At 39.4% G+C, this 72,089-nt stretch overlaps 1 protein-coding gene across 1 annotated transcript; it reads right to left on the reverse strand.

The window, feature by feature from the left end:
* Positions 1–20,110: 20,110 nt before the first annotated feature.
* UBE2D1 (ubiquitin conjugating enzyme E2 D1) lies at positions 20,111–51,647 on the reverse strand (the record flags this gene model as incomplete). Its single annotated transcript, XM_079715641.1, has 7 exons — positions 20,111–20,156; positions 20,898–20,991; positions 23,838–23,943; positions 25,004–25,081; positions 27,393–27,424; positions 27,518–27,581; positions 51,624–51,647. The coding sequence occupies 7 exons, from the start codon at positions 51,645–51,647 to the stop codon at positions 20,111–20,113; spliced, it is 444 nt and encodes a 147-aa protein (XP_079571767.1).
* Positions 51,648–72,089: the final 20,442 nt, after the last annotated feature.

The raw sequence follows: 72,089 nt of genomic DNA on the forward strand, positions 1-72,089 counted from the left end.
TGCTTAATTTGTGGGGAGGAGACTTTGGCTAGTTAGTTGTCCGGAGACTAGAGTTCTAGCCTCAGCGTCTTGATCCGGGAATGTCGCATCCCCTCTCTAGGATTTAATTCCCCCACTGCAGCTGAGGACGCTGGACTACGTCAGCGTTTTCCCAACCAAAGCCCTTGAGAACGTGTGACAAGTATGCCTTGAGATTTTTTCTTTTTTTTATAAATTTATTTATTTTATTTACTTACTTTTGGCTGTGTTGGGTCTTCGTTGCTGCATGTGGGCTTTCTCGTTGCGGTGCGCATGCTTCTCATTGCGGTGCCTTCTCTTGTTGTGAAGCACAGGCCCTAGAGCACGTGGGCTTCAGTAGTTGTGGCACGCGGGCTCAGTGCTTGTGGTTCATGGCCTCTGGAGAGCAGGCTCAGTAGTTGTGACGCACGGGCTTAGTTGCTCCGCGGCATGTGGGATCTTCCCGGACCAGGGCTCGAACCTGTGTCCCCTGAATTGGCAGGCGGATTCTTAACCACTGTGCCACCAGGGAAGTCCTGCTTTGAGATATTGATAGATGTGCTGTACAACCATTTTCCATGTGGACAATGGCATGAAGAAGATTGGGAAGACCTAAACTAAAGCTACGGAAGGGTCCTTCTAGCTCTCACGTTCCATTTATTTCAAAGATAGCCACCTCCTGAAACAGCCTTTCCTCTGTTGGATAGCTTTGTTAGAAAATTCTTACCAGTGTAATATTGAGCTGAGAGTCTGTAGCTTTGAAACATTGGTCCTTTGGTGCCATAAAAGATTAAGCCCACTTCTTCTTTTAAGTGGTAAGCACTTAAAAGGAAGTGGTCTTCCTTTTCACAGATTCTCCAGATTGAAAGGGACCTTCCAGGTCATCTGTTCAAACCTCTCACCCTGTCATGGAAGAAACAGGGCTGGCTTTTATTGTTTGTTTTTTTCTGAGTACATACTATGTACAAGGCCCCAAACAAAAATAGACACAGCATTCTCCCCACCTGCAGTGAAAACTAGTGGCAGAGGCAAAGAAAGGAAGAGTTGCAGTACAGTGTCAAGATAGAGGTAAGGGGCTTCCCTGGTGGCGCAGTGGTTGAGAGTCCGCCCCTGCCGATGCAGGGGACACGGGTTCGTGTCCCGGTCTGGGAAGATCCCACATGCCGCAGAGCCGCTAGGCTTGTGAGCCATGGCCACTGAGCCTGCGCATCCGGAGCCTATGCTCCGCAACGGGAGAGGCCACAACAGTGAGAGGCCCGCGTACCACAAAAAAAAATAGATAGAGGTAAGTATAGGCTAGAATTCCTTATAATTACATTTTAGCTAATTTCTGAAATAATTTTTCTTTATATTTTTCTAGAGTGTTTTTATTCTTTCAGATGTTTGATATAAAGTTAAACTTCTTTTGGATATTTAAAAAGCTTTTTGTTGTTTTAAAGTGTCATTTTCATAAATCTTGCTATAAAGTTCTTATAAATCTGACCTATAACATTTCTGTTTTCATCAGATTCCAATATTCTTTAAAACTCATATACATTGCAGTGATAATTTTATTCCAAACTCAGCATTTACACAGAAAATATAATTCTGCCTACTTACTCACACTGTCTTTGAACAAAAAGGCATATGGCTTCTTGTATATTTACTTTATAAAACTTGAAGACTTTTCCAGGGTTCTATCCCTTTATATTGTTTTCAAATTTCATCTGCTCCCAGTGTTTCAGTCCCAACTGACTTCAACTATCAGTTACATCCTCATGGTTCCCTATTTCATATTGAATCCAGACCTCTCCTTTTACTCTCACATCTATTGGGTTGGCCAACAATTTCGTTCAAGTTTTCCGTAGCCGTAAAATCTTACGGCAAACCCGAACGAACTTTTTGGCCAACCCCAATATATAGCCACTGGCATCTTTACCATCATGTTTCACAGATACCTCAGTTTTCCCTGAACAGAATTCACTATCTCTCCCCTATCTTGAACTCCTTCTCTTGGTAAGAGGCACCAATATCCCGTCGGAATCATGGAAGCCAGTAACTTGATAAACTATTACATAATCTCCCTCATTCACACTCCTCACCCATCAACCAACTAATGATAAGTATTGCTGATTCTATTTCATTAGCCCCTCTAGTAAGTGTTTCCTACTCTTCCATCACATTGCTATAGCTTTTGATCAGGCCAGTAGTGTGTTGGTAAATCAGCTCTCCGAAAAGAGAGCCCTAATTTGTAGTGTTTTCTGAGATCTATGGTGTAAATAAATACTCGCATGGCTGATTTCAAAACACCAACTGAATGTCACTGAACCTGAAGTTGGGAAGAGATATATATAATTGGCTTTTTAAGCCAGTACCAGTCAGCTCCCGTATGCCACTGGTTCACAACGGCTCTGCTATCTTTTCCCAAAATCTTACAGTAGTTTTCCTACTTTCTTTCTTTCTTTTTTTTTTTTTTTTTTTTTGGCTGCGTTGTGCAGCATGTGGGATCTTGGTTCCCGGACCAGGGATTGAACCCATGGCCCCTGCAGTGGAAGCGCGGACTCTTAACCACTGGACTGCCAGGGAAGTCCCCAGTTTGCCTACTTTCAGTCTTACTTCCCTCCAAACCATATTTCACACTGTCACCAGGTCAGTCCTTCTAAAAGGCAAATCCCATTCATTCATTTGTTCATGAAGTATGAATGGAGCAGCAACTCTGTGCCAGGCAGGCATGATCACATTTCTGTACTTGAAACCTTCAATGGCTCATGATTACCCACAGAATCAAGTTTAAATTCTCATATATGGCATACAAGTCCTCCATGAACTGGCCTTTCTCCTCCCTCTAAAGCTTCATTCCTCACTTCACCTTTGCTTGAAATAGTTTATTATTTAAATATCCACTTCTTGTCTGTTAATAAATACACCAAAGCACTTCAATTTGGCTCTGAGTTTACCATTGCATTTTGTGTGATATGCCAAAGTTATGGAAATTACTGGATAAGCATACTTAAAAGTTAGACAGATCTAAGTTCAAATCCCGTGCTTGTTACTACCTGTGTGACCTTGCTAAATGACAATCTCTCTGTCCCAGAGTTTTCCCCTCTGTGAAATGGGAACAGTGATAGTTGATTCTTAGGATTATTATGAAGATTAAATTAGGGAGTGTATAAAAAGTTCTTACTGCAGTCCCTGGCACAGAGTAAAAGCTCAATAAATAATAGCTATCTTTTTTTTTTTTGGCCATGCCATGTGGCGTGTGGGATCTAGTTCCCTGACCAGGGATGGAACCTGTGCCTCCTGCATTGGGCGCACAGAGTCTTAACCACTAGACTGCCAGGGAAGTCCCAACAGTGGTTATCATTATCCTTACATTATTCATAACACTTATTATTAGCCTCTAAATAATTATAGGTGTAGTATGGATTGTATCCAAACAAAAAAGTCATATTTGCATCACAGCCCTGTCTTTTATTTTGTCATTTCCTCTCCTGATTAAATAACATAAGAATTATATACCAGCATTGCTCCTCTCTTCCTATTGAACTTTTAACATTTCTTAATTATTAGTGATGTTTTGAGCATAAACACTATGGTAGGTGATGAAAAATTAAAACAACACACACTTAGGTTGGAATTGTTCTTTAATGTTTTCAGAACATCTTTATATAACTGTATTTGATTATATGATTCACGAATTGAGGAAGTGGACAGAGCAAGTATTATCATGATCATGGTTCCCAATTTACAAATGAGAGAAATTAAGTTCAGAAAGCCCATGTCACAATGTTACAATAGTTAATAAAATGTGGAAATGAACACCTGGTCTTCCAATTTATTGTCTTGCACTTTTCCCATTATATCAGACTATCCCTCAGACTCAGTCAACACATCACATCATTCCAGCCCCAAATATCTTCCTTGGATCTTCTAGACTATGTGAACTCATATTATTTACTTGTGACATATCATATAGCCCTCTGGTTGTTAATCTTTTTTTATGTGTACATATTTTTTTCCTCAATAGATGATAAGCTATACTTGAGGACAAGACTAAGTCTTATGCTTCTCTCTGCCCCCTATAATATTAGCATAGTATATTGAGCATGACAGGTGGATGGAGGGAGGGAGAGAAAGAGAGAGAGGGAGATTTAAAAATGTAAAAAGATTACCTTTGCACAAATTATTTATATACAAATTTGGCACCACAGAAAATAGCAGCTACCTGTTAGAAGTGTCATTTGCCAATAGGAGGGACAGTTATGTGTGTAGATGGGAGCAATGTAAAATTTGGGAAAATATATATGAAAGCAATGATCATGGTTTATTGATATTGCACACTAGTAAAGCTGAAAGTAGCACCAATAGATAGCAGCAGCAGCAGTCAGAGACCACGATAACTCCCTGGTGAATAAGAGTTAGATCCATAGTTATCACTTGAAGAAAAAAATATTCCTAAGAGAAAGCAGTCTTGCTTTTGTAATTATAATGGACAAATAATCCAGCTACAATAGGAACAATCACCTAGTAGGTTTAGCATGAGGAATAGATGTAATTCTGAACTCATAAGTAAAATATATTTCTAGAAATACGGTTATACTGTAAACACCACATCTAAAGACAATGTACTCATCAGCAATTAAATAGCACTGTGATAGGCATTGGAAGTGGTACAAAAAGGATAAGACATCGTTCCTGTTTCAACAAGTTTACACTTTGGGGAAATAAAGTATAAACGCACACAAATTATAAAAGTATAACAATTCTTTGCAGCAATATAAGGAAAAAATTATAATCTGAATATCTCCTAGCTTTCCTGTAAATCAAGATTTTAATAAAGTATGTGAAGAAAACTACATGTATAATTTTTTCCTTCAAACCATTTTCATTCACTTAGGGTCTATTATCACCTCACAGCAGTTTGCTTTTTAAAACAGTACACATGCCGCACAGTGCAGCCAAAACATAAAAAACAAAACAAAAACACAACAAAACAAAAAAAAAAACAACAGTATACAAAAGGATGGAAGGGAGAGAAAAATTCTAAAGAAAGATCTATTGCATATTAATAGTTCCCAGATATCTAAATTGGTTTATGAATTACTTCTCAATTAGAACAAGGTATGTAACCTTAATTATTAAGAGGGTATCAGAGTTATTTTTAGCCATTGCTATAGCAGTATTATGCAAAATAAATATAGGTTTTCTATTTTAAAGCTGATTCTATGAGTCAGCAGGAGGAAGGACAAGTAAAAAGGATAACTATAATTTTATGCAAATTATAAAACCCAAATTCATATTGCTGGATATTTCTGAAAGCCAACTTAAAGAGTGGAAGAAATTCAGAATGATTATATTGAGGGAATAATGCTATTAATAAACAAGATAACCTACATTGTCTGCCCTCACATTGTAAAACACTGGATCAATACAAATGGTAATAATTATAATTTATCACTCAACTACATGGCAAGCATGTTAATATATTTTGCTTCTAATCCTTTCATAAATCCTACAAAGTGGAATTATTTGTATTGTACAGGTATGAAAACTGGTATTCAGAGAGAGAGATATAGGAAGGATTATCTTCCTTGTTGCATCTTGTTAAAAATTTCCACCTATGAATCCACAGTTTGCAGCTTTGAAATTATATTTGACTCTATGTAAGCGTAATATAGGCAATTCAGTCATGAGGTTGCAATAGTTTTTTTGGTTTTGTTTTTGTTTTTCTGGCTGCACTGTTCAGCTTGCAGGATCTTAGTTCCCTGACCAGGGATCGAACCTGTGCAATCCTGCAGCGTAAGCGTGGAGTTCTAACCACTGGACCACCAGGGAATTCCCAGTTTGTTTGTTTTTTTTAATATTCCCTTACATTTTATTGTTTCTTTTCTATCCTTGTAAAGACTCCTTCTTGGGACTTCCCTCATGGTCCAGTGGTTAAGAAAGACTCCACACTACCGATGCAGGGGGCCTGGGTTCGATCCCTGGTCAGGGAACTACATCCCACATCCCTGGTCGGGGAACTACATCCCACATGCCGCAACTTAAGAGTTCAAATGCCACAACTGAAAAATCCCACATGCCGCAATAAAGATCCCACATGCTGCAACAAAGACCCGGCGCAGCCAAATAAATAAATATTTTTTAAAAAACAGTTTAAAAAAAAGACTCTTTCTTGACTTATTTAACTAATTTGTGGGTTTCTAAAAATAACATCTGAAGTTCCTTTAATTCCTCACTCATTCAGTCATTCAGGCTTGAATTTTTTAAAACTATACACACACATATGCATGTGTGTGCATGCATAAAAAGTGTGCAAAATAATACACACAAAATTGGGTTTAATGGTGATTATACCTTAGTATTGCAGGAATGAGTAGATGGTACTCAATTTTTACTTTATATAGACCTGTATTGTTTTACATTTTTTTCCAAAATACAATGGTAATATTTATCATTTTAAATATATATAAAAAAACTCCTCCATTCCTAGTAGAAGCCAGTACTATGCTAGATACTGCAATAAGTTCTAAAAATACAAAGGTGACTAAGGCATGATCCATCTGTTTAAATCTGCTGGGAGAGTAGGGAATGGTTTCATAGAGTAGGTGACATTTGAACTGTTTTTTTCAAGTGAGGAAGGGTGGAGGTGCTTTCCAGAAAAAGGAAACAGTATGTGCAAGTCGCAGATATGCATGAGGGCATGGTGTCCTTAAGACAAAATATGTGTGAAAAGGAGTAGTATGAGACAAGTCTAAAGAGGTTGGGTGGCATTAGGTTGTGAAGGGCTGTGTGTAATATGCTGAGGAGTTTGTTTGCAAAAGATGGACAAATAACTTTTTAGGCAGCTTAAACTCATTTTTAGAAAAACCTCTTTGGTAGGAGCACTGAGAGTGATGGAAGTGAGGAGACTGTAAAGAAGGAGGTAAATTAGGAGGTTATTGCTATGATTCAAGAAAGAGGTTGAGATTCTGAACTAAGATTCTGCCATGGCTCATATGCCAAAGGCATTTCTAAGTACAATCAGCAGGATTTCATTCACAGGTGGAAGCCAAGAATGATTCCGAGGATTCTAGTATGACAAATTATTCCAATTCCAATTCTACACTCTGCTAAATAAATAGCCCCAAATGCATGCTTTTATAACATCATTTTGTTGATTAAAAACTTACACTGGTCTGGAACCTAGAAAAATGGTACAGATGAACTGGTTTGCAGGGCAGAAATAGACACACAGATGTAGAGAACAAACGTATGGACACCAAGGGGGGAAAGTGGCAGGGGGGTGGGGTGGTGGTGTGATGAATTGGGAGATTGGGATTGACATACATACACTAATATGTATAAAATAGATAACTAATAAGAACCTGCTGTATAAAAAAATAAAATAGAATTCAAAAAAAAAACACTGATTTCTTACAAGCCATCAAATCAAGGTTTCACATCTAATTAATCTGCCTTCTCCACCTAATCTTTTCTCTGATTAATTGCACACAGACCAAGGCCATTTTCACTTATTTTTACTTTATTATCTTTGGTTTCTCTTACTTGAATATATGCCTTCCCCACTTAAACATGCCACTTAAAATCCTAAGTATCATCTGAGGCCCAGTTCATTCATTTATTTATTCAATAAATATTTGAGCTCTTGTGCTGTGCTAGGTCCCAGGGAGTCAAAAATGATAAACACTAAGGATCTCATGGTTAGTGATACTGATAATACAGCATGGTAAGGGCACTTATAAAGATACACACTGGGGGTAGAGTGATGTCAGCACTATGGCTGAATAAGTTGACCCTTGCTTGTTCCCTGCCCCCAACAAAAATTTGGCATCTATCCATGGACAGAAGTGCCTTTGTGAGAGCTGTGAGCATCTCTGCCAAGGGATCTGGGAGGAATCTTGCCCACCTGTGCGTTGGGTAATAGACATACAGAACATGGTCCTGGTCCTGGCTGTGGACCCTGCAGTGGTCCATGAACTGGCTCCAGCCCCTCATAGCCACAGCCCAGGAACTCCTGCAAAACACTGTCTTAGACAATCACTTATGGATGAAAGAGCCATTGTGGAAGTCCAGGTTTCCAGCAGCGAACTTCCAGGACAATGTTGAAGAAAAAAAAAAAAAAAACAAGTTTGGACACATCGGAGAAGGTAAAAGAAATAGTTTGACTTTACTGCATCAACCCTCCCCCAAGACAGCACAGCTTCGGGCCAAAAGAGATCCTCTGAGCCTGTGATACCTCTAACAAGGGAAAGTGAGAGTGTGTGAGTGACCACCTGGCCTCCCCAACTGTGGGGAACACAGAAAGGAGCTCATTTCTCTCTCAGCGCATCCATAATACTGAATCATGAACTTCAGGACTGGGGAGTGGGAAGAGGCTGGGATAGAATTCTTGGAGGGCATTAATGGGACACGGCTCACACTATGTTGTGGACTCCATCAAGAAACCATAGCTGCTGGGGACACATCACCCATGGTCCCCCCCAACTGGTCCACGAGCACCCCCAGTTCCTGGCACAACTCGTGCACATGCACATGCCCCCCCACACACACACCCCCCTCCGTGTCCAGCTCCCTGCGTGCATTTCTGACAACACTAGTAATGAAGCTGAGCGGGTCCCTGTGGGGCTCCTGGGCCCTGAGGCCTCTTTTTGTCCCTCATTTCATGTAGGCAAGACTCCAGCCTCCGTGACCTTCCCTGAGTTCCAAAGGGCAGATTTGAACAGTTGCTAATCAAGGAAGGAGCAGCCAAGAGACCACGTGAGGCCAGATTAAAGGGACCAGAGAAGCTCCTCAAGATTAGGAGACCACCTGAGAACCTGCACACCCCCTAATCTTGTCAGCAAACCCACTCTTGGGAAGTACTGTTATAAAACTCTTCATCAAATCCTCCTGGGTTGGGGCACATAGTTTTTCAAGGCAGGAGTCAGCTATGTCCCCCTTTTCCTGGCAAAGTAATAAAGCTACTATTTTCTACTCCTCCAGAGCTCTCTCTCTGCGTTTCTATTCGGCACCGGTGAACAGAGGCTGAGTTTTTGGCAACAATGAAAGCCAGTTTTGGCATATGGCTAGTGAGCACACACAGAAAGCCAGCCAGAATCTGCAGGCCAGAGAAAAACCCCAAACTTGAGCTTTAGCACCACCTTTGGGAAAACAAAAGGGAAGATATCGGCACTGGGAGAGATAGTTAAAGGATTGAAGAGGGCATTTTAGGCACCATGAACAGTTTGACCAAAGTCTGAGATTGAGAAGCACCACTCTATACTGGAAGTGGAAGAAGTTGGGAGCCGATGGGAACTGCAGGAATTTTGGTGGGAGGCAGAGAGTGGAAAATGAATCTGGAGATGCAAGCCATATCTGATCACAAGAGTCTTAAGGACTTAGTACTTTATTCTTCTGGTTGATGATTTAAACCAAGGAAATGAACCTGTGAACCATAGGACACATATATAAATCCAATAAAAATGAGCATCACTGTTTGAAGTAGAAATGTATGATTCACTTCCACTTCATTTTCTTTCCCAGACTCCTCTGCAAAACCACTCTTGAGGCTGTGGGGAAATATTAAACCTCTTTTTTTGGCCATGCCATGCGGGATCTTATTTCCCCCACAGGGATCAAACCCGTGCCCCCTGCGGTGGAAGCGCGGAGTCTTAACCACTGGACCTCAAGGGAAGTTCCTAAACATTCTAAATATATATATATATATATATATATATATATATATATATATATATATAGGGCTTCAAATGCTTGGCTTGCTTATCTATCTATCTATCTATCTATCTATTTATTTATTTATTTATGGCTGTGTTGGGTCTTCATTTCTGTGCGAGGGCTTTCTCTAGTTCTGGCAAGCAGGGGCCACTCTTCATCGTGGTGCGCGGGCCTCTCACTATCGCGGCCTCTCTTTTTGTGGAGCACAGGCTCCAGACGCGCAGGCTCAGTAGTTGTGGCTCACGGGCCTAGTTGCTCGCAGCATGTGGGATCTTCCCAGACCAGGGCTCGAACCCATGTCCCCTGCATTAGCAGGCAGATTCTCAACCACTGCGCCACCAGGGAAGCCCCATTCTAAATATTTTTAAATGATAACCCACAAGATCAAATTTCAGTTAGATGGAATACTTTGACATTTCTGAGGATGATTAATTTGAGGGCAGTCTGAGGGTAGGGAAAAAGATAGGAGGTTGTAGTAGCACTGCATTCAAAGAATGAAGAGGTTAGGGATACCTGTTTCCAGATAGGTGGTCCTACTGAAAATCAGAACTGGATGAAATATATCAAAGATCAACTCTGAGTATTTGCACTCATTCTTCTCCTGGAGTACAGGCTAGAGCTGAGAATTTGGGCTTAGCACAGGCAGCAGACCACTGCTGGGGCAGATAAACTAACAGAGCCTTCTGTGGTTGCACAGTGCTAGAGTGACAAAACTGGAAACTTAAAGGACCTCAACATGCAACTTGTTTTCTCAAGATATGTACCAGAATCTTAAGCTATATTGGTAAAGAAGCTAAAGAACTAAACTTTTGAAAACATGGTATAATTTTCTGCAGTCTTGTAGCATTGTTAAGACAAAGGCCTGCCAGAGGACAGGGTCCCCAAAGAACACAGTAAGACTGAAGTGGAGAACTGACACTAATGATCTACAGTCCCCCTTTTACCTGGGGCACTTGATTTGGATGGGGTGTAAGGTGATTTGGATGGGGTGTAAGGCTGAGAATTCAGGCTTGATCTCTGACAGAGAGTGACTATTCATGACAGAAAAAATAGTAGTACTTGTGGTGGTTGCACAGATCAGAAGTGACAAAATGGTGGATTTGAAAGACTTCAAACATATGGTTATTGCCCCCTCAGGATGTTTGCCAAATTCTGCAGCTCTAAGAAGAAAGAAGCTAAAACTGTGAATCAAAAATACTATTTAAAAGCAGAGTGGAATTTCCTGCAGTCTCTCTGGTCTGAGAAAACAAAGACAATCCTAGAGGGCTGTGCACTATTAACAAGGGTAAACCAGACATAGATTGAATCTGATGAAACTGCAACCAGCCTCAACTAAGCACAGACCCTGATTGCCTTAAGATGATCATCTCTGCACACTATTTGTCTAGCAGAGGAGAGGATAAGCCCTCTCTGGTGGAAGAGAACATCATCTAGAGACTACAGTTTTTTGTTTTTTTTCTTTTTTTTTTTTTGGCTGCATTGGGTCTTCGTTGCTGCGCGCAGGCTTTCTCTAACTGTGGCAAGCGGGAGCTACTCTTTGTGGCGGTGCACGGGCTTCTCATCGCGGTGGCTTCTCTTGTTGCAGAGCACGGGCTCTAGGCACGCAGGCTTCAGTAGTTGCAGCACATGGGCTCAGTAGTTGTGGCACACGGGCTTATTTGCTCCATGGCATGTGGGATCTTCCCGGACCAGGGCTTGAACCCATGTCCCCTGCATTGGCAGGCGGATTCTTAACCACTGAGCCACCAGGGAAGCCCCAAGAGACTCTACAGTTTTTATACACAATCCCAAGAGACTCTACAGTTTTTATACACAATGTCTGGCTTTCAATAAACGTGTAAAAGCACACACACAGGTGATTCAGTTCCTTGAAGTTAACAAAGGCTTTAAAATAACCGTGATGAAGTACTTCAAAAAATAGAAAAAAAAGTAGACAAAATAAACAATTTTGGAACATAATAGAAAACTAAAATGTTAAAAAAAAATCAAATGATAGTTCTAGAACTGAGAAAGACAATCTGAAATGAACTACAGTATCTGAAATTGAGGGGATGGGTTTAAGAGCAGATTGCACATGCAGAAGACAGGATTAGTGAACTGGAAAAAGATGAAAACAAAATTTCCAAACAGAAGCACAGAGGAAAAAAGAAAAAGAAAAACACAGAAAATAGGTTAGGAAACAGGTCTAATACATTTTATACTGGAGTCCTAAAGGGGAAAAATAGAATGGGGCAGAGGCAATATTCGATGAAACAAGGGCTGAGATTTTCCAAAACTCATGAAAATATATCAGCCTACAGATCAAGAAGCTCTGTGAACCTCAAGCAGGATAAAAACAAAGAAAATTATACCTTGTAACATCATAGTAAAAGTATTAAAATTTAAAAATAAAAGTAGAGAAAATAGACACTTTTTAAAGCTGCAACAATAAAAAAACAGGTGATTTCTCAACAGAATTGTGGAATCCAAAGACAATGGAATGATACCTTTAAAGTGCTGAAAGAAAATAAGCTAACTTCTATTCCCAGAGAAAATATCCTATACAGATGATAGCAAAATAAAAACATTTCAAGAAAAAAAAAAGTATTTGTCACCAGAAGACTTGCACTAAAAGAAATACTAAATGAAGTTCTTTAGTCAGAAGGCAAATGATCTCAGATAGAAACATGAAAATTCAAAGAGCAATGAAGACCACTGGAAAAGTACATATGGAGGTCAGTATACTGGCAATAACATACAAAATAAGAATATTAATGTCTTGTGGAATTTAACATACATGTAGAATCAAACTTCATAATGATAATGCAAAAAGTGGGAAAGGAGTAACAAGGCCCAAATAGTTTAAGGTTCTTACATTACTGGGAAAATGGTATAAGTAATAATTTATATTAAACTTAATAAGACAGATGGATCTTTTAATTCAGGGTAATCACACACATAAAAAATAAAAGGATGTGGAACTAACAAGTTATTTTTTAAAATAAATTTATTTATTTATTTTTGGCTGCATTGGATCTTTGTTGCTGTGCACGGGCTTTCTCCAGTTGTGGTGGGTGGGGGGCTACTCTTCGTTGCGGTGCGCGGGCGTCTCATTACGGTGGCTTCTCCTTGTTTCCGAGCACAGGCTCTAGGCTCACGAGCTTAGTTGCTCTCTGCCATGTGGGATCTTCCCAGACCAGGGCTCGAACCCCTGTCCTCTGCATTGGCAGGCAGATTCTTAACCACTGCGCCACCAGGGAAGTTCCCTAACAAGTTATTAGAGGGAAAAAAATGGGACTATTATAAAAATTGATTAATCCAAAAGAGGGCAAGAAAGGAGGAAAAAATAAAACATGGTTTAAAAAAAATCAGCACAGGAATTCCCTGGCAATCCAGTGGTTAGGACTCGGCGCTTTCACTGTTGTGGCCTGGGTTCAATCCCTGGTCAGGGAACTAAGATACCTCAAGCCACGCAGCGTGGCCAAGTAAGTAAGTAAGTAAATAAATAAATCAGGAACGTAGTAGGTAGAAACCCAACCAACATCAGTAATTCCATTAAATGCAAAGGACTAAATACTCCAATTAAAATACTAAAATTGTCATATTGGATAAAAACCAAATCAAATAAAACCCAATAATGGTTTTATTAAACTCACTATAATGAGTGCAGTTAAAGTTAAAGTTTAAGAACAGAGACAGATATACACTGCAAATACTAGCCAAAAAGAAAGCTATATTAATATTAGACTTTAAGCCAAAAGCATTATTAGAGATAAACACAGACATTTCTTAATGAGAAAGGGATCATTCTGCCAGTAAAACATCACAATTTCATGAGCATATTGTGCATGCGTGTGTGTGTGTGTATCCAATAATGACTTCAAAATCTTTACAGCAAATATAAACTAATAAATAGACAATTTCACAATCATAAACGGGAAAATTGCACACATCACCCATAATGGCTGTGAGAAAAATCAAATACTGTGAGCACAATTAACAAACTTGATTGAATTGGCACATATATAAACTCTGCACCTAATAACAGATTCATATTATATTCAAACGCAAATGGACCATTTATCAAAATTTACCACATTCTGGGTCTGAAAGCAAGGTTTAAAAAATAAGGTACCAAGGGATAACTCCAATGAAAAATGTACAAGACCTCTGCACAGCAAACTACAAAACAATCAGAAATTAAAGACAGCCTAAGTACACTGAGTGATCTATATATTCCTGGAAGATTCAGTAAGATGTGATGGTGACCCTAAATTCCTTCTCATGGAGAAGTGGGAGTCTATGTTCCCTTCTCGTGAATTTGAGAGGGTTTCTTACTGCTTCACACAAGAAGTGACACTATGTGACATGAAAAGCTAGATCATAAAAGGTCATAGGACTTTCTCCTCCTTCTCTTGGTAGACCTGCTCTCCAGATGCTGCCTGTTGGCACTGAGCTGCTATGTTGTGAGAAGTTCAAGCCACACAGAAAGGCTTTTATTTATTCATATAAATTTATTTATTTATTTATTTATTTATTGGCTGCGTTGGGTCTTCGTTGCTGTGCACGGGCTTTCTCTAGTTGCAGCGAGCAGGGGCTACTCTTCATTGCGGTGCACAGACTTCTCATTGCGGTGGCTTCTCTTGTTGCAAAGTACGGGCTCTAGGCATGCGGGCTTCAGTAGTTGTGGCATGTGGGCTCAGTAGTTGTGGCTCTAGAGCACAAGCTCAGTAGTGGCACAGGGGCTTAGTTGCTCCGTGGCATGCGGGATCTTCCTGGACCAGGGATCGAACCCGTGTCCCCAGCATTGGCAGGCAGACTCTTAACCACTGCGCCACCAGAGAAGTCCTAGAAAGGCTTTTAATAAGTGCTCTAGTAGACAGTGCTCATCCAGGTGCCAACATCTCAGAAGCCTCCCAATGATTTCTGCCTCCAGCCATTTGAATCACCTGAGCTGAGGCCCTAAGTACATGGAATAGACAAGCCCTCCCTACTGTGCCCCATTCCAATTCCTGACCCAACAGAATTTATGAGCAAGAACTGTTCTTTTATATCACTTATTTGAGGGTGGTTTGTCATTCAGTAATAGATAACCAGGACAAAAATGCCAACTTTACCAAAACTGCCCTAAAGATCCAATAAAATCCCAATGAAAATCTCAGCAGAAGAAATGGAAAAGCTGATCCTAAAATGCATTTTGAATCACGAGGGGTGTGAATAGTCAGAACAATATTGTAAAAGAACAAAGTTGGAAAATCCACACTTCTTGATTTCAAAAGTTACTATGCAGCTACAGTCATCAATGTAGTGTGGTGTTAGCATGAGGCATACAGGTCATTAGAACAGAATTCAGAGTCCATAAAAAACCTCTAGGGTCAGTTGATTTTCGACGGGTACAGAGACCTTTTCAAGGGGAAAGAACAGTCTTTTCAACGAATAGTGCAGGCCTGATTTTTAGAAGGGCTTACCAGGTTGGCCTTCAGCTGGCATCAAGGAATATGGCTTTTAAAACTTTCCCTATGTGATATAAGGTTCTATCTGCTATGCTAGCCTGACTAGACTTTTTAAATAAACAATGTGATTTCAGTGAACACCTGCTTACCTTCTGGGAGCCTGGAGTTTTGGTGGGCAAAGAGTGCCTACATGGTTTAGCCCCTATTAAAACCCCTGAACTTTGCATTTCAAACAGGCTTCCCTGGGCAGAAACACTGTGCCTGTGTTCCTGCATTTCACTGCTGGAGGGAGAGTGAGCTCTGTGTGACCCCTTCAGAGAGAGCTTCATGGTTTCCTTCATGATCTGTCTTTTCCCCTTACTGAGGGAGCTGTATATTTTTGCTGTGTCGCTATAATAAATCTTAGCTGTGAGTATGAACATATGCTTAGTCTGGTGAATTCTTCTATTGACACACTGAACGTGTGCGTGGTCACTGGACCACCTAAACGGGTGTATCAGGAGTGCTTACACAAGTGGTGTCACAACTATTCCCCACAATATGTATATTAAGTTTACAATAAAATCTTACATGCAACTCACAGTGATCTTTTGCACTAAAAAGATTTTAACAAAAGCAAGCAAATGATATGAGGAAGCATAGCTCAGAACTTGTACATGTGCCATCATAATAAAAGCAACTTCCTCCTGGGGTAAGAAAGGCACATTCCTCCCTCTACAACAACAGAACCTAAGAGAGCGCTAAGTTTTTTAAAAAATGTATCTTATAATACAAAAATGCCTCCAAGTACTAGAACTTTTAGGTGAATATTCCCTCCTCCTATTAGTTCAGTTCATTTACAATTTAAAACCACATTCTTACATATATTACAGGATAATGAGAGCAGAAATTTAAATGTAACATGATACAGATAAGTGATAAAACACTATTAGGTTATCACCAATACACTATTGTGTTACAAATTATTTCTATTACCCAAAACATCAGCTGTCCACAAATTTTCAGTTATCACTACTACTGAAAAAACTCCTGGTCAAAGTGTATCAGTATACAGTTTAGGAGTTGGCAGATGTCAGTACAAAAAAAATTTTTTTTTCAGAAATGACTAGTTATCTACACAGATGAATTTTTACAAGTGAAATTAGATGAATCTCTACCCGCTGCCCTGTTTGTACAACACAACTGTCAGAACAGTCAAAGAGAAGCACCGTAAAAAATTAGAACTTTCACGAATAATCTGCATTACATTTTAGGGCTATTAAACTGCAATTAAACTTCTGCTTTAAAGAAAATTTTCGGCCTAGTTTACATTGATAGAGTGCTAGAAGTAAACTTTTAAAATTCATGTGTGTTATTTTATTATAGTAATAACCACAAAAGATTTAAACAAACTAAAAAGATAAGTGCTGTATCTTAACAGACCAAAGTCAACTAAAAAGATAAGTGCTGTATCTTAACAGACCAAAGTCAACAATTTGAATACACTGAAGCTATATGGCCGTGGCTAGAGTATTAATCACATTTTCCATGGCTAGTCCTAATAAAAATTGAGTAACAGGACCAATGATTCTACTACAGAACTCAAATTTTAAAACATTGGACTGGACTCTGAATCCAGGTCAAATTGACTACCAACAAATAGGATATAAATAGCTTCACCAAGAATCTCTCTTAACCCGAGAGGAAAATTCATTTCCCCAATCTTTCCACCTTAAAAATACAGAACTGTGAGAGAGCAGGATTCTGTGAAACATCAATGACTAGAATCATGTACAAAGAAGATAAACATATCATTGTGATAAAATAATGAGAAATGAAAAACTACATGTGGTATCGTTTTTATTAAGTTTAAAAAAAAGTTACTCTTATTTTGGGCTGCATTGGGTCTTCGTTGCTGCGCACGGACTTTCCCTAGTTGCGGCAAGCAGGGGCTACTCTTCATTGCGGTGCGCGGGCTTCTCATTGCGGTGGCTTCTCTTGTTGCGAAGCACGGGCTCTAGGCGCGTGGGCTTCAGTAGTTGTAGCACGTGAGCTCAGTAGTTGTGGTGCACGGGCTCAGTTGCTCCACGGCATGTGGGATCTTCCCAGACCAGGGCTTGAACCCGTGTCCCCTGCATTGTCAGGCGGATTCTTAACCACTGTGCCACTAGGGAAGTCCCAAAGGTTACCCTTCTGAATATTAACTCTTAGGGTTGCCCTGGTGCTCTGTGTTTGTGTTTCTCACCTAATACCTTTTGATCCTTTGAAATTGCTTAATTGACAAAGTAAATTTAAAATTTTCCCTAACAGAGTTCATGGAGGGGTGGGGGTATAACGTAAAGCAAAAATGAATAATTGTATATGATTTACACATGCACGTGTAAAGCTTGTTCAGGAATTAGAGATAGTTGGGGGGATGAGCGTGAGGTTACCCCTTACAGCCTGTATCATGGATTTATTGTATGTGGCAGTTACGAGTGTTCAGAATCCAAGACTTCAAGAGGTAGGATCGTAAAACTCCAAAAGACTATCCATTTTCCTCACTCCCAGGAGGTCCTTAAATTAATGGTTGATCTATGGAGGAAGGTCCTTGGCTTCGGATTTACAGTTAGGCAACTGATATACCCTTTGTTAGAATTAAACAAAACAACAAACCCAAAATACTGATCTGGCTGATCATTATGCCATTGCTGAACTTCTAAGATTTTTTAATTAATTATGAGAACTTGTGCTCACTCCTCAAGAGGGTGGTTGTACAATTGTACAATTCAGATGTAAGCAAAGGCAAACAGAGTTAGAGTGTTAGGCAAGTTTCAAAACTTTAATACAGGGAAAAAAAAAGACATTTCCAAAAATAAATGCCACACAGAAGTTTTTTAAAAAGTGAAAGATATTCAAGAAACAAAACCCTTTATTATCAAAATATACTAAATACTTAAATCTAATGATGTTGAGTGTTCAAATTCTGGGCCAATGTAGCTTATAATAACATAGTAGTATTCTTCATGATATGGCTGTTTCAAGACATCACTTAATATAGTTACTTTTTAAACCTATATTTTCTTAAACATCCATTTCACAATTCATTTAATTATTTTACATTCATTTATAAAAACACATTTTTTAACAGTGGGTTATTTTGTGCTTTATAATAATGAACCATGGTAAAAATACTTAAGTGATTTACATTCTTTGCTAATGACTACACCCATCACAGATTTTTGTACACTTACACAGCTACTAAAATAATCAGAAGAGCTACAACTCTTCTTAAAAATGACACTCAAGTTTGGTAAGCATGCTAATAATTAGAGACATTTTTCTTCCAAGTTAAAACATTAGAACTTTCTAGCTTTCTTTAAAATCTGCAAAGATAACCTGCTCATTTAAATAATTTTAACTGACAATTTATAAGATAGAGGGAAAGTGTCATTTTAGAATTTTCTGTATAACTTCTACAGTAAAAAATGGATGTCCTGGGCTTCCCTGGTGGCGCAGTGGTTGAGAGTCCGCCTGCCGATGCAGGGGACACGGGTTCGTGCCCCGGTCCGGGAAGATCCCACATGCCGCGGAGCGGCTGGGCCCGTGAGCCATGGCCGCTGGGCCTGCGCGTCCGGAGCCTGTGCTCCGCAATGGGAGAGGCCACAACGGTGAGAGGCCCGCGTACCGCAAAAAAAAAAAAAAAAAAAAAAAAAAAGGATGTCCTCTTTCAAACTGTGATGGCATTAAAATTCTATTTTAGAAATTCTAGATTTTAAAACGTTAAGAAATATGACATCAGTTATATCTAGAGGGGCATTTGAATGAATTAACCTAATTATTCTTCAGGTCTATAAAGACTTTTCTTCAATGTAGGTGACACTGTCTTACATTCATCTCAGTACCTTAGAAAATAACTCATTTTAGATGTGATCCAAGACAAATGCCAACATATCCTAAATTCTTTTCAATAATAACGGACCAGTGTATATCATCCTCTAGATTGACAATTTAGTAAACAGATATCAATACAAACCTAAAGCAATAAAATTTATATAATTAATGGTGATTAGTGCCAAATACAACAGACTTCATCCTTACAATTTGGAATTAATTTCCATGCAAAATTTTATATAGAGTATTGATCCTTACTTATAAAGTAATTTTTTATCTTTTTAAGTAATCAAGACAAATAGTAGAAAAAGCATTTTATTTAAATGGAAAAAGCTACATTAAGATCTGTAAAAGGTGTCAATATAATATTGCCTATACAGAAAAAAATTCAGATGTGAATAGCAACAAATAAAAGTTACACGTCTTCCTACTTAGCAGTGCAATTAATTCACATTGTAATAAAGTTAAGTCAAGTATAACAAAATCAAAACAAGTGTTTCTCCATAATCAGTATACTGAGAATTACAGTGTAAAGATCATTTCAGGTTTAAGGAATCTGCAATCAATCTACAGAATACCCTAAGACAAGGGAGACGGACAGTTAATTCATTTCATTATCAGCTGTTGGGTTTTTTCAATACTGTTCACAGGAAAAAAGTAACGAGTTGACATACATGTAAATAGAATATATTTAGTCTATACAGTAAAAAAATACAAATTATAAAGTGAGCTAACAAAGAATGAAATCTGAATACAGATTTATATAACTGACGACATCTTAGACAACACATACAGTATTTTTCATGTAAAAACATCTAGTTTCAGCAAAAAATAATTTGGTTGCTTTTCAGATGCACTGTAGATCTTGTAAGCTGAAGATGCAGATGTCCAAGTATCTTAAAAACCATAATAAATGTCTTTCTCAATGCATACAAAATGATAAATGCTCTCATCACAGTCTCAAGAATATTTTTGGAAGTTTGTTTTGTCTTGCTTCAGAAATACATTTAAAATGGGTAAAAATCAAAGGATTTCATGGTACAATGAAACAGTAAACGGTGCTCGATTTACTGCTAATGTTGAAAAAACCTAGATTTTACAGTACTCTGGTATATATGAAAATTTTTTTGATTTTACATTGCATATTTCTGAGTCCATTCTCTTGCGTGTCTGTTGTATCTGTAGACATACAAAAGGGATATAGTAAAAACATACAAATTAAATCTTTTAGAAGATCTATGTAAAACTGTATACCTTTTTTATGCTTAACTGCAATAATTATACATACACCAATTATTGGGTCAATGTGACTTAGGTTCATGCATAAATAAAACAGAAAACATGAGCGATTTTTTAAACTAATGCATCTCTCTACAACCTATATGAAAATGTACCTAAGTTATACACAACGAAATAAAGAAATCAATTTCTAATACAAATCTGTAAATGCCAACCCTGAATGGTCATTATCTGTAAAATGCAAATGAATCAATGGTGCCAGCAAGATGCAGCACCTTGAAAATTAGGACAGTTTAGGGGTAGTTAAGGATAACTTTTCCTGGGAGAAGGTAAGGAATATGATATTCAGTAATTTCCAATTATCAACTTTTTAAATTTTAAATTTACTACTTAGAATTATAGTTTGATAGTTACTATTAAAAAACATGCATACTATGTAAACGCAGAACAAGTACTTTTAAATGGTAAAGGATGAAACAACAAGTGGGAAGGGATGAGATTTTTTTGTAAAAGGAGTAATAGAATTTAAAAAGAAAGGTTTACTCCACTGGATAGATAAACAAACTTAACATAAACACAATAAGCACAATTAAATGTACTTCAATACATTGATAATACTTATGTTTTGGCAGACTACATAGAAATGCACCCAAATAGAAACTAATATAAGCAAACACTTACTTTTCTTTGTCTGATTTATAGATTTGTGCAATATCTGGTACTAAGGGGTCATCTGGATTAGGGTCACAAAGCAGAGAACATATGGACAATAAAACTAGATTTAAAAGAGAACATCATATTAAGTAGTGAGCTTTCTACGTTATATGAATTACACATGTGAAAATAATTTTACTGAATAGACAATAAACTTACAAAGAAAAAACCAAGATGAACACATTAAATTACATTTGAGATTAATTTTGGTTGGCAGCAAATATCTTTAATTTTTTAAATTACAAAATTACCATACAGTGTATATAATACAAAATTATTATCACTTTTGCAATTTTAAATTCTATTTGAATTTCTATTTATTTTAAAAATGTGAACCTCCAAAGTAGCTATTAACTTTTAAACTCAAGAGTTCTCTACAAAAATATTTTTTAGGTAACACACATATACCCCAGATAGTACATAGTTGGAAAAATATTAGAATAGCATCCTAACTTTAGATGTTTCTTAGAGATTTTTTTTACTTTAATAAGAAAACTGTCCACTTTTTATTCTACTTTAATGCAGAAAATCTGTGTCCTAAACAGTTCAAGGTAAAGCAATCAAATTACAGTTAACAGTTCAAACCGCTTTGGGAGATGAAGCTCATGCAGTGTTTTACTTGGGCTTAGAGCTAAAGAAGGGAGATCTGTAAGATCATTTTCAATGAATTTTTTTTATTCCATGTACATTATTTGTAGCAAATGCATTTAAAAATAATAGGCACAGCTATCATTACATAATGTATATTTTTAAATATAAATGAAAATTGATAAATTATAGTAGTCGTTTCTTGCATGTTGTATCAAAATACTAATGCAAATAGCTACACTTAAAAAAATAAACAACTAAGAATCTGAAAAAGAAGGAAACAAGGACTCTGGTTCCTCATTTGTCTGCTTCCACGCCATCACTTCTGAGGGGATACGTGGAATCTTTGGAACAACATTCCATCTTCACCTTCCTCTACTATGTTCCTTTATCTTTTCCTACCTCTTACAAATCCAAAGGTGAATTTATAAGGAAGGCAGAGATGATTCTTAAATGACTTGGAAAGGGGGTGCTACGGGCTAACAAAAACTAATATTTCATTCATCTTTTTAATCTTTCATCTGCCCAATGGAATTTCAAGCCTGTATATTAAACCAACTGGGTAAGTCATCTGGGCTCACACCTCCAGAAAGTTTTCAAACTAAACTCATGATAAAAAGCGAAATAAGACATTTAAAATATTAAAAAATGAAAAATGTACAAATAAAGAAAATATAAGCTACTTTATAAAATAGGCAAGAGGCAAGTTCCTCATCTCCCCACTCCTGCTGCCAAGAGCCCTGTGCCCTGATTTCACTATTATGCACACAAATCAAATGTTTTCAGATAAGGAAAAAGATAACAATATATAACATTCATTTGAATGCTTACTATGTGCTAGTTGCATAGTAACCATATGTGGTAATACTGTTATAATCCCCATTTGACATATGAGGAAACTGAGGCTGTTTGAAACTGTCCTTAAAGGACAGTTTCTAGAAGCTAACAAAACTATTTTTTATAAAAAGCTACCAATGGCAGAAGGTAAGTGTTCAACATCTGGCAGTCTGCGCTCTCTAAGTATTTAGCTGCATATGCTAAATGAATTTCATTTTGTGATCCTATTCCAGGAAAGAGAATATTAATTTGAAAAACCCTATGACACAGTATCTTTCCTATATCTAGTGTTTAATGGTTATAGTATGTGAAAGATTTTTAAAAGGACACTAGAACCTACATTAACATTTTATAGGGATATGTTAGATCAGAAAAACTGCCATTCATGAATAACTAACCGATCTGAAGGGCTGTTACTTATCTAATACTTGAAATAATCATGGCTATGGACACTGCTTCCTCTAAACCTTATCAATTTTTAAAACAAGTTATATATTCAGGTAGCATTTATTTAAAAAAATTTTTTTTAATGACCATGGATTCCTCCCCCAAATCCTTCAAGAGAAACAGTTTTCTTAAATTTTATAAAAAGGGAAAACTACCAAGTTACTTTCAGGGGTAGATGGTTCTAACTCAAAACAATAACTCGGGCTCTCTTCTGTTAGAGAAACAAGACAAAATTTTAAGAGGCTGGCAAAGCAAATAACATTAGCTAATGAAACAAACGGCTTCAGATGCCCTATATACACATCTCATAATTTAGCAAAGAATAATGCTATGCAACTGTGAAAGTTGAGAATCTGCATGGATTATGTATCAGTCCTTACAATGATGCTATTGATTATTTGAAGTTTAGACTAACATGCTATATATAGTACATTACTCTAAAGTGTGAAATATGTCTTTCATTTTTTTGGCCACACCATGCAGCTTGTGGGATCTTAGTTCCCCGACAAGGGATTGAAGCTGGGCCCTCAGCAGTGAAAGCGTGGAGTCCTAACTACTGGACTGCTAGGGAATTCCTGTCTTTCATTTTAAATCATTTACTTTATCTGCCAATCTGACATTTCCTCTGAGATGAAGTAAAGGAGATGTAAAGCTTTACTCATCATGTCCATAAATAATTCCATTTAATGAATGGGACATCTGGTCCTAAAATCTTATTTTTACTTCTGTGTCTCTCTCTCTGTCCCTGTCTCTTTCTTTTTAAAGATAAGGCCCAAACTAAAGGGGTGAAATGTCAACAGTCTTATCCCCAAATTCCTAGTTCTAACATTTTAAGTTCATTTCATCATTTAGATCTGTCCATCCACCCCCCCAAGCAAGAGTAATATAAAAGCTATGAAAGCAAAGCAAAGCAAAAGCAAAGCAGAAGAAAACACAGTAGATTGGTTTTCCTAAACTTTGGTCCCTAAGATATTGCTGCTGTATTTTTCCTGTCTCACTGTTATCAACTGTTGTAAATCTGATAAATGAAATTACCTTTTGATACAGTCAGAGCTGGTGACCATTGTGACCTCAGGATATCAAGACAAATACTTCCATTACTGTTTATGTTTGGATGGTAAATTTTTGTTGTGAAAGCAATCTAAACATAAAACAAAACAAAACAAAACTGTGACAATCCATGAACTATGAAAGCAAACAGAACCAATTTGCCCTAGGGTAAAATGTCCTCAATTTTATGTGATCTTAGAGGAGAAATGTATTCAACACAAATTGGATGAGCATCTACTTTATGTGCACATAGTTTTAGCTACTGATAATGTGAAAGCAAAGTCAGTTTCCTGCTCTCCCCAACCCCAAGGAATTCAGGAGTATTTTGGAAAGTGTGATAAATAAGTCTGTAATAGATGGTATGACTGGTTGAGTAGCACCTGAAGTAATTAACCATGGCTTTCATCAACCCTCAAAGCAATCCTTTTCTTAATTTGATTATCAATTGACACCTGGATCTAGAAATAGGCTGCTGACCTTATTCCAGAGGAAAGTTGAGGGGCCCCAGCTTATTACCTGCCCTAACAAATCCACCAAGAATTCTAATCTTCCACGAGAGTTGTTACATCGTTTCATATGTAATGTTAATTAGGTGTTTTTAAAAATCTAAAGTAATTATTTCCTCAGTGACAGAATTTGTTAATGGTTTTCTCCCTCATTGACACCCCCATCATTTGTTGGTTTCCTCTTTAGATCTAAGCTAAATTTAATAAGAATGTGCTTTAATCTTTCCTACACTAAATAAAAGGACTATGTCATATTTACTTTTGTATTCCCCAATGCAAAAGAACATGGTAGGTGCTCAATAAATGTTTGTTGAATACTTAAAAACTGAGAAAGAAGGGTCAGCCTAGGAAAGATATCACCCTGAATGGAAGAGTCTAACTCTTGAGCATAAAAACTTCCCAAACTACACATATCTAATGCAGAGGGAAAGACAGGTAGGGAAGCTAATTTCTAGCCTAACAGATACTGCCTTCTGTTTACAGACATAATACAATATTTGAGTGAGAAAGCATATTTTAGATTCATTGATTTTACAGAACAGTTTGAACATGCTAACCTACCCACGGTCTTTTCATGAAAATATCTCTGGATAGAGAGTAAAACCCCTGACACAGGAGTCATGTCAATCATAAAAATAAAAATACCTTTGGTGGTTTAAAAGGATAGTCTGTCGGAAAATGTACAGTGAGAAAGAAGACTCCACCTTGATATGCGCTATCAGGCTGAAATTACAAAATAATCACATCAGTGTTTGATTACTATATTTATTATTAGTAACCCAAGATGATTCCCTCCAAACATACCAGTTTGAAAAAAATGCCATCATTTTGTCATAAGTTCAAATCATTTACCTTAAAAACAGGTTTCTCTTTGCAGGCATGAAGGAAGACTTTCCACCAATCATGCCAACATCATAGTTTAAAACAAAACAAAAATAGGACATACACAGTGGAGTGGTGTGACTTGCCCAAACAAATCTGTTTATGAGTATAGGCTGTTAAAGATCAGTAAACACACAAGACTGCTTTGAGAAAAGAATAATTTTCTGTAGCAGTAATCAGTATGAAAGAAAAGGGTTGGGGCTAGTGTTTTTCTTCTTAATTATAAAACTTAAGTTCTCATGGTCTTTTAAGGGGCAAGAATAGAGATGAACTGAAAGGACCAACTTATGAAAAGAAAAGGTTAAGTGACACTGTTATGTAATTTAGACCTCAAATCTTCACTTAGTAACAGTTTACAAAACAACGTGGGAAATGCAAAAAAGCCCCAAACAAAACTAGATAAATTCAGTTTCATAGAATTATTGAATTAGGAATCAACTTTACAAGAGGAATTTAAGTTTGGCCATATCTCTTTATAGCAATTAGGAAATACTCATAATGTTACAAGCAAAGAAAAAAAAAAGGATGATTAGAAAAAGGGAAAAGGGGGAAAAAAGTAGCAAAAATACCTTAAATTCTATTTTAATTCATTTATAATTAAAAGTATCATGTATATTAACATTTTGGTAATAATAGCAAGGCTATCATTACTTCCTCCTTAAGTTTCTACATATACATTAGAGGACCGTACCATATAATTACTATATGGTACTTACTATACACATAGTTTAATTCTAATTCATCAAAAATTATAAGGAACGTAGAAAATGTAAGTTAATTGCAATCAACAGATATGGTCTTCTTAGATGTTCAAATTATATTATTGAGTGGCATATTTACATTACTACAATAAAGAGGGTATGAGTAACATAATTGTAACCATTTGCTACATGTGATTCACCTGAGAAATATTTGTGATGGGCTATAGTTCAAATGGTAAGGGTGAGACTTGATATTATTTTGAAGGTTTTTGGTAAGCAATGAAAATCAAATAACTAGATTCTTATTAAGTTGTTAAATAAATATGTTGCACTTCACCCTTTAAAAAACTAACTTAATAAAACAATTTAGTAATTTAAGACACTTGCTCAGGACTCCTGCTCTGTACATTCAATAACTGTTGTATTTTTTAAAAGTTAAGCATGAGGCAATATGACTGAAAACACTATGGCTGGGCTTCCCTGGTGCCACAGTGGTGAGAGTCCGCCTGCTGATGTAGGGGACACGGGTTCATGCCCCAGTCCAGGAAGATCCCACATGCCATGGAGTGGCTAGGCCCATGAGCCATGGCCACTGAGCCTGCGCGTCTGGAGCCTGTGCTCCGCAACGGGAGAGGCCACAACAGTAAGAGGCCCGCGTACCGCAAAAACAAAACAAAAAACAAAAAAAACCCAACACTATGCCTTACTAGATAAAGATCTTTCAAGGGAGGGAGGAGAGAATGATGTTAACAGAAACATGTTACTAATGCAGTCTTTACCCAGAAAGTAGATTTGAGCTGTCAGTGCCCATTCTTATGCAGTCAGATTTTTGCCCACAGAAAGAAAAGTCATAACTGCTTCTCAGGTGTAGAAAGAAATAATCTTAACAAAGGTAATAAGTATTAAGAGAAGCCAGTCATAGAATAGCAGGTAATTCTGAGTTCAGGACAATGCAACAAAAGAGGCAAATTCATGATGTGGCAACAATAGAGCCACTGCAGTATTTTATCTGTTCCTCTCACACACAGGAACAGTGATGAAACTTATTGCAAATCGGTACTTGTTACTTGTAGGAATTCCATTATTGGGTTAATTAGACTTATTTCTAACCTACTAAAATGTTGATGTAAGAGTAATTACACTTAGTTCTGAACAACTGACTTTCTGTGTTTAAAAAAAGATAAACACGCAGCCTGGTTGCAAATTGTGGGTGATTCATTATTATGCATAATGATCAAGGATTTGGCAAAGTATTGTAAACGTGTTCCTAGCAAGTATTTGCCACCAGGGCTCTAGAAAATCATCATAAATCCTTTACTCATATTTTGCTTTCTGAGTGATTCAGAGTACAAGAAAATTCAACCCTAGCCACAAACATCTGATCAAAGGTGAAATGCCAAGAATGAAGGATGGCTGAGGGGATTAATTTCACACAAATGAATCATACTTACAGGCCCCATAATAGTTGCTTGCCAGTGGAACACTGAAACAAACAAAGGAGTTTTGGAGTCATTAACAAGTGTTCAAACCTGTATTATTAATGGTAGCAAAATCCTAGCAAGAGAGCAAAGCTTACAGTCATCTCCCACAGGTCCAGCCGAACAGTGAGCAGGTGGGTCGCGCTGTAGATCACTCAATTCCTGAAGCAAAGCAAAAATACTTAAGGTTAATTCTTTTCCAGTGAAACAAGCATAATAATCCATTAAGACACAAACTACTCATTTAAAAATCATTTTAAGCAGTTCTATTCACAATATGGACACATAAAATATACTCTGTTGGGCTTCCCTGGTGGCGCAGTGGTTGAGAGTCCGCCTCCTGATGCAGGGGACATGGGTTTGTGCCCCGGTCTGGGAAGATCCCACATGCCGCGGAGCGGCTGGGCCTGTGAGCCATGGCCACTGAGCCTGCGTGTCCAGAGCCTGTGCTCCGCAACGGGAGAGGCCACAACAGTGAGAGGCCCACGTACTGCAAAAAAAATAAAAATAAATAAAATAAAATAAATAAAATATACTCTGTCACTGATGGGTAGAGTATGGAATGAAGTATTAAATTCCTTCATGAGATAGCTCCAAACCCTGAAAAAATTAAATGGATTAAAAAATTGTGTTTCTTTAGCATCTCTAAGACAAACTACTTTTGAGTATCATATGCAGGGTAACTTATGTAAATGCTAGGTGTATAATATATAAAAAACATCCTACTTCAACCAGTTAATAGTCTAATTTGGGAGAGTGAAGGCTCACAGAGAGATGGATATTTAAGGAACAACATGAAGGTTAAATGGAAAGAAAGAGCAGTTGGGCCATATTTTAAAGGCTAGCACATTGATTCATATGCTCTTTTCTGCTCTCAAGGAAGCAAAGGAAGGATCATGGAAATGGCACAGCTTTAGTTGGCCAGTCCTAGGCTGGCATTCCAATCCTACCATAACTAGCTCTATGACTCTGGGGAAATAATTTACCTTCAGCTGGGAAGGAAATGATCACCACCAACTATGAAAGGTGTAAATTCAATATAAAAGACTACATATTAGAACTGAAGAACCTAATTTAGTTACAAAGATAAGGGAATGTCTTTGAGAAAGTGACATTTCAGCTGAAATCAAAAGGATGAGTGGGAGTCAGTTTTGGGAGAAATGAGTAACGTGAGGTAGAGTGGCATAAGATGAGGATGAAAGAGTAGGTAGAAAACTGAGAACAATATACACCATATTAAGGATTGCCACCAGGGAAGCCCCAGATGTAAGCTTTTATATATAGAATGGATAAACAACAAGGTCCTACTGTATAGCACAGAGAACTATATTCAGGATCCTATGATAAACCATAATGGAAAAGAATATATATATCTAAGAATGTGTGTGTAGGGACTTCCCTGGTGGCACAGTGGTTGGGAATCCGCCTGCCAGAGCAGGGGACATGGGTTAGATCCCTTGTCGGGAGGATCCTACATGCCACGGAGCAACTAAGCCCGTGCACCACAACTACTAAGCCTGCGCTCTAGAGCCCGTGAGCTACAACTACTGAGCCCACGTGCCACAGCTACTGAAGCCCACGCGCCTAGAGCCCGTGCTCCACAACAGGAGAGGCCACGGCAGTGAGAAGCCCACGCACAGCAATGAAGAGTAGCCCCCACTCGCCACAACTAGAGAAAGCCCGCGTGCAGCAATGAAGACCCAACACAGCCATAAATAAATTAATTAAAAAAAATGTGTGGGGCTTCCCTGGTGGCGCAGTGGTTGAGAGTCCGCCTGCTGATGCAGGGGACGCGGGTTCGTGTCCTGGTCCGGGAGGATCCCACATGCTGCGGAGCAGCTGGGCCCGTGAGCCATGGCCGCTGAGCCTGCGCGTCCGGAGCCTGTGCTCCGCAATGGGAGAGGCCACAACAGTGAGAGGCTCGCGTACCGCAAAAAAAAAAAAAAAAAAAAAAAAAATGTGTGTATATATATCTATATATACATATATATATGTATAACTGAATCACTTTGTTGTATAGCAGTAATTAACACAACATTGTAAATCAACTACACTTCAATTAAATATAATTAAGAAAAAGAAAATAATCTCTAATTGTGGTTAAAAAACTGTAATGATTTGCATGTATGTATTTTACGGAGTAATGTATATGCGAGTAAATCATACATAAATACATACAAATTTATTTTGTTTACTAATAAAAAAACCCAAAACCATGTTTTACATGGAATAGCCCTGAATTGTGTTCAAATTTCAAATGTCAGACTGTTCTTTCAAATCCCTTCAAAATAGTATAGAAAAATACTCATTATCATGTTCTTATATTTCTGTGTCCTGATTTTACCTTTTGATAGAAGTTAGACCTAAGAATGAGACAGATAAAATCTAACAACTGAACTGCTGCAAAGACCAGGTTCTTTTTTCAAAATTAATCAATCAATTAATTAATTAATTAATTATATTAGTATTTTTTTGGCTCCGTGGGTCTTAGCTGCGGTATGCAGGATCTCTGTTGCAGTATGCAAGATCTTTCGTTGTGGCACGCAGGGCTTCTCTCTAGTTTTCGCGTGTGGGTTTTCTCTCTCTAGTTGTAATGCGTGGGCTCCAGAGCATGTGGGCTCTGTAGTTTTGTGGCGCATGGGCTTAGTTGCCCCGCGGCATGTAGGATCTTAGTTCCCTGACCAGGGATCGAACCCATGTTCCTTGCATTGGAAGGGGGATTCCTTTTTTTTTAAAAATTAATTAATTAATTAATTTAAATTTTTGGCTGCACTGGGTCTTCGTTGCTGTTCAAGGGCTTTCTCTAGTTGCGGCAAGTGGGGGCTACTCTTTGTTGCGGTGCGCAGGCTTCTCATTGTCGTGGATTCTCTTGTTGCAGAGCACGGGCTCTAGGAGCAGGGACTTCAGTAGTTGTGGCATGCGGGCTCAGTAGTTGTGGCTCGCGGGCTCTAGAGCGCAGGCTCAGTAGTTGTGGCACACAGGCTTAGTTGCTCCACGGCATGCGGGATCTTTCCAGACCAGGGCTCGAACCCATGTCCCCTGTATTGGCAGGCGGATTCTTAACCACTGTGCCACCAGGGAAGCCCGGAAGGTAGATTCTTTACCACTGGACCACCAGGGAAGTCCCAAGGCCAGGTTCTTTCTTTTTTTTTTTTCTGAGGATTACAGTTGCCTTTACTTTGTCATTTATCACTTTCAATACTTTATTACTTGTTTTAGAGTGAACATACATTATATCATATATTATACATTATACATGTATATCATAATCAGAATTTAAAAGCTTTGTTTTAATTTTTAAAAGGAAGGCAGGGGCCTCCCTGGTGGCGCAGTGGTTGAGAGTCCGCCTGCTGATGCAGGGGATACGGGTTCGTGCCCCGGTCTGGGAGGATCCCATATGCCGCGGAGCGGCTGGGCCCGTGAGCCATGGCCGCTGAGCCTGCGCATCCAGAGCCTGTGCTCCGCAACGGGAGAGGCCACAACAGTGAGAGGCCCGCGTACCGCAAAAAAAAAAAAAAAAAGGAAGGCAGGTGGGTAGAAAAAGTGAAGAGCTGGGAGCACAGAGCTGGACATGCTAAGCTCCGTGCCTGGGCTCTGGGCAGTGAACTCACACAGCCTTTCTCCTTTTCTCAGGACCATGTTCTCTGTGAAGCCAAGGCCAGGTTCTTAAGTTGTCTATTTAAAGCTCACTTATAGGAAAGAGGCAGCTGATGGTACATCAAACATTCTTAATAGTCACATCAATCATTAAATTACTACTAATACTGACACAAGTGCTTTGGTGAGGAAACTTACGCATCCTAGACTTTTTTAGGAGGGTCTAAATTTCTAATGTTCTTTTTATCAAGATATGTGTCTGCTGCTATATTTAAGATGGATAACCAACAAGGACCAACTGTATAGCACAGGGAACTCTGCTCAATGTTATGTGGCAGCCTGCATGTGGCAGCCTGCATGGCAGTTTGGTGGAGAAATGGATACATGTATATGTATGGCTGAGTCACTTTGCTCTGTACCTTTAACTATCACAACATTGACAATCGCCAAACCCCAATATAAAATAAAAAGTAAAAAAAAAATGTCTGGAAATATGCCCTATTACACTGTTTGGAAATATGCAACTGAAACTATGGTGCATATGCACAGACAGAATGACCAACAGAAAACAAAAGGCACAATACACACCCTCCCCTGCCTACAAAAATAGAGACCTTAAATTTGAAAAATGAAAAATTATGAGTTGTGCTAAGGAGGTGAAAATACAAAACAAACAAAAACTATAACCAAACAAATCAAAACCCCACCTTTTTGCTCTTAGTCTATTCAGAAGCCAGTATACTTTTAGACAAACACAAGAAATCAAGGACCACTTATACTTCTCCCTTTTGATTTAGTTTACTCAAAGTTTTTCAGAAATCACCCAATTACCTGATTTATGCTTTCTCTACCATAACTGGCATTCTTATTTATCTACTTCTAGCATCACAGCCACATATGGAGTACTAAAAATAATTTAATGATTCTTATGTTATTTCAAAAGGAAATGCTAGGATCAGTAATCTCTTCCTTTGCTCTTCTCTCCACTCTTTAAGAATTAACACTGAATTATACAAGTTGCTCAAGTCCATAAGATCCTCATAAGATCCAATTTATCCCATGCTGATTAACAGTTAAAGGTCTCAAAGACAAAGCATTTAAAACCATTCATTTTTTTCCACATCTTTATTGGAGTATAATTGCTTTACAATGTTGTGTTAGTTTCTGTTGTACAACAAAGTGAATCAGCTATATGGATACATATATCCCCATATCTCCTCCCTTTTGAGCCTCCCTCCCAACCTCCCTATCCCAGCCCTCTAGGTCATCACAAGGCATCAAATTGATCTCCCTGTGCTCTGCAGCAGCTTCCCGCTAGCATTCCATTTTACATTTGGTAGTGTATGTATGTCAATGCTACTCTCTCTGTTCGTCCCAGGCTTCCCCTTCCCCCTCTGTGTCCTCAAGTCCATTCTCTTTGTCTGCGTCTTTATTCCTGCGCTGCCACTAGGTTCATCAGTACCGTTTTTTTTAGATTCCATATATATGCGTTAGCATACGGTATTTGTTTTTCTCTTTCTAAAACCATTCATTTTTAATTAAGTATTGTGTGTGTGTGTGTGTTACAAAAGCAAAACAAAGCAAAACAGTGCTTTGTAGGGAAAAACAAGAGAGAGCAATGTATAAACAGTCAAACACCCATAAGGACATTACCCAAACCAAACCACTGTCACCATATTAGAATACCTCCATCCATGGCTTTTGTGGGAAATAAGCATGTCACTTGCTGTTGGAGGGAGTGTTAGTTGAGATAGAACCTTTTGGAGGGAAATTTGGCAATAATTGTGAAAGTGGAAAATGTATATGATCTCTGATGCAGGAATTTCACCTCCTAGTAATAATCATCCAAACAGAAAAAGATATATATATAAGGATGTTTAGTGAGGCATTTTGTATAATTATGAAAGACTGAGGATAACCTAAAGGCCCATCAATAAGGGAATGGTTCTATGACATAACCATACTATGAGATACTACAGCCACTAAAAAGAATGAGATATGTATATGTTGACATCAAAGAACGTTGTACAAAAATAATATAGTTTTTGAGTGAAAAATATATGTGGCAGAAGCATGCTCAATAGATCCCATAATACTATATACATGCATAGAAAATAAAAGAATACACACCAAACTATTAACAGTAGTTATATCTGGCAGTGGGCTGCCACTTTTTATTTATGTCTTTTACATTGTTTCAATTTTTTAAATTTTTTTAAAAATTTATTTGCGGTACACGGGCCTCTCACTGTTGTGGCCTCTCCCGTTGCGGAGCACAGGCTCCGGACGCGCAGGCTCAGAGGCCATGGCTCACGGGCCTAGCCGCTCTGCGGCATGTGGGATCTTCCTGGACCGGGGCACGAACCTGTGTCCCCTGCATCGGCAGGCGGACTCTCAACCACTGCGCCACCAGGGAAGCCCTGTTTCAATTTTTTACAATAATTTTTTCAACTTTTTAAAGAAAAAATAATGGTTTTACTCAGGTTCTTATGCATTTTAAGACAGATGAAATGACACTGTTTTTTCCCCACTACATATATTATAAGCATCTTCTCTCTTTTTTAAAAAAAAATTTTGCAAGACAAGGAAAGACTGAGGAACTGTCACAGATTAGAGGATATATATATATATATATATATATATATATATATTAAGGAGACACAACAACTAAATCCAATGTGGGATCCCAGATTGGATCCTTGGACAGCAAAAGAACAGTGGAAAAACTGGTAAAATCTGAATTAGGTCTGTAGTTTAGCTTACAGTACTGTATCACTGTTACTTTCCTCATTTTGATAAATGTACAATGGTTATATATATTGTAAAAATTAGGGGAATTTAGGTGAAGGATATATGAGACCTTTCTGTACTATTTTTGCAAATTTTCTGTAAGACTAAAATTATTTCAGAATAAAAAATAATGTAAAACTTTTTTTTACATATTCCAAAACTTAATTCACTATTTTCCTTCCCAAGCTTGCTTCTTTTTCTGTGTTCCCTATATTTATTAATGGGATTATTAGTCTCCTAGTCACCACGCTTATTTTGACTCCTCTTTCTCTAGTTCATCTTGTCAGAGGAACAGTATAATATATTCTACCTTAATACCTATTACATTACTTCAAAAATCAATTACAGTTCAACTATAATTGCTTCCCAATACTCTATGAATTACTTGCATAACAATCTTCTAAAAGCACAGCGCGGTTTATTTCATTTTTCTGCTTAGAAAATGTCAGTGGCTCCCCATTGCTTATTAAAGACCAAACTCAACCAACTCTATTCATTATCTAGTCCTAACCCTACACTTTCAATTGGGTTCCCCTTCACAAACATCCCCAGTAATTCTCCAAAGAATGCCCTTGGGTTTTCTAAAACACTTTCAGGAGGTCTGTGAGGTCAAAATTAATTTCATAATAAAACTAAGATATTTGCCTTTTTCACTCTCAGTTATCTCATGGGTATACAGTGGAGTTTTCCAGTTTAAGAATATTTGATACTGTAACAGATTGAATGCACGAGCAGATGTGAGAATTCAACTGTCATTTATAAGCCTGACTATAATGAGATCTGAACACGTATAAAACAATGACACTCTACTTTTTTTTGTTTTGGAATATACAGTTATCTTTAATAAAAATGTTATTATGTTAATATGCAATGGGTTTATTGTTATTTTTAAATTACTAAATATTTTAAAATTTCTGTTTTAATTTCTCATATGGTAAATATTAATACATATAGCTTATACAAACAAAAGCTCTTTGAGGCACTCAATACTTTTAATATAAGGGGGTTCCGAGACCAAAAAGTTTGAGAACCATCTAGTCAGGTCTAGCCTGCGTATTTGGATGTTCCCTGTACATGGCTAAAGTTTTCTGACCTTCATAATTTTCCTTCTCTGAAAATAACCTTCCTTCTAACTCCCTGTGCCCAAATTTTATCCATTCTCCTTAACAGTGGCTGTCTTCTCAATGACCACTTTAAAAATATGAGTTTTGGAGTCAGACCTGGCCTTGCTACTGACCCTTACTAGCTATGTGACCTTGGGCAACTCACTTAACCTCTTGCTCAAGTGCCTCATATGGGAACATCACTGGAAGAACTATACTGAGAATTAAATGAAAACACATAAGTGAAGTAACTAGCTTAATACCTGGCATGTATAATAGATGCTCAAGAAATTCTAATTTCCTCCTTCCCTTTCCTCTTCTACCAGAATATTATTTTAAAACTAAGACTTTTTTGCATTTATTCATGAATTCCTCCACAATACTTAGAACAATGCCTTTCATATAAGGTGCTTGATATTGTTTGAGTTAAACAATACAATTTAAGGAATAGCTTGATACAACCCCTATGGAGAACAGTACGGAGGTTCCTTAAAAAACTAAAAATAGAACTACCATATGATCTAGCAATCCCATTCCTGGCCGTACATCCAGAGAAAACCATAATTTAAAGAGTCATGTACCGCAATGTTCGTTGCAGCTCTATTTACAATAGCCAGGACATGGAAGCAACCTAAATGTCCATCAACAGACGAATGGATAAAGAAGATGTGGTATATATATATAATGGAATATTACTCTGCCATAAAAAGGGATGAAATTGTGCCATTTGCAGAGATGTGGATGGACCTAGAGTCTGTCATCCAGAGTGAAGTAAGTCAGAAAGAGTAAAACAAATATCCTATATTAATGCACATATGTGGAATCTAGAAAAATGGTACAGATGAACTTACTTGCAAAACAGAAATAGAGACACAGGTGTAGAGAACATATGAATACCAAGGGGAGAAGGCGGCGTGGGATGGATTGGGAGATTGGGATTGACATATATACACTACTATGTATGAAATAGATAACTAATGAGAACCGACCATACAGCACAGGGAACTCTACTCAGTGCTCTATGGTGACCTAAATGGGAAGGAAATCCAACAAAGAGGGGATATATGTATACGTATAGCTGATTCACTTTGCTGTACAGCTGAAACTAACACATTGGAAAGCAACTGTACTCCAATTAAAAAAAAAAAAGGAATAGCGTGATCAGCAAAGCATAGATATCTCAAATTTCTATTTTTTAGAAATGCAGGGGCTGCCCTGGTGGCGCAGTGGTTGAGAATCCGCCTGTCCATGCGGGGGACATGGGTTCGAGCTCTGGTCCGGGAAGATCCCACATGCCATGGAGCAACTAAGCCCGTGCACCACAACTACTGAGTCTGCGCTCTAGAGCTTGCGAGCCACAACTACTGAGCCCATGTGCCACAACTACTGAGCCTGTGAGCCATAACTAATGAAGCCCATACACCACAATGAACAGTAGCCCTTGCTCGCAGCAACTAGAGAAAGCCCACGCGCAGCAATGAAGACCAATGCAGCCAAAAATAAAAAAATAAAATAAATAAATTTATTTTAAAAATGTAAATGATTAGATTTAGCAATAGAATCAGAATTAATTACTCCCCTATGTAGATATGTGGACTGCATATAATAAAAAAAACTTAATAACAGGTGTTAAGAGAGAATAGTGCAGGTCACTTAAAAAAGACTGAGGTGGCCTTTTAAATAACATATAATAACATCTAGAAATGAACCTCAAAAGAATATTAATCATTAAGGTATCAAAAACACATGCCACTGCCACAACTATTTTCAATTTACAGAATTATGATATTCTAGCAAAGTGTCCAAAGCCACACAAAATTCTTGTGAGTCTTTTTTGTTGTGGTTCTTCTGATTTAGAAGACCTCAAAACTCTAAATATGCCATCCTTATTGTTTATTTAAGATGCTGCTGACCTACTTTCAGGACATAGCTTTGGGCTGCTTTTCCAAGAGGAGTTAGGGGTTTGTGCTGAGCTGACCTAGTCTCAAAGTTAAGCTGTCTTCCAAACACTGGCAATGCTTGGTGACAGAGCTACGCATACTCAGAGCTGCAGTCTGTGGCATGGACTGAGGGGTTTTTTTCTTACTTGTTCCAAGCTCAATTTAACCAGTTGAACTAATTATAGCAGGAGTTTATTAAGCACTTCCACATCCTTTCTAATAGGGATCATGACTCTGATTTTATACTCTCGTCCCAACTCCAATGTTTTAAACATTTATTTTAATGGTATACGATTATGATAGTAAATAAAAATCCTCACAAGTCACTAGTCAGGCACATTTGTTGATGATTGAACTGGGGCATGAAATTCAAGGAGAATTTATTTGTGGAAAAAAGTAACTTTATAAGATATATTGGGTTGGCCAAAAAGTTCGTTCGGTTAGTGAATACCTTGTTCAATAAAGTTCTTCATGAAAATGAAAAACGTGCCTTTTATTTTTACTTAAAACTGAATGAACTTTTTGGTCAACCCAATAGTTTAAAAGATATAGGAAAGAGGTCCTCTGGATCCTTAGAAACTTACAAGTAGTTGTGCTTCCAAGAAAATACATATAAGAGTAGCTACGAGCCTCAAGGGTCACCTTCTGAATGTGTTCATTAAAGTTTAGATCACTCAAGGGAGTCCTAGAAAGAAAGTTTCTCCTAGGACAGAAGTGCGATGTAGGAAGGAACTGGTATAAAATATCTTGACTGACACAAACTACTTTCTTTCTTTTTTGTTAAATTAATAAACTACTTTCTAAATAAAAAATAAACTCAAATATGAAACATTAAAAGGTTGTAAGAGCTGGGAAATTCTGAAAAGCCACATGGATTGCCTCAGAGTTTCTTTCTTACTCCACTCCTTTAAACTTGTGGCACACCACAGTATTCGAACACAAATAACCCTCGTTTGTTAAAACGTGGATTGCTGGAGCATAGAAAAAGATCATGTTTTATTTACTTATTTATTTTAATTAATTAATTTATTCATTTATTTTTGGCTGCATTGGGTCTTCATTGCTGGGAGCATGCTGGCTTTCTCTAGTTGCGGAGAGCGGGGGCTACTCTTCGTTGGGGTGCGCGGGCTTCTCATTGCAGTGGCTTCTCTTGTTGCGGAGCACGGGCTCTAGGCACGCGGGCTTCAGTAGTGGTGGCCCATGGGCTCATTAGTTGTGGCTCGCAGGCTCTAGAGTGCAGGCTCAGTAGTTGTGGTGCATGGGCTTAGCTGCTCCACAGCATGTGGGATCTTCCCGGACCAGGGCTCGAACCCGTGTCCCCTGCATTGGCAGGTGGATTCTTAACCACTGTGCTACCAGGGAAGTCCCAAGATCATGTTTTTGTTTTTGTTTTTTTTAATAATTTGCCAGTTATTACAAGCAGCACTCGGGGCTGCTGCATTTGCCCCACAGGCCATGTGCGCCAACTCCAAGGGGCGCCATTCACATAGATTTCAATGTGAGTGGTGCTCCCTGGGGCTCTACAAAGCTCCCTTACAGGAAGCTGCACATTTTAAAAATGGACAGCATATCCTTTAAACCCAATTTAGGATATTATCACTGTTTTGAATAAACAAATAGCACTTCTGATGTAGAAGCAAAAGTGATGGTGTTTGACATCTGAGTGGTACCGTGAGCACTTATTTTAACTTCATCAATGTGGTGAAAATGGAAAGAAAATGGCAAACTTGGAATTCAAAAATTAAAAGTGAACACAGTGACATTCTAGTGGAGGGAAAAGGAAAAATTTTTTCAATAGGTGGTGCTAGGTCAACTGGGTATCCATATAGAAAAAGAAAAAAAAGGGACTTCCCTGGTGGAGCAGTGGTTAAGAATTCACCTGCCAATGCAGGGAACATGGGTTCGAGCCCTGGTCTGGGAAGATCCCACATGCTGCGGAGCAACTAAGCCTGTGCGCCACAACTACTGAGCCTTCACTCTAGAGCCCAAGAGCCACAACTACTGAGCCCATGTGCCACAAATTCTGAAGCCCACATGCCTAGAGCCTGTGCTCCACAAGACAAGCCACTGCAATGAGAAGCCTGCACACGGCAATGAAGAGTAGCCCCCACTCGCCAGACCCAATGCAGCCAAAAATAAATAAATAAATGTATTTAAAAAAAGGAAAAGGAAAAAAAAAGAACCTTGACATCCCCCACCTCAAACTATACCAAAAAAATGAACTGTTTTTTTTTTTTGCTCACATCCAGAATATGTTAAAAAAAATTCCTATAGATCAATTTTTCAAAGACAGACTTGAATAAACACTTTACAAAAGAGGGTATCCAAATGGCCAACAAGCATATGGGAAGGGCTGCAGCTTCATTAGTCATCAAGGAAATGCAAATTAAAACCAAAATACTATGTCATTACAACCTCCAAAGGATGGTGAAAATAAAAAAAGAAGAAAAGTACAAATGTTGACAAAGATGTGAAGCTACTGGAACTCTCGTATGTCACGGGAAGAGGAAGAGGTGGAAGAGGAAAAATCTGACAGTAATCATTAAAGGTGAACATGACCCAGCAATTCTACTGCCAGTTACATAGAGAGAAATCATATAATGTAAAAGATGGCTATCAAATAATGAGACTAGCTACAACTCCATATATGAAAAAAACTCGTTATAGTAAACACGCTGTGTGCATACATGTATTTTGTGTATCTTTCAATTTCATTTCCGGTGGCTTTTTAAATGGAAAATTGAAATACATAGTTTTAACTTCTGTCTTCTCCTTTTAGACAAAATAAGCTTAAAACAAACCAATCTTATACTTAAACATAGACCATGCAATAAATATCATCAATATGGTGAAAGTATGCCCCTAGACAGTCTGTATCAATGAAGCAGTTTTCTATTCCAATCTGACACTCATAAAAAAACTAATTAAATTTCATAAAAAAACTAATTAAATTTCAAAATAAAAATACAAGATACAATAATGAAAGGCAGATTACAAGATATTGTCCCTATCTAGATAGTGTCCCTAGACTGGCACTATGAGTCCACAAAAACATGTACTTAAGGAATTCATATAGCCTTACATGGCTAAGCACCTCTAGTCTAGTTCAGATTTCTATATCGAACTAGACACAAAGAATAGTACTGAGAGGCTTGAAAGTGAATTTTAAATTGGCACAGATGGCATGTTTATAACATCCCCACAATATGCTGAGTGTTCTCCATAAAACCAACCTAGACACAGTCCCTGCCTCTAGGGGACTTAAAATCTAAAAGTAGATGAGGCAGCCTAATTCAAAGAAAGTAAACAAATAAAAGGAAACAAAGAAGGGGATGTAAGAGCAGAGAGGCCTGCGTTAATCTCTCAGCTCCCCGAAGGGTAACAGGCCAATCTGAACAGTGGAGAAGGAAAGCTAACAACTCAGTTTCCTTATTTACCATCATACTTAATATGACACTATGCAGTAAATATTCTCTAAAAAATTGTGCTGACCAGACTGAAAATGCTTTGTTGTTCTCTAGTTTCAACATTCAGAAAGTCTAAATCTCCATAACAGATGTAATATATACCCCACTGGGTGTGTGTAAACGACATTAAACAGCCCATGCGTAGTGACTGATTTACAGTCCAAAATCTAAATTACTGAATCCAAAGCACATGAAAGCATTATTTCAAAAATCCTGGCTCTTAAAATAAATGCCCCCCCCAAAAATCCTGGCTCAACAGGCAATTAATTAATGTGACACAACAATCTTTATATCAAAACTTCTAAAACAAGACAGTGATTCTTACTGGATTGCATTTTTGATGTTGTCTCTAAAGGGATATATGAGCTATAATTGGTTTGTCTGTAAATAAACACTTCATGGGCTTATAATTCAGACTCTGATCTCCTTATCCAGTTGACTAGAGCTATTTCAATAGGGAGATGTCAAACAATTCTCAGAAATGTCTCTGAATACAGAAACTCTCTAAACCCTTGAATTAAAAAATCTTTATTTTAAACTGGGGCTTCCCTGGTGGCGCAGTGGTTGCGAGTCCGCCTGCCGATGCAGGGGACGCGGGTTCGTGCCCCGGTCCGCGAGGATCCCATATGCCACCGCGGAGCGGCTGGGCCCGTGAGCGGAGCTTGCGCGTCCGGAGCCTGTGCTCCAAAACGGGGGAGGCCGCGGCAGCGAGAGGCCCGCGTACCGCAAAAAAAAAAAAATCTTTATTTTAAACTGTGAAGATTCTTTCCTGAAGACTTCAAAATGCTGATGACATTCAATTAATTAAGTTATAGGAACCAAATTCACTTCAATAAACTGGTCCTGGCTGCTTCGCTGTCTCTTTGGATCAGGTATCTCTGGCAAAGACTGTTTATTAAAAATAATGATGATAATGCAGCCAAATTCCACACAAAAGGAAGATGATGAAGAAAGCAATGACACTATTGACTTTGCCATATCAAAGTAATATTTATTAAATCTGAACTATAAAGAGCACAATTTAGAATAAATGTTTGAGGTCAGGTTAGGGACATTATCTACCCAATGTCTCAGATCTGAAACCACTTTCCCCCAATGCTCTCTAGAGCAGCCATAATATGACTTTCAATTTCCCAAAATGCTACCTTGCCTGTAATTTAAAACATGGCTTCCTTTTAAAGGGAAGACTCAATAACCTCCCTTTATATGTAATATTTCCATCATAGGAATTACATAAATAAAAATATATTTTAGACAAATCCAAGGTATCCCAGTAAAAAATTGTATTTGAATCTACTTATGAAGTATTATGGTAAAAATGCACTTATTCCAGGAACCCAAACTCTAAACCTTGAGATCACCATGATTCCTTCTTCCCTTCATGCCCCATCGTCTATACGAATCAGTACCAAGTTGTTTAGATTCTCCTTTAGTCCAGGTCCTCCCACTGAAAGGGTCCCAGAAGGAGGCCCATACTATAGAAAAACTGAGGTCCAAAGGGCAGAAGAGTTGGAGAAAAGCCAGAGGAGAGACATTTCAGGATAAGAAACCAAAGGTTTGAACCGGGGAGACACTATTAAAGAACTGGTCAGTAGATGGAGGGGTCTGAAGAGACTGCCCAGATTACTGAGCCTTAGAGATCTGACTAGAAAGGCCAAGCAGGGGGAGGTACGGTGGGTCAGACCAATTCAAAAAGGCCAGGTGGTACAAACACCCACAATTTTCCTCACATATCCCCTTCTCTAAATGCCCTCTGCCACCAGGCTGGCTCAGACCCTCCTGGACCTCACTTGAACAAGTGTAATGCTATTTTAACTGACCTGTTGTCCTCCTACTTCTCTACCAACACACTGTGGTCAAAATCATATTCTTGAAGTACCATGTCAAACCCTTTCAATGTTTTTTCATTAGCCTTAATAGAAGATTTATAAATCCTTAAAATGGTTTCCAGGATCTGACTGCTCTCTAGCCCCACACTTTCCCCCAACATTCTCTGCACCAGTCACAGTGACTTTCAATTCCCCAAAATGCTGTCTTGCCTATAGTTTCAAATATGATTTCCTTTCAGATAGAAGACTCCTAATCACCACCCCCTCCCCAACTTTCACTCTCATGTCTCATCTTAAACATCATTTCCTTAGGGCGGCTTTCCTTGAACCCTCCAAAGGGTCCCTGCTATATTCCCATGGCACTCTTGTACTTCCCTTTTCATGATGTACTACAAATCTATAACTACAAAGAGTAAAGAATTTTGTGTTCTGTGAGGGCAAGAATGTATACCTAGCAATAGGATTAAGAATGTTTCTTCCTTACTCAAAAATCTTCAATGGCATCCCCCAACTCCTGCATTAAGTACACATTTGTCAGCATGGGTCTTCAAGGCCCTCCACAGTATGAACTTTTATGGTCTACTATTTTCTGAATGCTTCCCAAAAGCATGATTATCTGTTCCTTTCCAAACAAGTCATGTACTTTCCAGTGCCTTCATTTCTGTAGCTTCCTCTATGAACCTAGCTTCCCCGTCTTAAAAAATGCTACTCATTCTTCCAAACCTATATCCAATTCCACCTTTTCTGTAGAATTTTTCCTAATTTCCCCCAAATAAATTTGGCCTCTCCCACCTTTGACTCCCCTCCTGCTCAAATGTTGTATTTTCCTTATGGCACTTTCCTAAGTCTACCTAGTTGTTATGGTGCATCTCATATCCTTACTAGTTTAAAATTTCTTAGATAATGTTGGTTATACCTTGCTTTTCCATATATCTCCTTATCACATTTTGTATATGCCTTATATACATAAGGTGCTCCATAAGTGCATTAACTTGAATCTAAAAAATCTACTACATGTAAAGCAGTTGTGTAAGGGAGCTGTCTAAATATGTGGATAAAATAATCTTTTAAGTACAAAAGACACCTTTGAAACAGATGGATGCTAAATGGAATTAGAAAAGCACATTATGTTGCCCATACAAAAACAGAAATACATCTTATTTGCATCTCAAATAAATGCTCTTTAATCAAAAAGTAATATACCTTTAGAGACTCATTCATCTTATATTATACATTAAGATGCCCACATTTATTTCAATTCTGACAATTTAAAATAAACATAATTTTAACTCAAGTTTCATGCAGCAGTAGAGCACAGCATCACTGCTCAATATTTATTTTTGTGACCATTTTTGCTGTTTGCTGGACAAAAGGAAAACAGCAAATAACATTATTTAGATGTGCTTAAAATTGTAAGTCAGAAAAGACCACAGAAGTTATCTAGTTCAACTCATTATATTTCTAGATAAAGAAAATAAAGACTATGAGTTTCTTGGCCAAGGTCACAAAGCCAAAGCCAGGACACAGGCTCGGACCATCTGACTTCCACTCCAGCACTCTTCCCACTCCAAAACAATACTCACCTCAAGGCTGTAATAACTAGAGCACATTATTTTCAGTCGACATTGGAGCCAACAATACTCCAGTACTGAATGAAGGCCATTTGCACATTTTTCAGTCATGCTCAAGAGAAACAAAAGTGTGACAAATGAAGAAATGAAAAAGAATTCTTATTATCTTTTCCCAGGAGCCTTCTTTCTTATAAATGGTTAGAAATGTACATTACTTCATAAGCTTTGAGAGGGTCTGTGTTCAAAGACACTGAAAGGCGAGAAAAACATGATAGGAAATTACATACATAATAGAATTTTGACACACGATGGAACATGCAACACAGAACATTTTAAATGCTACAATATCAAAAGTTACTATTTATTTCACAGTAACCAAGAAAGATGGTGCTTCAGGGAAAAAGAAAAAAGGTAGCAGCCTATTTCTCAAAACCCACTTAAAACACAAACCTATCTACCAATATGTACCAAATATTTACCTTCTTACAGTTCTATTCCTAATAACTGGCACATAATAGGTACTTTATAAGTATTTTCATAATTAAGTAATTAATCTCTCTTAATATCACCCAGTACTATTCTTGAATACTGCAGTTGTACATCAGTGACTATAAAATGCTGCTACTTGTAGTAGAAAACAAGGAGCATTGACAGTTTGTATCAAACAGAAACGTTCTAAGACTAGAACATTTTACAATGTGTGTGAATCTATATCTGTGTATGTGTGCTTGTATGTATGTATATAGGTTCATTTGTTTTCTCTCTATATACATATGTACACATATATGTATATGACATGTATTTTTGACAATAGTGATTTTACCTAAAGATCTTATGCTATGGGACAGTGATTTTCAAACTTTCCTTACAGCATGTCATAATAAGAAAAACATTATATACCACAACCTAGTACACCATAACACATACACGCAGAGGAATACATATACATAACTAAAACAAAGATTTCATGAAACAACACCATTACTATACCCAAAGCACTAATGTTTTCTATTCCACTTTTTAAAATGCAGTTTGTGTCTCCCCAAACTGATTTTGTCACCCCTGCTCTGAAAGCTCATAGAAGTGCGAGAAGACACTAAGACATTGGCAAGGTGTAAATGTCTTAGTTTGGCATTCATTCCTTAAACATAGCCTAGGCTCTACCAGACACCAAACAGACACTGGCAAAATGAACACTAGAAGTTACTGAACATTGTTCATTGAAAAGCTATGCTGAACACCGGAAGGACGTTATCATTGTGTAAGTACAAAATAGAGACCACATTCTGGGCCATAAAGCAAGCCTCAAAAATTTTAAAGGAGTCAAATAATAACAGATATTCTGATCACAATGGAATTAAATTAGAAATCAATAACAGAAAGCTCTGTAAAATTCCAATTATTTAGGAAATAAATATTTTTAAATAACTCAAGAATCGATAAAGAAAACAAAAGGGAAATTAGAAAATATTTTTAACTAAATGAAGATGAAACTACAACACATCAAAACTTGGGGGAAGCAAAAACACCAGCAAGAGTTTTACTAGTTTATGGGACTTCCCTGGTGGCGCAGTGGTTAAGAATCCGCCTGCCAATGCAGGGGACACAGGTTCAAGCCCTGGTCTGGGAAGACACCACATGCCGCGGAGCAACTAAACCCGTGTGCCACAACTACTGAGCCTGTGCTCTAGAGCCCGTGAGCCACAACTACTGAGCCCGTGTGCTGCAACTACTGAAGCCCGCGTGCTCTAGGGTCCGTGTGCCGCAACAAGAGAAGCCACTGCAATAAGAAGCCTGTGCACCTCAATGAAGAGTAGCCCCAGTTCGCCGCAACTAGAGAAAGCCCACACACAGCAATGAAGATCCAACTCAGCCAAAAATTAAATAATTAATTTTTTAAAATAGTGTAATCAACATACATTTTTTAAAAAACAAATTAAAAAAAAAAAAGTTTTACTGGTTTAGAGAAGAACAATGAGCCCAGGCCACCAAGTCTGCTGGGTTACCTCTAGAGCAATCCAAACTGCTCACAAAAGGAGGGTGGCCACCTGGAGTGAGAACCATAGGTTAATTTTACTGCTAATGAAGTTTAAGGTGAAGGAACAACCCCCCCACCTCACCCCAGTTAGAAAGGCTTTCCTAAATCTGAAAGAAGACTAGGAATCTAATAAGCAATCTGCTGTCAGTGAAGGAGAAGAGCCATGCAAACAGGATAATATGAATACAGAACAGTGGGGGAAACATCCAGAAAGAGGAAAGACAGGAAGCTGCAGAGCATGGTGTGATCCAATGGGCAGTGCTAGATGGAGTTGTTCAGGATGGTTTCCTCCCCATACTACGGACAACTCCTGGAACACAGGAGCCTCTTACTACTGTATAATGTATGTAACTGAACCTTCACAGATTCATCCCAAGACCAAATTAAATGCAAAAAAAAAAAAAACCCCTCAGCTTCTCAGAGGCCATCTAGATCAAAGCAGGCCAGAATCAGAACCTGTTTGGCCTTCATTTGTTCTGAGGTGGTCTACGGACCCCTCCAATCCTGAAACCCTGCAAATCTGGGTTATATTATATATTCCAGTATTTTTTAATCCAGCATACAGGGTTAAGAGGAGAGAGGACAAGTATCTCAATACTTAATTTTTTAATTACACATGGCATTAGTTTACCCACTTTTTTAAAAAGGGGTGGGGGGAGCTAATACATTACAGACAACCATTAACTCAGTTTGATGGAAAGTATTAGGCTGATCATTTTGATTAGCGGTGCTCATTAAATACGTTTCCTACATGTATTTCAGGGAACTAAAATGAATAAGGATGCTATTCTGCTTTGCTGGAAGCGATCCCACATCCTGCTAGGTTTGGTTTTTATAACATGTGCCTGGCTTCCTAAAACAGGCATAAACAGCCTTATTAGATCTATGCTATTTATTTCCACAGAGAAGGAACCTCAGAACTTTTAAACTAGGACAGGTTATCTAATATTTTTACACCTTTGTTGTGATAAAGGAAGAAAAATATATGATCTTGGCGGCAAAAGGAAGATTGAACTTAATTACAAAGATTTAAAAGCAGAAAAATGCATACAGTGGCTTTTTAGAAAAAGAACACTTTCTTCCTTTCATCTCAAGGCAAACCATTTATCTACCAAGAAGCATGAATAGTGTATTCTTTCTTTTTAAAATGTTTTTAGAAGTCATATCCTTTTTTACTGAAGGAACCTGGAGCCTTAGACTTAATCTTGTAATCTGAAAGTCTTTCTAATATATCTGTGTAATCTGAACTGTTGACTACTCTTCAAAGCCATTATAGGAACTAAATAGCTAGATCAATTCGTAAACCATTTTCTCAAATGAAAACCTCACAATAAAATGATACTTTTGACAGAACATTTATGAATTACACCAATTTTTCTAAATCCTTTTGGAGGAGAAACATTTTAAGTGATGGAATAAAGATGAACAAAGTTACATTATTCTTTTACCATGTTAACCGGTCTAGTGCACATTACCTCAGAGCCAAATCTTACAATGCATAATCAACAAGCTGAGTGATGCATCAGTGAAAATGATTAAATATGCCAAGGTCTTAATTATAATACCACATTACATTTGTACAGAATATTCCAGTTTGCAAAACACTTACATCCATAAACTCATTTGCCTCTATGTCCTTCAGTTTAAGTACAATAGATAGAAGATGTGAGTCTACCTGGATATACTGAAATAGTTAAAAGCAGGGACTCTGGAGCCAACTGTCTGGTTTGGACTCTTAGTGCTGCCACTTACAATTACAGAATGTGATTCTGAGTACATTACTCAACATCTTTATGCCTTAGTTTTATCGTCTGTAAAATGGGGATAATAATCATTTCTACCTCTTGGGCCCACTAATGATTAAATCAATTAATATATGTCAAGCACTTAATACAGTATCTAGCACAGAGGAACCATTATATATTATACATGCTGGTTGTACTTATCAGCAGCATCACTGTATGGATAGGGAAACAAGCTGGTAAGTCACAGAGCCAGGAACAGAAACCAGAACTTCTTCTCCCATTTGATGCTCCATCCACAAAGGGCTGGGTTTTTTTTCTGTTTGTTTTTTGAAGTATCCTAAGGTTTTCTAGACTGACATAAAATAGTTTAATGCGGAAGTGTACAAATCAAAAAATTCAACAGTTCAGAACACTTATAAAGTATTTTGATTTATATTTATATATACATTTTAAGTTAAATTGACTATTAAAAATACAAATATTCCATTTTGGCAGCAGAACTATACACTGAGGAATAGTCATCTGTGTTGCTATATTTGCAAAACAAAACTCAAATCTAGAGGGAAATATACTAAGATGATAACTGTGTTAGAATTTCCTTTTTTTTTTTTGTTTCCCTTTCTGGTTTTCAAGACATTCAGTATTGTGACATAACATTTATAATTTAAAAAAATTATTTCCAGGGACTTCCCCGATGGCGCAGTGGTTAAGAATCTGCCTGCCAACACAGGGGACATGGGTTCGAGCCCTAGTCCGGGAAGATCCCACATGCCACGGAGTAACTAAGCCCGTGCGCCACAACTACTGAGCCTGCACTCTAGAGCCTGCGAGCCACGACTACTTAAGCCCATGAGCCTAGAGCCCGTGCTCCACAACAAGAGAAGCCGCCACAATGAGAAGGTCGCGCACCCAACAAAGAGTAGCCCCCGCTCGCTGCAACTAGAGAAAGCCCACGCGCAGCAATGAAGAGCCAATGCAGCCAAAAATTAATTAATTATTTTAAAAAATGATTTCCAAAAAAAGTTTACCAAGGTATTAAAAGAGTATTCATAGAATAAACACTTCAAAATTAATTCTAGAAAATAATAAATGTCCAGCTGAAAAACTGCCCTCTTTTTTCAGACATGTTTTAGGGGATCTTTCCTCAGACTTTGTTCAAGTTTTTTCCCTTTAGTGATTCAGGTGACTGTGACAACATCTTCCATTGTGTCTAAAAATAGGGCATGGGTCTGTAAATTTATGAGCCGAAATGCAAAACTGACATTGGATGTCTAAATCAGAGTATTAAATCATTTAGCATACTCTAGCATAAAAATATATTTTGAGCACTCATATCCACATGCTTTGTATATTCATACAATTTTAATTCAACTATCTTTAATCTTTTCAGATGAAGTGAAGTTATGAACTTTTAAAAACATGCCAAATCACTTCTTAAGAGATTAACCTGGACAAAGCACTCCACTCCAAACCTCAAGCTCCTTCTCTAATAAGGAGAGTAGACTAGAATGTCAGTCAGTGGTTCACAACCTTCTTTCCACCCCAGCGCATCTGAGGGATTCAACATCTCTCCATTTACAGCAGTGGGGACAGTCTGAAAATGTCCCACAGGTGATTCTGATACACTACCTTATAACAGGAGTCCCCAGCCCCCAGGCTCGGACCGGATACCGGTCCATGGCCTGTTAGGAACCAGGCCGCACAGTAGGAGGTGAGCAATGGGCCAGCGAGCGAAGCTTCATCTGCCACTCCCCATCGCTCGCATTACAGCCTGAACCATACCCCCCATCGCTCGCATTACCACCCCCCATGGAAAAACTGTCTTCCACGAAACCGGTCCCTGGTGCCAAAAAGGTTGGGGACCACTGCCTATAAGCTATTCCCCTGCCCTCCACCCCACTCCACTCCTGCAGAGTTCTTTAAGGTTCTGCACAGTTCTAAAGCTTGCCACTGTAGGTACAGGAAAATCACAACCCAATGACCTGGAAGGTACCTGACAGTGTTACTTTATTACATTTTTAAAGAAAGGCCGAAAGTTAATTACGTGTATTCTTTTGTTGAAGCATGCAAGATTCAGAAAGAATCTGTAAACTGATGATATCAAAGACAGCTTTGTAACTTAACTGTTCATATGGCAAACAGCACAGCTCCCCTGGAATTTGCTCCTAGTCAAGGAGGTAGGTAAAGAAAGAGGAAAAGTGGGGAATCAAATAAAATGCCTCCTGAAGTTGAAAGAATGGAAAATAGATTTGTATAGGTCAACTTTTCTGATAACAGAGAAGAAAAGCCAAAGATTGATATGCAGAGATGAGATATTATGTGATCCCAAATTTCTTTTTTTTTTACAGACAACTGTTATAAACTAATAATAACTAATAGCTACTAAAAATATGATTTTCATATATGCCATATTATAAATATAAGCCAAATATGTTGGCTTAGCATGGTGATTGATAATTGCCCAGTATATTTACAAATAGTTTCAATTTTCTTTGAATGCCTACTTACTGTGGACAAATTCTATGCTATTTAAAAGCTACTGGATGTGCAAAGTCTTGTGAAAAATTCTCACAACTAGGGAAGAAGGAAATGGAATCTTAAGACTTCCTTGGAAAAATGTGTTTACCTCAAATGCGAGCCAACATTACATCATCATTAATAAGTACACAAGGCATGGCAAAGATGCTCAGTGTGGCTTCAAAATTAGAATTATCTACATGAAAAAAATGTGTAATTGCATTATCTTCAAATCAGAAAACACATTAATCAATAAATGCTGATGATTAGCTATGTGTATTGTAGTGAGAGGAACCTTAAAAGGCACAAAAAAATAACAGTATTTCACAGATTTAGTATTTGACCTCTCCCCCACCCCCGGCAAACTGGCTGGGTCTGAAAGTTGCTGTCCTCTGTACCAGAAGATGACACCAAGGGTAACCGAGAATACAATGTATACATCTCTATCACTGCTCTGTGGATTCATGCCTGAAAAAGTTGACACAAATTTTTGGTAGGATTTCTTTTGAAATTCTTTGCAAAACATGCTGTCCATTGTTGGCTTAACTTGTTGAACGCACTACCCATTTAAAAAAAACAAATTCTCAGTGTTCTCCACATGAACCATAACAGTAAAAACCTAAAACTTGTGTCAGTGAACAGACGAGATAACCCCAAAAGAAATAAAAGTGAAGAGAAAGAAAATGCCCCAACCTCAGTTTTGTAAGATGTTCACATTAGAGATGGTAGCAATAAACATTATGCAAGAGAAGATAATTCCTAACACTGAGTTGGGATGGATAAATATTTGTTTAATGAACATACACATTTCTTCCTCATTCTATAGCCATGTGTCAAAGCATCAAACAATTTAATTTGGAGCAGCTTCTGTTGTGTCTCAAACTTTACATATAAGTTTATCACGAGAGGAAAAAAAACCTGCTTGGCTTGACTCACGATGAATCACAGCCAGGAGGTCATCTTGTTGTGTATCAGCAACTATGTTTTCACTACAGCTATGTGACCTAAAGTGGCAGCAGGAGAGGCACCAAAATAGAAGGGGCAGGAGGTTTCTCCTGGTTTCCCGGCCCCAAAAGAGCTTTTCCACCCCATTCGGGCATCTGAGCAACAGCCAACCGCAGAGGAGAGAAAGAACAAACCCAACAGCTCCGCGGAGGAAGGCTGCAGGCCCAGGCCCTCCCGGGAGCCCGGGGAGGCAAGCACATAAAGAGGACGGGCTTAAGAAACAGCGTGGAGAAAGCAGCATGACAAGGGCCAAAACTAGCCGGGGGTAGGGCAAAATCCAGCAGTGACCGAGCAGCACAGACTGCGGGAAGGTCTGGAGACCAAGGAGGCTCTCCAGCCTGGGCTCGGGGCTCAGCTCCGGCGCGAGGGCACAGCGGGCCCCCTGCCTCCACGCACCTCCAGCACACGGGACCTGCCGCTGCTCCCACCTCACCTGTCGGGTGCCCGCTGGCCCCGCCGGCGTCTCTGGTTCCCGGTCCCCGCCCCGGCCCATCCTCCCTTCACGTTCCCTCCCGGCGCGTCTCTCGAGGCCACCGCCGGGGTCAGCGTGGGCAGGGGGCCGAAGCCCGACCCTCCGCCCCAGGCCTGGCCCCGGCACTCACTTTCTGAATCCGCTTCAGCGCCATGGGTCAGGGAGGGCGGCGGGGATACCGGCCGGCTGGGGGCGGCTGCGGGGCTCGGGGGCGTGAGGTCGTCGCGGGCCCGGCTCGCCGGCTCCTCGGCTGGCTCAGCCGGGTGAATCCCCAGCTCGCTGCTCTCTGGCTCGCTCCGGGAGCCGGTGCCTCTTCCTAGGGCGCCCGGGCGCGAGTGTGCGCGAGTGTGCGGGCGGGGACGCCGGCGAGACTCTTTTGTTTCCGCTTTTGCTTCTGGGAAGGAGCCTGCGCCCGCCCCGCCCCGCCGGGCACACTGGGAAGTGTAGTTTCTGCGCCCTGCTCGGCCGCCGCCCCGGGCCGGGCTGGTACTCACCGCTGACCTCGACCCACAGCGTGGGCTCAGAGCTGCCGGCTCTGGAGCTGGTCCCTGCAGTTGGATTTTGATCAAGGTACTGAACCTGGAGTTCCCAATCTGTAAAATGAGGATAACAAATTAGCTCGAAAAACATGTACCGGATTCGAATATGTGCTACAGCTCGTCTCGTTATTTTTACCTTCACAGATTTCACTGTTCTCAAATATATGAATTGCCTAAATTTCTCACACATGCACAGACCCATTCCAGTTATGACGCCTTACTTACCTCCTTAGTTTCTGTTTCAAAAGGCGCCTCTTCTGTCCGACGCTAATCTCGCATGTCTGCTCCTCCTTGGAACTCTGAATTCTGAGCTTCGTCCTCACTCTTGGCTCCCTCTTTTCCGTTGGCAGTACAATACCTGCTCAACCCACATAGTCTACTCGCACTCCTCACTCCCCCAATTCTTATGAACTTGTGTGCTCATTAAAACTTGTCTTCTGCTTTCAGCAGCAGAATTCGGTTTTCACCAAAGTTGAGCTTGAGCTTCTAATTCCCAAATCCAATTCACTCCTTTTCCTCTGTGATGTTTTTGACCCATTTGATTGCTGGCTACCCTTTCGCTTTTCAAAACGCTCACCGCCTCCCGCTTCCGGAGCACCAGGTTGGTTGGATCTTCTACTTCTCTGACTTGCTCTTTTCTGTTACCAGCTCCTCTTCTCAGGAGTTAGAGTGCCCTGGAGTTCCAATCCCTGATCTCTCACCATCATTATCTTCCTAGAAAGTAGACTTCGTGTCCTCCCATGTCCTGCGAGGCCACCCAGCATGGCTGGAGGAGCTTGGGCTTTGTAGATTGACCCCCTATCCTGGAGTGGAATCCCAACTCTGACCCCTACCACTGTGTGACCGTGTAGCTACATAAACTCTCTAAGCCTCAGTTTCCTCATGTCCAAAGCGATAATAATCTCTAGATATGTTATTGTAAGAATTCACTGATATTAATGTAATGTGCCAAACACAGTACCTAATATGCTGAAAGTGCTGTATAACAATTATTTCCTTATTTGTTTTTATCTATATGATGATGCCTTTAAAATCTGTCTTTCCAACCAAACTGTCACTCCAGCTTCAGCCTTTTATGTCCAAAAGTCTACTGGACATGTGCACCTTCCTACCCTGTGGCCAGGAACCAGAATGTGTTACCAGGTGAGAGCTGGAGGAAAGCTTTTCAGGAAGTCCAGAACAATAGCTACCATAGCATTCTAAAGGCTTACAAAGAGCAAGGAGCAAAAATCCATTCATGTAACTTAAAAGAAAATGTCTAGGGAAATAGGATCGTGAAAGAATGGTAGAAATAATTAATGGAATCTGAAACTTAATTTAGAAGCCTGTCATTCCCCCTCCCCGCCCTCCCACCCAAAATAAACATAAAAACTAAAACTGGTCTGGAGCCTGGCTACTCTCTTACTTTCCTTTCCCTGAGGTCTCGCTTCTCTCTGCACGCTGGCCTGCCCTCCTTTTTCCAGCTCCGCCTTAACTTCTCTTGTACAAGGCTCCCACCACCCTTAGCCCAATTTTTGACACTCTTCAAGCAACTGCTCCTGCTGCTAAATGGCCAAGCCTTTTGGTACTCCCTATTTATCTCCCTAAAAGGAAGAATTCCATTGACACAACTCATCTTTTTACTCCAGGCTATACATTTTCAGCTAGTGAGCAAAGTATATATAGATTGACTTGGGTTAGTTGGCCACCCATGGTCAAATCAGCTGTGGGAAGTTTGAAGTACTGTGGGGCAAAGAGGTTTCTGAAACACACCAGCAAGGTCATATCATCCTGTAGAGAGGTGTATTGGGGCTAGCTTGATGCACCATCTTTGTGCTCCAGAAAGTGGAGCCCTACCCCAAACATTGCTCTTCCTTTTTATAGGGCAAGCATGAGAGTGTCCTTGTAAATAGGGGAGAAATAGTCTGAGCTTGGGCATCAGCTGCTTTGGGGAGTTGCATTCCCAAGCTGATAGAATTTGGATAGTATCATGTAGGAAGTGAGGCCATGCTCAGCTGCTCCCACTACGGGGAAGCACTAGTTGCAGGTAGCTCATTACCAGGAAGCCCAGAAAAAACCTGCAGGGTCATTAAGTGGACAGTCCTGATAGGACAGTCCATCATCACTCCGTAGATAACAAAAACACACACTTACGCAGAGGCTACAGTCAGGGTAATTTCATTCAAAAGGCCAGGACACTGGCATTAATTTCTCCCTCTTCCACGTTATCCTACATACTGCTAAAAGACGCAGTAGTCAAATCACTCCATTGCTTAAAAACCTCTATTGGTTTGTATCATGGAAGTCCAATGCCTCAGCTTACTGCAAAATACCCATCTCAGTTTGTCCCTAAATGCCTCCTTTCCGTCTTTAGCTCACACATTATAGTTAATTAATGTCACATGTCTTTGCACAATGCATTCTCTCTGCATAGAACGACCTCCCACCCTGCACCTGACAAACCCAACTCAAATGATACAGACTTTATGAGAGGGATTGCGCTTCTTTCAGAAACTCATATTTAAGGATATGGAGCAGCCATTCTCAGCACTTGGAATACAGAATGGTTGCTGGATGATGTTAATGGGGAAAAAGAATGGTCCAGGGGAAGAAGTTGAATTAAGGAATTAAGACATTTGGAGAAGTCTCTGGACAGGTTTGCTGACCAAGTAAAAGAGGTGACTGAAGAGCTTCTTGGGACCAGGTGGAATGTGCTAAGTCTTTGACAGACTCAAAGCAACCATCTGGGCAGTTTATGAAGACCCTGGAGAAACTGACACACTGATCTGGCCAGAAATTTTCAGAGTAGAGTGAAAAGGAAGGGTTCGATGAAAAGATTCAGGCATTCCTGGTGAGTGTGGCATGATGCAGCAGGGCATGTGTCAGGACTCCGGAGTCTGTAGTCGCTGAACTTGGCCCTGGCTGAGTGAGGTGAGCAGAGAGGCCGCCCTGCTAGGAATACCACCACCAGCTCTGCTCTCTCTGAAACAGAAGTTACCTGTTTCTCAGGTACTGCTGGGAACAGTCGCTGAGAGCCAGTTTTGTTTCTCTTCCACCTGTTCTCTATACAAACATGTTTGTCTTTGCAAATATAAGAGCTCCTTTTGGTTTTCTCTTTGTGGCTGTGCTGTCAAAAGCCTTCGTAGAGGGCCTCCCCACTCAAATGCTCCCAGTTCTTTTGACCTGTGGGTGCTTTTTGGGGCTGATGAGAGCTCTCATTTGTCCTGGGACAGTTCTGGGCATATAGGCCACCATGGTCTTCAGATACAGGAGGGCCTTTTCCCCTTTGATTCTACTGTCCCATAACTGTAAAACCAGAATCACCAGGAGGCAAAAGCCAGTCAGGAGAGTTGGGACGGCTCAGAACAGGTGTTTGGCACACATGTAGTTCAAGCATTCTTCCTTTTAAAGTATTTCCAGAATAGCTGTCTGGCTTGTTGGCTCACAGATTCTAACCTTACCCCCTCCCCCGCTAACTCTGTCCAGCTACAGGCCAGACGATTCAAGGGCACCATTCCCAGGCTGAGGCCTGTGTTTGAAGCATGAATTTCCTTGTCCCCAAGTAAATCTCCATAGGGTTAGAACCCAGTGTTGAGGTAGCTTCTGCCTGAAACTAGGCCAGAACCATGGTTTAAGAAGGGCACAGAGCAGACAGCCTCAAAGGTTGTGCAACCAACCATAAACTTTTCAGGAGGTGCTTCCTTTAAGGGTGTTTTCTGTTACGTGTACCCTTCTAGGACCTACATTTCCTTCAAAAGTGCTTCTGTCTATTTTGTAGCCTATTTTTTAAACGGTTAATTTAAACCAATTTCGAGCACTGAACAGCAAGCAGAATGTTTGAACATTTTTTGGTTTCTGTTTGTTTGATGAGGTATGAGAAGGAAACGCCTTCTGTGGTTCCAGTCATAATCTATTTTAATAAAGTTTTGAGCAGCCCTGGTGTATTAGGTAGGACTCTCCAGAGAAACAGAACCAATAGGGTATACAGTACATAGATATGTAGGAGGAGATTATTATGAGGATTGGCTTACATGATTACGGAGGCTGAAATATGCCATCATATGGCGCCTGCAAGCTGGAGAACCAGGAATGCCAGTGGTGACATTCAGTCCAAGTCTGAAGGTCTGAAAACTAGGGAAGCCTATGATGTAACTTCCAGTCTGAGGTCAAAGGCCTGAGAAAGAGGAGGGAAAGAGGGAGATGCTGGAGTAAGTCCTGGAGTCTCAAGGCCCCAAACCCGGGGCTCCTGTGTCCTCCTATGTGCAAGGGCAGGAGAAAATGGATATCCAAGCTCAAGAAGAGAGGGAGAGAATTTGCCCTTCCTCAGCCTTTTCATTCTATTTGGGCCCTCAATGGATTGGATGACACCCGCCCACACTGGGGAGGGTGGATCTTCTTTACTCAGTCTAGTGGTCACTGCCACACACACACCCAGCTATCTGGGCCTCCATTAGCCCAGTCAAGTGGACACATAAAATTAACCACATCTGGGTAGCTAGAACTCTTCTTAAACAGAGCAACTGAGTCATCTCATCCTTTAGCACAGTGCCCAGCAGACAAGCTGCTGACAGTCCAGTCTGAGGCAGAGTGGTGTTTCACTGAAGTCCCAGAAGTTTGGACTGGGATTGTGGAAGGTAGGACAAGAAGGGGGTGAGGGCAGATGAGTGGTTGAGGCTCTAGGCCTGGCACCTCTCACCCCCAAAAATAATTGGAGCAGTTCAGTATGTGTCTGTTTTTCTAAACTGTCTTGAGTGGACTTGGGTAAGTTTCCTCATATAAAAGTTGGTTTAATAACACCTACCTCATATAATGAAACGAGGTAATGCACGTGATGCGCTTAGCACAGTGAGGGGATCATGGCGCTTTTCAGAAAAATGTCAGCTGCTATTGTTTGGATTCTACTTTAGAGTTTGTAAGAAGAATGGTTTCTAGTACTCAAAAATCACTGACTTGGCCCTCATTTAGAAAATTTTTTGATAAATTATATAAATATACATGAATTCGTTTGTATAAAATTTTTTTAAAGAAGCAACAATGACAATACAGCAGTCTCCCCTCATGTTTTCTTCTCTAAAATGAAAAAAAAATCTCTGTAATAAAATGTCACTAATCAACTCGGTTCAAACTTTTAATGTAAAAAAGATTACATCAGGGACTTCCCTGGTGGTCCAGCGGCTAACTCCCAATGCAGGGGGCCCCTGTTCGATCCCTGGTCAAGGAACTAGATCCCATATGCTACAACTAAAAAGATCCCAGGTGCTGCAACGAAGAGCTGGTGCAGCCAAGTAAGTAAGTAAAAAAAAAAAAAAAAAAAAAAAAATTAAGGCAGTGATAGTCCTAGAGCAGAAAGCTATATGTAGAGAGAATTTTATTCCCTGATTAGATGTGTTCTATTCTTTTGCAGAGTTCTTCCTTCTCAGATCTCTCTTTTTTTTTTTTCTCAATTCCATTTAACAGTTTTCTCCTATGCCAGGAAATCTCTTGCTTCTCCACAAGTATTTTCAGAGGCTTAGTTCCTTCATTCTTTGATATGACTTGTCATATTAGGCTATGATATAAATATTCTGGATGGAGCCTTTCAACTCCACCCCCATGCTTCATTGCTCTGAGAATTTTTGCTCTATTTTACAACAGTTGCGCATTTTCCATTTGATATTACCATGTAATAGTAAAGACTATTCTTTAGAGGCAATAAATGACTGTCCCACTCTGTAAATTCTCTAAGTAATCCAGGACAGTATATGACAATTTACTGAGAAAGAGGGATGTTAGTAATTTTGCTCCCCAGTTTAAACAATATTAAGCATGTTAATGCTTTAAAAGTTGTTGAACAAGTCTACATGATACAGCCTTTCAACAAACAAACTCATTCCCAAGTGCCATGAATCATGGCTGGATGTGCTTTTCTGCAAAGCCTAGCAGGATCTAATTATGGGCAGTAAATGCAGAGCCAACTGCATAATCAATTTAAAGCTGCAGGACTCCAAAAATCAGTCTGTCCAAGAAGACCATATATATAATATATATGTGTATGTATATATATATATGTATATATGTGTATATATATATATATATATACTTCTGCCTTGTGAAAGGCAGGAAGGCGATTACTTCTGACTGCCAAGGGGAGTTTGGTGGTTGGGCTCAACCTGGGCAAAACGGGATAAAGTGTGTGTTCCTAATTCCTTTATGTACTTCTTTCTCCTTTTCAGAAACTTTCCTCCACCATATACTTCTCCTATCTTCCTTCCTCTTTCCTTCTCTTTTTCCTTCTCTCCCCTGCACCTAGGACTGAAAGAGAGACTTTGCTTAACCCTAAGGTTGATAAATGTAGCACTCCTTAGCCTTTAAAAATACATGCCTTCTGGACATATATAGACTGCCAAATGTAAAATAGATAGCTAATGGGAAGCAGCCGCATAGCACAGGGAGATCAGCTCGGTGCTTTGTGACCACCTAGAGGGGTGGGATAGGGAGGGTGGGAGGGAGATGCAAGAGGGAGGGGATATGGGGATATATGTATATGTATAGCTGATTCACTTTGTTATAAAGCAGAAACTAACACACCATTGTAAAGCACTTATACTCCAATAAAGGTGTTAAAAAAAAAAATCCATGCCTTCAACCTTGAAAAAGAAGGAAATCCTGACACATGGAAGAATCTTGAGGACATTATGCTAAGTGAAATAAGCCAGTCACAAAAAGAGAAATACTACGTGATTCCACTTATATGAGGTATCAATTTCAGAGAAACAGAAAGTAAAATAGTGGTTTCCAGGGGATAGGGAGCCTAAGAGGCGGGGGGAATGGGGAGTTGTTGTTTAATGCAGCGGTCCCCAACCTTTTTGGCATCAGGGACTGGTTTTGTGGAAGACAAGTTTTCCACAGACGGTGGCAGGGGATGGGGGATGGTTCAGGCTGTAATGCGGGCGATGGGGGGCGATGGGGAGCGATGGGGAGCAGCAGATGAAGCGTTGCTCCCTGGCCTGCCACTCACCTCCTGCTGTTCGCCCAGTTCCTAACAGGCTGCGAACCAGGTTGGGGACACCTGGTTTAATGAGTATAGAGCACAATGATGTGAATATACTTAACACTACTGAACTGTACTCTTAGAAATAGTTAAGATGATAAGTTTTATGTGTTTTTTTTAACCACAACTTTTTTAAAAGTCTTATTAAAAAGACAGGTGTTGGAGATGGTGGGGAAAAACTGGAACTCTTATACAGTGCTGGTGGGAAGGTAAAATGGTACAGCCACCTCAGAAAAATATATTGGCAGTTTCTTAACAAAAGCATAAACTTTACCATATGACCCAGCAGTTTCATACTTAGGAATCTACCCAGGAGAAATAAAACATATGTCCAAAAAGACATGTACATAAAAGCATTATTCATAATGGCCAAAAAAATGGACACATTTCAAATGTCTATCAACTAGTGAATAGATAAATTACGTGTGGTAGATTCATACAATGGAATATTATTAGGTAATAAAAAGGAACAAACTACTGACACATGCTACAAAATGGCTAAACGTCAAAAGCATTATGTGAAGTGAAAAAAGCCATATGCAAAAGACCTACATATTGCATGATTCCATTCATATGAAATTTCCGACAAAGGTAAATTTATAAAGACCAAATAAAGCAGATCAGTGGTTGCCTAGGCTGTGGAGTGCAAGTGGAGATGAACTGTCAATAAGCACAAAGGAACTTTTGGGGGTGAAAGAAATGTTCTAAAGCTGGGTGGTGGTGATGGTTGTACTCAGTAAATTCACTAAAAATCACTGAGATGTACATTTTATTTTATTTTATTTTTTAATTTTTAAAAAATTTTATTTGTTTATTTGGCTGCACTGGGTCTTAGTTGTGGCAGGCGGGCTCCTTAGTTGCAGCTCGAGAGCTCCTTGGTTGTGGCATGTGAACTCTTAGTTGCAGCATGCATGTGGGATCTAGTTCCCTGACCAGGGATTGAACCAGGCCCCCTGCATTGGGAGCAAGGAGTCTTATCCACTGTGCCACCAGGGAAGTCCCTGAAATGTACATTTTAAATTGGTGAATTATATAGTATATAAAGTATACCTCAATAAGATAAATATTAAAGATAAAAATTAAAAACAACAGCATGCCCTGCATCTGGGGAACCATCTTGGATGTAGATCCTGCAGCCCCATTCAAGCTGCAGGGCAATTGTTTCCTGGAGCAGAGATGACCTATCTCAGTGAGCTCTTCCCAACATGAAGGTCTGTGAGCAAGATAAAGCCCCCCACATACACAAACCCATGTCCCAACAATAAAAATAATATTTCATCTTCCCACAGATTCTAACCTGCCTACTTTCTTGAAGAAAAGAAGTCTATCATGGGGACTTCCCTGGTGGTCCAGTGGCTAAGATTCTGTGCTCCCAATGCAGGGGATCTGGGTTCGATCCCTGGTCAGGGAAATAGATCCCACGTGCCACAACTAAGACCCGGCACTGGCAAATAAAGAAATATTTTTTTAAAAAAAGTCTATCATGGAAGAATTCCCACCAGTGAACTGCACTTTACACACAATCACCTTTCAGCCTCCTAACAACCCTAGGAGATAGACTAGTATACACAGAATATAAAACAGCACAGATTGTCAGATGTCCCAAACATAAACATTAAAATACAAAAAAGTCTGCCTCTCAGTTAAGGAAATACTTATTAGCCCCATTTTACATATATAGAAACTGAGATTTAAAGAGAAAAAATTATTTCATGAGGTCACATAACCTGTAAGTAATAGAGCAAATAGCCATGCTGTTAGCCGTGGCACTTTACTGCCTTCCACTGCACTATAATATGCTTTTTCTAAATGTATATGTTCCCCCAACAAATAACCCCCCTCTCTTGAGAACAGTTGATCTCTCAGAGGATGGGATTTGGCATTCACTCTGCCAACCCTTCTATTACAGACAGAGCAGGTGGGTGACTCACCTCTGGGAGCCAGTCCCTTTTGCACACTTGTCTCTCTGGCTTTTATTTGTGAGAGAACTCCATCCACTGTTGTCCTGAAGAAAAGGGACGCACTCTATCATTAGATGATCAGGAAATGCAAGAAATGAGGAGAGATTGAAAATGAGGGAGCAATCCACCTTGTAAGACTTAAAAGTAAAAGGAGTTCAGCTGCCTGGGAAATAGTGAAGACAAAACACATTTGACCAGGAGAAGAAGTGTGAGACTTTGGGCAGAGGCCCTTTGTTTGCTAGGAGATAACTGTGCTGTTTTGATGCTTGCCTGTTGGGAAATGGGAGAGGGCAATTGTGTAGAAATGGGAAAGAGAGCCACAGTGTCTGGGTATTGACAAAAACATCCCATAAAGGTGCACTTGCCTAAGTGTCTGCTATTTGGTTAATTTCTTAAGTCTCTCCAGCCCACCACTCTAGTGGGGGATAGGAAAAAACTGAGTCACATCTTAACATTAACATCCCACCCACCTCAAAACAAAACAAACGTTTGGTGTCTGTATTGAATTTTTTTTTGCCTTTGCAAGAAAAGGAGGTGGAATTAGTGTGAATGTAGGTGTTGTAGCTACACAGATGCTGAAGCCTTCATACCTTAAAAAAGAAAATCACCTTATTCTGCTGGTGTTAAAAAGTCTCAGAAAACTTACAGGTTTAAGAACATTAAGCCTCTTGGAATAATTTTCAGATATTCCTTAACACGGAATGCTGGGGAGGGGAAAAGGAGGGAGAGAGAGCGTGGGAGAGAGAGACAGAGGAACTACATTACAGAAAATTCATTAACAGAGGCAGAGAAACTGCAAAGTCATCCCTGAATGTCATTTAATGCTAGATTCCACAATCCCCTGGATTACTGTGTGGTTTAGCATTTGGGCAGCCATAATACAGCTGCCCCGAGTTTAGAGCCTAAAGGAGTAAAATTTAATGACAATTACATTACATAGAATTATAAACACATGAATTAATTGATCCAGTGGCATGCCAAGGGAGATGTTCACCCTGGGTACAGACTATATGAGGCTCATTGCAGAGAAGTTAAGAATAATACAAAACAGCCAGCAATTCTAAACAATGTCATTGATAAAATTCTCCTACCCTCAAAAATCACTCATTGATGTAAGTTCTAAACTATCACTGCAGTTCCTCTTGAGTTTTTAAAAACATCTTTATGGTGATATAATCCACCTACCATAAAATTCACCTATTTATATAATTCAATAATTTTTAGTATATTCACAGAATTGTGCAGCCATCACCACAATCTGAGTTTAGAACATTTCCATCACTTGTTGGGTTTTAGTAATGCATATGTAAGATTCTGATTAGCACATTTTTATTACTAATTCTTTAATAGCTTTGCATACTACATGGAAGTTAATTTGGAGAATTTCCAATTATACTGTTGGCTTCTGACCCAGTGGAATTTAGCTACATGGATTCATTTTGAAAATAAGTTCATAATGATCAAGAATTGTTTTAGGTCATTGGGCAGTTTTTGCCTCCAACGCTTGTAATTTACATATTCTTACATTTAAACTGTAGATTCAAAATGAACAATGATGGATGTAAGTATGTTTCTTGTTATCTTTTTTCTGGTATGAAATTCTTAGATGAAGTTAATCAGATATGAAAATATTTGTAAACAGCAAGAATCAGACTTGAATATCTGATGAAAAAAACACTAAGCTTTGAAATTGCTCCCTGAAGATCTGTGCATAGAAATTGAGAAGGCTATACAACAACAAAATGTAAAGAAATGGGACATTTACATTAAAAAAAGAATAGAAGTTCAAAGAATGCCAAGAGAAACAATGAAAGATTCTGTTCTTACATTGCTAGAAAAAAATCAAAAGTCAATGTTTCAATTACAAGCACTGGACACCCATTTTAAAGTAATGGATCAAAAAAATGCCAATATTTACTATTATTCTGTCATTTCCTCAGATTTTTTTTTTATAAGATGCAAAACTTTGGAAGTTTTTACTAAATTACAGAAAAAGTAATCTCTGGTAAAAATAACATTTTAATAGAAAATTTTCAATTGTGGAGACATTTGAAAGCCTCTAGAATCATTCCTGAAGACAAAGACTTGAAGCATATTGCAATTTCTGGAATTTCTTGTTAAATCTGATTTTTATGACTCTTCCAAATTTATCCTCATGTTTAAGACTTTCCCTAACTCTTTGTGTGTCTGTTTCTTTGTGTGAAAGAAACTTTTCCAAGTTAAAATTATTAAAACATGTTGTTTGCTCTGAAGATAGATCCACAAATCTATTGAATGTGAAGATACGAAGGAGGTCCAATTTGATGAAGTCATTGACAAATTTTTCTAAGCCAACACCCCAAAACAAAAGATGTAATATTATTCATTTCTGTCACAGACAATATGTAGGTATGTTTCCTTTCTTTCAAGAAATACATTAAAGTAATTGAAAAGCTTGATGCTTTTTTTCTTTATTTTATTGAAATATTTAAATTTTAATTTTTACCAGCATGCTTATACATATGAAGTTAAATAAAGGAAAATTTTCTCCATCTGCATTCTTTTCTGGCCATTATTATTATTTATTCCCTTTTACAATATTACTGAAGCTAATTTTGTCATGTAACATAGAAGGTGTTTAAAAGCAACAACAATAAAATGATTTGCTCTGGATGTCAGATAAGCAAGATATTTGACCACTACATTGATCGTCTTTGAAAATTACCTTTTTTAAAAAAAATTATTTATTTTATTTATTTATTTTTGGCTGCGTTGGGTCTTCATTGCTGTGCGCAGGCTTTCTCTAGTTGCAGTGAGCGGGGGCTACTCTTTGTTGCGGTGCGCAGGCTTCTTTTTGCAGTGGCTTCTCTTGTTGAGGAGCACAGGCTCTAGGAGCACGGGCTTCAGTAGTTGCAGCATGCAGGCTCAGTAGTTGTGGCTCCCGGGCTCTAGAGCGCAGGCTCAGTAGTTGTGGCACACAGGCTTAGTTGCTCCACTGCATGTGGGATCTTCCCGGACCAGGGCTCGAACCCGTGTCCCCTGCATTGGCAGGCGGATTCTTAACCACTGTGCCACCAGGGAAGCCCCTGGTTTCTTTTTTTTAAAACCTATACTACCATAAATAAAGATATACTAATGACTTCCTGCAAATTACTCGGTGAGAACCTGGTGGGGCATGACTCACATCTGGTACTCAGATGTGTCAGATGCTAGGACAGGCAGTTTTGCATGTGTTGCTTGAATCAATCAGCCCAACTCCCTGTGGTAGGTTTTATTATTTTCATTTTACAGGTGAGGTTTAGAGAGGTTTAGCAAAGTAAACAAAGTTACATAGTAACATGTGGTTTCCAACTAGTGTATTTGAACCCGGGTCTACCTCAAATGAGAGGCATTGCGCTGCAGACGTTTACAGCCTAACTGGGAATTCAGAACCCATAAATGAAGATAAAAAGATAAAATAATATAAATAATCTATGCCAAGTGCCCATAAAGACCTGACCAAGACCTTTATTGGGTCAAAAAATGGAGCCATCATTAGGGGGTCTCGCAGTTGAGAAGGCTTTATGGGGAAAAGATTGAGCAGGGCCTGGAAGGGAGTATTTATATACAGAACTATAAAAGAAAGAGGAATCTGCATGAGGAAATGTGAAAAGCTGAAAAGCTGGGTCTGTTCCTTGACTGTCAGGATTCTAAGTGACGAATTTAATTGATTTAGAGGGACCTGCTTACAGAAGAAAAAAAGTTCATATCCTTTTAGTTTACCTGTATAACTGAGGCAAAATCCTACCAACCATTTCCAGTCATCTTCAAGTTTGGGCTTGGATTTCAGAAGCTCATGCCACTATATTCAATGTAACAAATATTTCGAGCATAGTAGCCATGGATAAAGCTTTGCACTGATTTTTCTTGAAACTTTATGATTTTTAGTTATATGTATATGCATATCCACACAGATATACACCCACACAAATATACATTTCACACAAAAGATAGTTATGGATAAAGCATATACATACTCTTCTGCACCCTTTTTTTTTAACTTAACATATATTGTAGAGTTTCATATCCGTACATAAAGATCTGCCTTATTTCTTTTAATGGCAGCATTTTATTTCATTGTCTGAATCCTATCGTCTTTAACCCTTAGGTTGTTTCTTTTGGTTTGCCATTACAAACAGTGCATCATATAACAACTTTAAAACTATATCCTTTGCTTATGTGTAAGTAAATCTAGGATAAATTCCTAGAAGTGGAGTTTCTGGATCAAATTGTATATGAATTTTTTTTTTTTCCAGTACGCGGGCCTCTCATTGTTGTGGCCTCTCCCGTTGCGCAGCACAGGATCCAGACGCGCAGGCTCAGCGGCCATGGCTCACGGGCCCAGCCGCTCTGCGGCATGTGGGATCTTCCCGGACCGGGGCACAAACCTGTGTCTCCTGCATCGGCAGGCGGACTCTCAACCACTGCGCCACCAGGGAAGCCCTGAATTTTTAATTTTAAAAAATAGTGACAAAGTCTCCTTCATAGAGGTTGGCATTAATAGTTTTTAACTTATCTGCAACTAAATTATTTTCTTGTAGAAACAAAAGATTGATCCATTAATGCTTTGTGCTCTCTGCTGGGTCCACCAAAGCAGCCTACCATGAAAGTGCATTCAATTCATTTCAGCCCATATTGCTGGAGCCTGTGCTGTGTGCAATGCATAACTTAAAACAATGAGCAAGAGAAAGGACTGAGGGGGAGAAATGGGGACATATTGCAAATACTAGAGAAGAAAAAAAATGCTCCTGCACCAAAACACCCACTTTCACACAGGTGGAAAGTACAGGGAAATCTTGAAAGAAGAGGCCTTTTGTGTTTTTTCCAAAGCCCCTCTCAAAGCCGTGAGAAATCTGGGACAGGCAAAGTTGCGGTCTTGGCTGTCCCAGTCTTCAGACAGGCAGGTGACTCCAGCAACAGAGGTCAAGCTTGAGTAAGTACACTGAGAAAGTGAGCACAGTCAAGGTGATCAGCTACGAAAAAGTTTGGTGGCTGGCAACAGAGAGGAGAGAGAAGATTTTGGAGGAGAACCAGTGAGGAAGAAGGGCTTCTTGGGGGGCAGAGAGGAAAGCTCATGGGGAGAGGGACAGTTTAGGGGCCAGGAAAGGGGAAGCAGATTATACAGGAAAAGGTAGGGGGATGGGGTTTGTTGAAAAAGGTTCATTATAATCTCTTTCCCGTAATTATCTCTCAAGTTTTGTCTGTTGAAAACCACTTCAGTGAGTCCCTACCAACCTAGACTCAAGACCTCTCTGTTTTCCTTCTATTGAGACACAGGTCAAAGCATCTGGTATCTTGTCTTCCTCTTCTTGCCTCTTTCCTTGTCTGCACCAAATGGTTAGTGCAAACCTAGCCAGATAGTTACCTCATTTGTAAATGGGAATTCTTATTCCTGAACCCATGACCCTCCCCAACAGACAGGATACATAATGTAGCGGGAATCGATCATTTTTAAAAAAAATTTTTGTTGGAGTATAGTTGATTTATGAATCTATCATCTGAATGCAGGCTAGAGTTTGCTTTGCTGAAAAAACTCTGAGCTCTTTCTACTTCCAGCTCCTTCATCATGTCCTCCAAGAAAAGATCACTTTATATATCAAACCCAAGAAGAAAATACAGATGACATGCTAGTTGGAAGCAAAAGCCCAGTAACTTTATAAAGTTATGGACTGGAAGTTTGGAAAATATGTTAAAGGGTCACGGTCCCATACTTCAACAACTACAGGAATTCCCAGACCAATGATCTGTTATGACAAGAAACTCTAGTAAGTTTGGAAAAAGATCAGCTCCTGGGGTTGTTTTATCAGTAACACTTCTCTCTCTCTTTTTTTAAACTATGTGATGTCTTTTTTTTTAATATAAATTTATTCATTTATTTTTGGCTGTGTTGGGTCTTTGTTGCTGCATGTCAGCTTCCTCTAGTTGCCGTGAGCGGGGTCTACTCTTCGTTGTGGTGCGTGGGCTTCTTATTGCAGTGACTTCTCTTGTTGCAGAGCACAGGTTCTAGGGGCACAGTCTTCAGGAGTTGTGACTCGTGGGCTACAGAGCGCAGGCTCAGTAGTTGTGGCGCATGGGCTTAGTTGCTCCGCGGCATATGGGATCTTCCTGGACTAGGGGTTGAACCCGTGTCTCCTGCATTGGCAGGTGAATTCTTAACCACTGCGCCACCAGGGAAGTCCAACACTTCTTTTTATAGTGAGCTTAAACTTGTTTTCCTTGTACTATTCACCCACTGATCCAACTGTAATATCCATAGTTATACGAAATAAATTTAACTTCTCACTCCTCTGAATGTTTATGGTACTTACTGTCTATGTCGTTTCTCTAGGACTTATTATAGTTTAAGATATTTAATATAGTAATTAATCAGTGAACACCAACTGCTGCTCTACAATGTAACAGGCACTTGCCTACATTCTGGTATTATTTCAATGAATAGGACGAATCTGGAAGAGACATATATAAGAGACATATAAACAGGTAATAATAAATAATTGTTAAGTGCTATCTCTATTAAAGGTTTGAACAAAACACTATGGAACCACAAAGGAGGGAATAATAGAACATATGGATGGGGTACCATGAAAAAACAACCAAGTTCATCATTAAATAAATATTTGATCTAGGTTTTGAAGGATGATTATGCATTTGGCAGGTGAAGCAATGGGGAAATAATTTTAGGAGGTGTTGGTTTCAGGGATTTCTTTTGGGCTTCTTTTTTTTTTTTTTTGGCTGCACTGCCTGGCTTGCAAGATCTTAGTTCCCCGACCAGGGATTGCATGCCCTCGGAAGTGAAAGCGCAAAGTCCTAACCACTGGACCGCCAGGGAATTCCCTCTTTGGGGCTTATAGAGAGAAAATTAGAGTCTGGAGACCGAAAATTCCTTTCTCCCTGCGGTGGACAGCCTTTAAGATGGTCTGCAATGATCCCTAACTCCTGGTATTGATGCATTTGTGTAATCCCTTCCCCTTTATTGCGGGTAGGGCCTGTGACTTGCTTCTAATGAACAGAATACTGCAAAGGTGACAGCATGTCACTTCTGCAGTTATATGAGGTATAATGCCCATCTCGATAGCATGATGAAGCAAAGGCCATGTTGGGGAGGCCTACGTAGCAAGCAACTGAGAGTGGCCTTTGGCCAACAACCAGCCAGGAACTGAAGACAGCAACTGCTGACAGCAAGAAACTGAAGATCTCAGTCCAACAGGCCACAAGGAACTGATTTCTGCTAACGACCATCTGTGTTTGAAACAGATCCTTGCCCAGTCAAACCTTGAGATGAGACCAAAGCCAGGCCAACACCTTGATTTCGGCCTCATGGGACCCTGAAATAAAGAGTCTTGACCCACAGAAGCTGTGAGATAATAAATGTGTGTTGTTTTAAGCTGCTAAATTTCTGATAATACTGTTATGCAGCAATAGATAAGAGATAACCTTATGCATTTTCTCTTACTGTTCCTTTTTTTCCTCTTCATTATCTTCTTTGTTTTAAGGCATCTCCTTGGGCTTCCCTGGTGGTGCAGTGGTTGCGAGTCCGCCTGCCGATGCAGGGGACACGGGTTTGTGCCCTGGTCCGCGAAGATCCTACGTGTGGAGCGGCAGGGCCCGTGAGCCATGGCTGCTGAGCCTGCACGTCTGGAGCCTGTGTTCCGCAATGGGAGAGGCCACAACAGTGAGAGGCCACAACAGTGAGAGGCCCGCGTACCGCAAAAAAAAAAAGTATCTCCTTTCTTCACTCTCTTCTCTCTTTTTTAGAGAACTAAGCTGACTTTTCTGCCAGTCTTGGTCCAGAATGCTCTCTCTCTTCTTTAAATACATCAAGTAATAACTTTAGCATGCATCTTTGTCTAGGATTGAGTGAAAAATGGAATTGTGTGGGAACACTTGGATTTGTGGAGTCAGAGAGACTTGGCTTTGAATCCTGACTTCTCTACTTAACAGCTACGTGAATTGAGGCATATTATTTAACCTCTCTGAGCTTCACTTACAGTAAAACGGGTATAAAAATAATGAACCAGGGTGGAAGATTTTAATTTTAGGAATTTCCTTGTAGCCAAGCTGCTTCTTCTAAGGGCACCTCTAAATACTGTGTACTCAGCTGAGCAGCGGCAGCATCAGTAGCTAACGGTTCTCTCTAGCAATGCCAGCTAGCGTTAACTAGGGTCAAATATGAAAGGATTCCTGATTGTAAAGGAGTCCTTCACTCTCATATCATCTGGGAAAAATACCATTAGATATTAAATTTAAAGTCCTGGTTAGGTCTTTTAAGAAAATCTACTTATTTATTTGGGGATGGGGAAGACTTTACATATTTCATTTAATCTATTAAAATAAAGGGAGATTTCAATTTTGCTTTTATTTCACTTTTATAATCCTTTAAATAGAGACTTGACCCCATTTTAGCAGGCTCTGATAGAACACACACCATTCATTTAAGGAGTATTCCTAGTGTCTATTTTGGGCAAAATGCATTTTATAAAATTCACCTGTCCTAGAAATAGAAAATATTTTATAGAGAAAAGTAGCTGAATAAACTAGGGAAAAAGAAACCATTCCTTATATTATTTAAAAAGGGAACAGAAAACAGAAGTAGGCTATTCCCAACAGATACAGGAGATGTAAGGACACTTTATTTTTATTTTTTTGAATTTTTGAATTTTATTTTATTTTTTATACAGCAGACTCTTATTAGTTATCCATTTTATAAATATTAGTGTATATATGTCAATCCCAATCTCCCAGTTCATCACCCCCCCACCCCCCCACCACCTTCCCCCCTTGGTGTCCATACGTTTGTTCTCTACATCTGTGTCTCTGTTTCTGCCCTGCAAACCAGTTCATCTGTACCATTTTTCTAGGTTCCACATATATGCGTTAATATACGATATTTGTTTTTCTCTTTCTGACTTACTTCACTCTGTATGACAGTCTCTAGATCTAATGGAATATTACTCAGCCATAAAAAGGAATGAAATTGGGTTATTTAAAAGGACACTTTAAAGGCCAGGTGTCCAGCATGTTCAAGTCTGCACCCCAGGGCTTGGCAGTCCTTTTATTTACAACTTCTGCCTAGTGGAGAGAAACTGAAGAATAAAAGGCCTGGTGAAGAGAATAAGGCAGAACTGAGAGGACAGGAAGGAAAGGGACTGGGAGGAGCACTTTCTTCGAGAAACTTCTCCCTCCTTTTTTTACTCAACCCTTCTCAAGAGCTGCACAAGCTGATCCAAGGCCTCTAAGAAACAGGATGAAGCCTGCATGCTGAGCATTTCTCAAATAAAAGATCCCAGGGTGGGGGCTTCCCTGGTGGTGCAGTGGTTGAGAATCTGCCTGCTAATGCAGGGGACACGGGTTCAAGCCCTGGTCTGGGAGGATCCCACATGCCGCGGAGCAACTAGGCTGGTGAGCCACAACTACTGAGCCTGCGTGTCTGGAGCCTGTGCTCCGCAACAAGAGAGGCCACGATAGTGAGAGGCCCGTGCACCGCGATGAAGAGTGGCCCCCGCTTGCCACAACTAGAGAAAGCCCTCACACAGAAACGAAGACCCAACACAGCAAAAATAAAAAATAAATAAATGAGGCAAAAGGAAATAACTGCCCTTTAAAACAGATTTTGAAAGGATTCTATTTATTAAAAAAAAAAAAAAAAAAAAAAAAAAAAAAAGATCCCAGGGCTGGTGTCAGCAGTTCCTAGGGTGTTTGTTAGTCTAATGAAGTTTATCTTGAGAAGACAGGCTCGGTGGAGATAAGTGTAGGGAAATAGTAAGTAATAGCTACTTCTACATATTAAGTACAAAAGGGAGGGGAAAAAAGAAGTTTATCCAATAGGAGAGGGTATAACAAAGTTTAGGAAAGGATGCAAATGCTAAAGTAGAAATAGTAGAGACTTTTTTCTGGTCATTAATTCCTTTGGACTGTAATGTTGGAACAGGATTGTGGAGGCCATTTCATTTCTGGGTTACAGGGAACTGGGTGGAAGAGGAGTTTGGGAGAACATATAGGAAAGCTGGGGCAGCACTTGGGGGGGGTCTCCTCTGGGCACTGGCCATTTGCCAACTGGTTCAGAGGAATTTCAATATTTTAACATCTGGAATGCCCATCCTGGTGCTTCCTGGCCTGAACATCAGCCCTGCCAGTCTCCCCACCCAGGAGCCCCCTCAGGTTCTTACTATAGTTTCCTGGGATCAGTGGGGCCAGTAGCTCAGCCATTGGGCCAAATGCCCCTCTTCAGTTTTCTTCTCTAGTTTTGAGCTGCCTGAAAAGAAGTACTGAAACGCTATATTACTTTTCCTTCCAAAGAACAACAACAACAACACACACAGGTTTTAAAGGAAATCCACTGTATGATAAAGCTTGATCCACAGTTTGACAGTTTGCTCATCCCATAAAAAAGTTTCACAAGGAAAAAATAAAACATAAAGTGATAAAAAAAAAATTTCACAAGGACCATCCCAAAGTTAGAAACTCCAGAAGCAAAGACATACCATGCATAAGAAAGGAAAACAACCAGTGCTCCTTTAGGAGCACAGACTCAGCATAGACAAGAGCATGGACATCACCCAACTCCATGGAATAGAATCCCTCCACCACCTCCCAAAGTATCCTCCACAGTCCTTCATTTGAAACCCTCTATCACTATGTATAATTTGTGTATCCCTGACTCCAGTATTGTCACTGGGCTTGGTGCCATCCTGCTGTTACCTTCAGTGCCCACAGGAGAGTTGCTTCCACTGGGTACTTGTCATATGCAGTGAGTCCTGCTACTTCTGCTTTCACTAGACCTCCCAAAAGGAACCACCGATATCTTGGATCCCTACAGCACTTAAGTGGCACTGTGTTCTCTGCAGCCCTCAGTGTCCTAATGCTGCACTGTGTGTTGTGCAGGAGAGTATGAAATATGCCTATCTGTCTTGTCCAAAGTGCTCAGACATGGTCTCAGTTCCCAGCTCTAGGAACATTCTGCATGACCAATTTCTCCATATTGTCCAAAAACCTCTCTCACTTGGCCGACTCTGGGCTCTGGAAGACGGATGGAGTACCTAAAAGAAGGCTAGCCTTGGGAAGTCCCTGGC

This window comes from Hyperoodon ampullatus (assembly GCF_949752795.1).
Source record: "Hyperoodon ampullatus genome assembly, chromosome: 1".
Taxonomy (NCBI): domain Eukaryota; kingdom Metazoa; phylum Chordata; class Mammalia; order Artiodactyla; family Ziphiidae; genus Hyperoodon; species Hyperoodon ampullatus.